The 72,089-nt window shown below is 45.9% G+C and overlaps 1 protein-coding gene across 3 annotated transcripts; it reads right to left on the bottom strand.

Annotated features, from left to right (window-relative positions):
• Positions 1-13,785: 13,785 nt before the first annotated feature.
• On the bottom strand, positions 13,786-64,629 carry LOC126545248 (uncharacterized). Of its 3 annotated transcripts, none has more exons than XM_072287202.1 (15): positions 64,392-64,629; positions 58,832-58,893; positions 54,517-54,688; positions 53,307-53,368; positions 42,103-42,271; positions 41,515-41,576; positions 40,408-40,564; positions 38,717-38,778; positions 37,390-37,561; positions 33,927-33,988; positions 31,958-32,114; positions 26,580-26,641; positions 23,732-23,903; positions 23,178-23,227; positions 13,786-13,942 (listed from the first exon to the last, which is right to left on the bottom strand). In XM_072287202.1, exons 2-15 carry the CDS (start codon positions 58,857-58,859, stop codon positions 13,887-13,889), a joined length of 1,443 nt encoding a protein of 480 aa, XP_072143303.1. In that variant the 5' UTR covers positions 58,860-58,893; positions 64,392-64,629; the 3' UTR covers positions 13,786-13,886. The 3 variants fall into 3 exon arrangements, with proteins under 3 accessions (XP_072143303.1, XP_072143304.1, XP_072143305.1); XM_072287203.1 differs by lacking the exon at positions 64,392-64,629 and adding an exon at positions 63,339-63,481; XM_072287204.1 differs by lacking the exon at positions 64,392-64,629 and adding an exon at positions 62,289-62,705.
• Between the last annotated feature and the right edge of the window lie 7,460 nt (positions 64,630-72,089).

The raw sequence follows: 72,089 nt of genomic DNA, 5'->3' as shown, positions 1-72,089 counted from the left end.
TTTGAGAAGCTCCGTTGTTTGAAAGGTGTGTTTTATGTAAACCTTTAGTTTCACGGGGTGTTAATGATTAGATAGGCTTTCTTTCTTTTTGTGAGTAACCTGAAGCGTCAAGGTTATCGGCGAGAGGCCTGCGGTAACGCGTGTGTGTATTAGTCGACCTTATTTTTTTAGAAGTGCTTTCAAAGTTCCTAAGTTTAAGCGCGTAAGTTTTCAGTAAGCGCATAATTTGCACTGAGAAGCGTTTTTAGTTCCATTAGCGCGTGTCTTGTGCGGATGAAAGAAAGCAGAATGTTTGTGATTGGGTCGCTCGTGTGTGTTGAGGGCGGCCGCGTTCTGAATTTTCTAGGAAGCGTGCGTTGAACTAGTTATTAGAAGACGCATTTTTTAAGGTTCTTCTGAGTTGTTAAGTTACGCAAGTTTAGTCGTTATATTAAGGTGCGTGTCCTGTATGGACTAGAGGAAGAAACGTGAGTAAGCGTTATGAAAAGTTTGCTTAAGACGCAAGCACGCGTTGTGAATAGGGACCACAAAGCTGGCGCGATTGCTGTTACGTACTTATAGAGTTGACGAGACTATTCGGTGGCACCAGTACATGCGATAAGTACGCCTCTGCGATAGGGTAAGAACAGGCTGTTCGTGAAGTTAGGCTGCTTAAGTTATGTTGGGGGATTGGCGGTTTAGAGCTTTTGGTTTAGTTGGGCGTAAACATTTGCTCTTGTGCAGCGTGACAACCGGGTTTGGTGTTAAATTCAAGGGTAACGTGAACGCTCGCTGTGGCGGCACAAAATTTTGGGGTTCCCAGTTGAGCGGGTTACGTTGAAATTTTTATAGGAAGCCTGGTGAGTTAACGGCAGATTCCGGGCATTTGCACTCTGAGTAGCATTGTGTTGCCGGAATCGACTCTTTTTTGTGCCGGTTGATGTGAGATGGTTTAAGGCATTCCAAGTGCAGAGTTGTTGCAGAGAGCAAAGCCATATTCTTGCTCGCCAGCCATTCTCTTCCTGCCCAGCGGTTTCAGCACTGGCAGTTCGAGATTTTCCAGGTCATGGAGGAGCTGTTACGATCGGCCTGCAGGGGTAGTGAACTTCGAACCTCTCCCAGCCCGCTGTGACGAGTCGCTTTTAAAGCCAACAATGCGCCTCCTCCGACAGCCCAACGGCGCCAGCAAGGCTAGCCCCGTTTGGCGGAACGAGTATTGTTACTTGGTTCGCTGTCGCGTTCACGATCTATTTGGAGCAAGATAACTTCTGGAAAAGGGCGTTTTACGTCGCTTTCTCCCGGTCCCCAGTAATCGTCACAGTCGTTTGACAGACGCGGCGGCTAACTGCGGAGTTAGCTCTGGAATCAAGAGGCGCCAGCTTGAGCCAAGCGATACAACCCATGTTTACGAGGACCCTCTCCGCTCGGTGTGTTCAGTGAAACAAAAGCGCGGGAATGAGTGTGTGATGTGTCGCTCTCAAAGGCGGGTCGACTACGACTGTGACGACTTTGGACGGTCAGATTGAACGAAGGTTGGACGGCAGTTTTCCTTCACCTAGAGATCTAGGGAGAACAGAGGGTTTTTAAGCAGCCGTTTTCGGTTGCTCGGTGTGCTTCGTTTTCAGTCATGCTAGACTGATGAAATGTAACGTTCTCCTGTCTTCATGTAGCTATTGTAAATCAATCCCGTACTCCTAGTTCTCGATGAGAGCAAGCTCCTCCCTTCAACCACGTCCCAAGCGTGGATGAGTTGGACGACGGCGTGGGCCCGCTACCACATTTTTACATGCCAGACTACAACTCGAACAACTGGTAGCCAGCGGTGGGATTGTCCTACAAGCAGTACAACTGGTTGCCAGCGGTGGGATTGTCCTACAGTTCGTACAACGTACGTACGCACCCACGCAGCCTTTTCACCCGCACACAACATGGTGTGAAAGACAAACAAGCTGTCTCACCCTCTTCTGCAATGTGAGCCGTCTCATATTTCTCCCTCTGTCCATCTTCTTGATCGACCTTGTCTTCCAGTACTCTGCATTCAGGCTGTGTCCTTGTCAGTTGCTGTCTGGGTAGTACAGGTACTCTGCAATTGTAAAAAGAAATAGATTGCCGTTATTAGCAATAAGGTCAGCGCAGAGGAATTATTACGTGCTTCAGAGCATACGCTTCACAGTGGTCATTCCACAGAGCACATGGTAGAGTAGGATGAAAAGACAAGCATTTCAGAGGAAGCTTTAGCTCGGGTGCTCTTATCTGAATACATGTAAAAGGAGAATTCGTTTCTCTCGGCAACCACTGCACTAAATTTGACGAGGTTTGTAGCATTAAAAAAAAACACTTAAGATCTAGTGACTGTTGGTCTCTAATTTTTGAGTTAGGTCGTCAATATTTTATAAAAAAATTTGCAAAAATCGAGAAGTTTCAAAAGACGAAACTATCAAGTTTACAACCCTGTAACTCAACAATGAAAAATAACAATACAATTCTGTGAATTGCATCTAATAGTACATCCAAAGCGGACAAAATTGATATGTTACACATGAATATAAAAAATCTGGTAATATGGAAATACAGCTTTTGCAGAACCACTGTAACCAACGTAACAAATTCACATAAAATGTAATATGACACATAGAATTGGTCCGCTTTGAGTGGTCTAATGGATACCGTTCACAGAACCGCGATATCTGTTCTTGATGCAGAGCTATGCATTTGTAAACTTCCGGCTTCTGTATCTTTCAAGCTTTCGCATTTTTGAAAATTCCTTTAACAAAATTCAAGCCCTAACTCGAAATTCCGCTTCCAGCGGTCACTAGAATTTCACTTTCTCTTTCAAATGCAACAAATTTGATTAAAATCTGTGCAGGAGTTACACCAGAAAAACGTTTTTGCGTTTTACATGTATTTGAATAGGCCGCGTCAGAGTTTGGCCCGAGCTAAAGCTTCCTCTTAAATAAACTTTGCATATGTGCCAGACCACAACGAAACATAGGAGGCTAGCTGCACTAAACTTGGTTTCGATGGTTGCCGCACAGCCACCCCTGTGAATACACGTGTGCTTGGGCAAAATCAGCAGCAAATGAGAGTACTTATACTTTTCTCACGCTTCCCGCAAGAATTACTCGGCGAGTGTTCACAATGACTGCATTTTTATTATTTTATTGCTATAGCAATTATATGGACACTCCAGGCACATTTTTTGCCGTTGTCGTTTCCGTGATGTTCTGTATAAAGTCCAAGGGCGACAACACCGTCTCCGCGCATCGTATGCATTATGTGCGTGTGAAAGCACGCAAGGGAAGCTTACGATCGCGGCTAAATCTGGCGCCCGCGAAGGAGGAAGCATGAAGCGGAGAGCAAACGCGCCGTCTTATGTCGCGCCAAAGGCCGTGGGGGAATGGGAGGGAGGGAGGGGGGGGCATCGCTTTGCTCAGGCGGCAACGCGCATTTCGCGACCGGGCGCAAGGGCAACTGACGATCGCAGCTCAATCTCGCGCGCTATATATGGAGGAAAGTGGGGAGGCAGCGCAGGAGGGAGGGGGGCGGCTTCGACTCCGTAACAAGTGCGTACTTTGCACGGCTGCGCGCGGTCTGGTGCACCGTGTCTTGAAAGGGATCTGCAGACGGCTCATACTTTAGTGCGCGCTGCGTTCTAGCCGCTCTTGCGTTGAAGCGAAGGACGGCACGAAGGTCACTGCGCACGCTGCTGTTGCAGCGCTGGCTCATACCAGTACTTTGCCAGCGAGTGTCCGCGCTCATCGAGTGTGGTGTGTTCATGTTTGCTTGTGCCCGCTGGCGCGATGCTTGTTAACTCTCTAAGTAAGCGAATGTTTCCGAGTTTATACGGCCAATAAAACTAATATCCTTATTCGTATGGCTGTCTACTAATTTGCTATCGCAATCGATACTTCGCCTTTTGGGCGAAACTGCCAGTTTTTTGTTATCTTCCTTCATCTAGTCTTTTCCCTTTCTCCCTCGCCATGTGTAGGGTAGCCAATCTCGCACGTCCTCGGTTAAGCTCCGTGCCATTCCCACTCCATTTCTTTCTCTCTCTCTCACACACACATACATGCACTCAAGAAATATTCCCGTTGCAACTACTTCGCGTCTTTTCTAAGGACTCTTCGACAATCTTTAAATAACTTGAATCCTTCAGTTGCACCAGACGAGCGGGACGTGCAAAACATGGGATGAACTATTAACGGCTAATGATGTAAAAGGTACTTTCGTATTGATAACGTTGCAGCCTGCCCGACAAGGAACGACAGAAAATTTCCCAAGAAATCGTGAAAAACTTTCCGTATGCCAGACGTCTTGTTACTTGGACCAAGCTTTCTATCAACCTGCCAATGTGGCAGTGTTTGGCTGGTACTGAGGACTTTATTGCGATTCACCGGCTCTGTTTGCGATTTGTCCAAATAAAGGTGTTTCGCTTAACTTTAGCCAAACTTTAAAAATATGCAAATCTTACGTAGATGGACAGTAACACGGTAACGTTGTTTGCCGTCCCTTGGAGATACTCAGATTATTTTTTGCATTCCGCTGAATGACAAAGCTAATATAAGTTAATTAATAAACTTCTAACTTAAGGTATTTAGATTAAAAGTGTCAATGAGAAAATTGCAGAGCAAGATGAGAAACTCCCGATACAGATTTCAGTTGTTGAATGCGTGAATTCAATAATGTGTTTCTCCGAGCGTGAAAGAAGCCCGCGAGTACACGCAAATTGCCTCGAGCGGCCAGTCGCGCGACATCCACTGCCATGGTCATGCATGGCTCACAGGGTCAGATCGAGTACACATACATAAACACCAAAGAAAGTGGACGGGAAAAGGGCGCCGGCGTAGCTCAGTTTGTAAAAGCATCGCGCGCGCGTAATTCGAAGACGTGGGCTCGCTTTCCACCTGCGGCCAATTGTATTACTTTCCTCACCCACTTTACTTCTACGTTTCAATTAAAAGAACAAGTAATTTACCCTATTGCTACCTTGGCGTCGTTGTCTGTTGGCTTTATATGGTCGTGACTGCCAAATATCGGCTCACTCGGTTTGCCTTTTTCTTTTATCTTTTTTTTTCTTTGACTGGGTATAGCAACCAAGGGTCTGACGAAAGCGAAGCCGCGCTTACCCTCTGCAACCTGGCACTTCGAAGCGCAAGAAGGCATGACTGAGTTCGTGCTTTCCCACAGCGTAGCAGGTTGTGCAAAGGTCGTAGTTGCGGCACACTGCGCACTTCCAGCGGGTCCCGATGATGTCGCCCTCGTCACAGACATCGCAGGTGATGCCTCTGAACACAACTGTAAGGCACGGCACAAGTGTAAGAACACCACCGCGCCTAATTACCTTGTCTTGCGCAAGTACCGCTGATTGAAGTTGGAAACACAACTGCTCTGTAGAGCCGCGAGGTCAATCAATTCTTGTTTGCTTGGACTGTCGATAAAGAATAATTAAAGAGAAACACAATGTGGCCGCTAGCGTGGGTTGAACACGTGGGGCTGTGCGAGCGAAAGGGGGGGGGGGGGTAAATGGGCGCATTTTTATGTTATTTATATATATTGTGACAAGAATCCTGGCCTTTTTATTTTACTGTGAGCCTGTCTTGAATGAGATTTCGCAGCGACATCTGGCAACGTTAATTTTGCTTCCTTTAATGACTGTAATACACGTTCGCTTAATATACCAAATCAACACGCAGCGTCAAGACACCAACATTTATTTGACATGGCATGTCACATAAAGAACCACCACCTTTCGGCAGGCTTTCACCGCTTTTCGAGCTCACGACTGCCTCATACCTCCATGGGCGATGCCTCCGGCGTCCGGTTGAGTTGAGCCTTGCTTCGGGGACACTTTTATTCTGCAAGCAGAATTGTGTCAACTATCATATGTCAACAAAGCATTGAAAAAAAAAAAAAAGCTTTTCGCTCGTAACTGCTGTTTTCCGTTGACCGGATTCTGTTCAACAGTGAGAATGGTTGGCATGTGCTTCTACGAAGAATTTCATTCTACCAATCGCGGGACTGCGAACGACGCTCAGGTGACGTCAGTGGGAAGACTCGCCTTTGTCGCCTGCTACGCTCCGGCTTGAATAGCTTGAGTGTAAAACGTCACTCTAGCTGCATTCTCATTCGTTTGCTCGCGCTATGACCGCGTGCTCGCGTAGCACGGCGCGCTCAAATTACTACCTATATCTATTTGTAGTACTAAATTTATAAATACCAATATTATGAGCCCAACCAAGTTATAACCTTAACGTACCTTCCATTATAATACAGCCGTCGTGATCAGGGGCACGACTTCATGACTCAGTTAAACAACAACACTCCGAGTGAAGAACACAGCTATGGAAACGAAGCACGATCTCAGGGCTCATTCACGAAACTGCGCTTTGATTAACCGGTGGTGTAGTTGAACGCAAACGTTACATTTCACTCAGAATTTTGGTTATTTGGTGTTACGTATATAAAGCTTTCGCTGACAAGAAAGTTCTTATTTAACTAACAAGTGGTTGATCCGGAACATTTTCGCGCCTCGCTCTGTGTCATGTTTCACAATGATGAAGCATTACTTACACTATTTTCTTCCAAACAAATCTCATCACCACTTTTCAACGCGCAAGTCGTATCTTTATTTAGGTTAGCATGATTATACTGTTTCCGTTCAACGGATTTCACACGACCGGAAACGATTATAAAAAACATCGCTATATCAGTGGAAGAGTAAAAATATTATATCACGAAAAAATTTTAATGACGATTACGATACTCCCTTATGCGAAATTTGAGCTCAGTTCTGTATGTGTTTTCATTTCGCGATATACTGGCTGGCGCGGACAATATTCCTCGTGCGGCACGTTGCAAGCGGAGCGAAGTGCGGCGTCACTGCCTCACTAATCAGGAGGTCGCGAGAGGCAGCGCGCAAGTGACGCGTGGTCGCGATTCACAGCAGCCGCTGCAGACAGGCCTCCGCTCATGCAGCGCTTTGTTTCCATCTATGGTATCTACGGCGTCATCGGTGAACAGATGACGCGCACTACTCTGGCGCCATCTCGTAAACATCGTCGACGCAGAGCCCGTCTTGCACGGCACTACGCTTCCCTTCTCACGTTTTCGCCCCACCCTCTTCCTCCGCTTTCCTCCTCGCGCTCTCTTCGCTATCGCTGTCTTTCATCTCCCGCTGTGCTCCGCATACGCTCTCTAATACTTCGCTGTGCACATTCGCTCGGTTACACCGAGGATGGCGACGCCCGCCGCAGGAACGGGCGCCTAAGGGCTGCATTCCAAGAAAAGAAAATAAGAAGAACCACTGAAAAATCTGTGTTTGAAACAGTGGTGGTACGTAGAACATTTTATCGCAACTTCGTATGTCCCTTTGTTTGTCTTTTCTTAAAATTAAATGTCCTCGTCTGTTCAAAGCTCCTATTAACTTACTCGGTCAAGTACTAGAGCACCCAAAGTTCTAATATCTTAGTCTTAGTTTCTAATACGTATGGCGCGCTTACAAAACAAAATATATTTAAAACGATGATCTAACTATGTTTATCAAAAATCACCGGCTTTCATTACGCAACAGCAATTGATTCCATCGCTGAACCAATATCGCCCGCGAGCTGTTCATATATGGCAGCAACAAAGAATGGTCGGGCTACACTGATCCCACTAACGTGCAGGGGCCAAGCTGAGTCACCGTGGAAGTAATCCCGTTTATTATTTGTGTTTAGTTATCAAGACTGCGTGGCTTTATCTTTTTTCTTTACCATTAAATTTGTGCCCCCTTTTACGAGACGTTCTATATATCCATCACTGCTGCGAACCTATCAGCTAGCGGTCGGTGATACGCACTGAAACGTGGGCGGGAGCACTTCGATGCTAGTTTCGTTAGTTTGCTGTGATAAAAAACAACCTTTTAAATTCAATGGCACGGCCGCGTGCGCCCCATCTTGAAAGCGATCAGCGATGGAACAGAGTGCGCGCTGAGCGCTGATAGCTTTGTGTGCGCTGCGTCTTCGCTGCGTGGTTTGCATGAAAACGAGAGTAGGGTCAATTCACTTGCTGCTGCTTCCGCGATTCCTCAGTCCAGGGTCTTGACAAAGTTTCCGCGGTCACCGAGTGATATAAGTTCATATTTGCTTGTGCGTGCGTGACACCAAGCTTGTCACTTAAGTGAGCGATTGTTTCCAAGTTTATACGGCCGATAATACTACTATCCTTACTTCGTATGGTTGTCTACTAATCTACTATCGCAATCGATGCTTGGCCTTTCAGGCCAAGCATCTTATGTTTTGTACTGCTAAATTGATAAGTGACCGCCTGTGTGCATCCGAACGTAGCCAGAAACCTCGTGATTAAAACACCACTCACATTAAACGCATCAGGAAGGGACAGTGTCCTAATTAGTTAACTTAACCTCTCGTGATGAGACCGAAATGTACAGTCCGGCTAGCCGCAGCATGGCGTGATAATAACAAGCGCCGCAAAGTAAACGCGTTAATACACTTGGTACAGCTAGTTTACTTAGGAGAAATAATTTTATCTAGGTTGTTCTAATAGGAAAATTTCCAGATTGTGTATACGAAGGGAATAGCAAATACTATTTGAATCGTATTCAAACTAAAATCGATATGTTTCCCGGCATAAGTGCGGGAAGACTTCACCCGCTTATTGTGCGCTTACGGGCTGTTTACACGAAAAAACAGAAAAAAGTAAAAAAAAGGAAGAAAACAAGAAAGCCTTAATCTCTGCACTAAACGTTCAACAAAGACTGTCATCCTTTGAGCTAAGGCATGTCCTTGGCCCATGGACAAGCGCTTGCTGTGCATCTCGCGCAACGAAGGCACTTTTATATTTCCTTAGAGGCACTGCACCTCTCTTTGTGCGCTCTCTCTGGGGTCGTTTATTCGCGCAGGTATAAAACTGGATACACTTTAGTCGAGTGTTGAGTGTTGTGTTTTGTGTATGTTGTGTACTTTTGTTGTGAACACATCACTTCGTTTTTCGTACTATCCATCTTTAGTAGCATGCTAGGCGTGCCGCCCGGCAAACCCCTGCAGGATCCATTGCTCTCTCTCTCTCTTTCTCTCTCGCATTAGAAATTTTGAAAATTCGCGCACCCCTGGTTAAATCGTTACCACAAGCATGCTTTGAAGCTTGGCTTCTGTTAATGAGCAGCGGCAACAAACATGACGTATTCTTTTAGGGCGCCTTTTTTTTTTTCTTCTTTTATGCAAAACAATACGGCATGAAATGATAGAAAAATACGGCTACGTTCTACAGAGAGGGCATGGAACGATTCAGAATACGCGTTTGCCAAAATAGTTATAAACTCTTGAGCATGTTAGAATGTGCAGCGGCGCTCACCCTGAATTGCTTGGTCTGTCGAAGCGCACGAATGAGTGCTCGAGGTTGTGCTTGTTGGACGCGTAGCACGGGGCGCACAGGTCGTAATCGACGCACACGTCGCACTTCCAACGGGTCCCCGAAATGTTAGCCCTGCCGCAGGCTTTGCAAGTGATGCCGTCAAACTTGATGGCTACGAGAAAAAAAAAAAGAAATACAAAGTGCAATATAGCCAATATATAAAGTGCATGCCTTTTGGTGCTGAAATTTATTCATCATGCCGCTTAAGAATATATATATAGTGCCTTTTCGTTGTTAGTAACTTGGATCCACGTTCCCTCTTTAAATTTATTGCTTTGCAAAAATGTTGCCTCAGAAATTTACAAAACAACACTCCGGAACGCTGTACACAATTTGCTAATGAATGCACCGCGAATCATGGGTTGTCCGCCACGTACATGGGCTCAACTAAACGTAATCTTTCGCTAAGCTTTTGGTTGGAAGCAAGAAAAGGTCGCGAAATTTGATTTGTTCTCTCTCCAATTTTCACGACGATATTACCGATAGAACGGCTTCTGAAGTTTCGGACAAATAACCCTTTTTCAACAAATAGCACTTTTGAAAGTTTTATTGTCTTTACTATGACTTTTTGTGTTGTTATGCCTTTATTCTCACACCCAGAAGTGCTGCCGTACGAGTGCAGGATCTGTAAATATCTGTATAAAACTGATATTGAGTGCAAAGCCTCTTCACATACAACTTACAAGCCAAGTACGTATCTTGGTCCGAATTCATAAAGGTTTTCGTTCGTAACTGCTCTTTACCATTGGGCGGGGCTGCCCTTCCTAATAATATGTCTAGCATCAGCATATGCTGGAAGTTTCTGTTAAGAATAATTCTCGCGTAAGATATTCTTTGTGAATATTTGATGCGTAAGAACTCATTTGGTGCATTCTGGCTCAAGTCCGCACAGCGACGCCGGACACCTCAAACTCTAAACTATGGGTGGGCGGCGTTTTGCGCATTTCCCTTTTACAGTGAAGCTGTTAGAACCACGCTGGGTTTATCTTGACGTTCGCAAAGTATAATAAACATCGCGTGCATGAAAAAAATTCTGTACTGGTATTAGTCATGCACACTTCTTTATTTCTTGCGCGCGTGCACGGATCAGGCGGTAGGAAGTGGTCACGAATTCCGTTCAGGCAGGCATATTCAGGCAACCACGTCTAGGTGGCAATTACCAGTGATACGAGCGAATATGACTCGTCGCCTATGATATGGCATTGGTAAGGGCCTTTATTTTTTGGCGATAACCTGAATGGATAGCCTAAATGGATATCCTTTTCTTTATTTCTTGCTGAAGATTACAACCTCTATCCGCCGGTCACATTACCTCTACGGTTTGGTCCCGCGATAGTGATGCGACATGCAAGTTATCTAAAGAAGACAGAAATTCACAGTAAGATGAACGCTTGAAGCGATGAGAAGTAGTTTTAAACAAGAAATATCGCTGGAACCAACGTTCCGGAATGAGGACTTGCCATCGTTCATCTTTATTCGAACACTGGTCATCACAAAATGCAGCGCCGCAGGCGGACATCAGATATTTCTAATAAATATCGCAGATGAACCCCAATGTCAATGTCAAATGTCAAAGCTTACCTGCGGTTGGCAGTTGGCTCACTGCCGACGTGTCCGACGGCTTCCTTGGGGCCACATTTATTCTGGAAGCATCAACATTCATGCTAAGGAACTCATCCCGTTTCACAACAAACAGCTCTTTAATGCCACATTTCAAGCCAACCATACCTGTCCCACTGCCTCTACGAAGAGAAGGTTAGTGCCGAATCCGTATTCGTTGCCAATGTCGCGCGGGGATTATTGGGAAAGTATAGCGGCCACCAGATGACGGTACCCTCCCCTATCGCGTTAAGCAAGGTGTCAGGAAAGAAACGCGTGCCATAGCACAAAGGGCAGTGTATTGCACTTTGAAGCTCGAGCTGGCTATATGAGGATAAAAATAAATATACAGGAGCAAATAATCACTACCGCGTCAGGCAAGTGTCTGTTGCAGAAAAAAATCCGAAGGATCCACTTTTCAGAAACACTGGGGTTTAAAGCTTATGAGAAAGTGAACTGCTCAGCACTCGAGATAAGCAAAACACGTATGAGTATTGCTGAAAAAAAAAAAACGCAGTGACAAGGTGGGGCCAAGGTTGTAACATGTATAGTTAGGTAAATTGGGTTTATTGGAGCAAAAGGGACTCAGGATTTGCTGCACCAGACACAGGGTGTTAGAAAGCCAATGATAGAAATAGTAAAGCCTGCATTATTTAAAGTCTGTTCATAAAGCCTACTTCGGCTAAAAAATTCACTACATCTGTAAAAAGCCGAAGTGAATCGTTTCCCAGAATGAGAGTGGGGTGTAGTGGTACGTGCAATATGTATATATTGTGGAAGTATTTTTCTCTTGGTTTTTCGATATGGTGGGCATGTAATTAGAATGTGTAGTACTGTAAGTGGTTCTTGACATTTATGACATATCGGTTGTGGTTCCTTTGTGAGTAGGTAACTGTGTGAGGTGTGTGTGCCCTATTCGAAGTCTGGCTAATGTTACCTCAGTGGAGTGTTCTTGGTGATCGCAGGTTTTCCATTCACCTAGCACCTATTTGATGAGTTGCAATTTATTATTAACGTTCATGTTCGACTGACATTGTCATTTGTTATTCAGTGCTTTGCAAGTAGCTTGAAGCACATCCTTCAGGGGCACCTTTATTTTAGATACATTTTTGTGTTTCGAATTAGCAGCACACGTATCTGTTTTTTTACTTTCCAGGATCCCAACGTGACTTGGGACCCAGCAGAGTCACAGGCATAGGTAACTTAATGATATACGCAATACGTCAAATTGCAATGGGTATAGTAAAACCTGACTAGCTTACACACGCTGCATGACTAAGAAAGGCGTACGCTTTGAACCACAGGTGATCTATTGAAAGGAAACGAGGAATTGCTATGTTTATGTCATCGCTTCTATTTGACATAACCATGTTATTTTCCTTTGTAGCAGCAACTCGCAACGTTCTAATTCGCTAATCTTCAATGGGTCCAGTCAAGCTGCTGACGGCAGCTTTTAGCCCGGGAGGACGTTTCTAGTCTGTACTAGAAGAAGAATAAAACTTGAACTTGAACTTGAGTCCACGATCTGTACCGCTCGAATATTGAGTCAGAAAACACACAGAAAACAGTAATTGCTAAAGCAGGACTTAAAGCTGACTTATGGCATTATAACGTAAAGCTGTTCCAATCTGTTTATAGTACATTTTTACCACTAGCCCTCCGCGATTGGTCAGAAAATTTTGGGGTACTCCCCTTTCATCTGTCTGTCACGCGACGTCACGAAAACTGCAAAAACTCGCCATCTGATATGCACGATGTGTACACACTGATTGTGCATAATTAGGCCGAACAAAAGAAATTATATATGCATATCTGTCTGATCCTACGCCTTTTTTGCCATTAGTCATCCTCTATCAGTAAAAATGTTGCGGGCTGCGGCCACTTTGTCTGCTTGTCATGTGGCGTCACAAAGCCGCGGAAACTCGCCTCGTCAAAATGACATGTACGTACTAAAGATGCAGTAATGTGCCGATCAAAACTGAATTATTTCTTAATGGCCGAACAATGCCTAATTCTGAAATGAATATAAGATCGCTGCCCGCCGATCGCTCTGGCACTGGCTAGTCGGAGCTGCTGGGGAAAATGGATTTCTTTGTGTAAATAAAAATTTTCGCATGTAAGTATATCGAGCCCTTTCGGCACATATACTATAAACATCACTCTGCTAACTCCGCTCAGGATCTATTTTGGCCAGCATTTTTAGCCTTTAGTTGCGCGCCGGCGCCACTTTCGACCAGCCACCGCAAGCTAAGCGAGGGGAAACGGACCAATCGCAGACAGCGGCACCATGCACTCTGCTCAACCAGCGGTCTACTTTAGCTGCACTAGTTCGGCCCCACGGAAACCGTCTCAACTTATGCGTGCTCCTCACCTCTTGCCAGTCAAGTAGAAAAAAAAATCCTGTTAAGGTAGGTGATGCTATTAGTTATTAGTTATTAGACCTCCTATTATGAGGAGAGCATTTTATTGAGCGGTTCAGGCCACGCTGCGGATAATCACCCGATGATGGTGTTGGTCGTTACGTAAACGTGGCGTCAAGCGAGTATAATAAAATCAGAATGCAATAACTAATTTATTGGGCGCCTACTTGTTAGAGGTTCATTTTTGAATAAATGGGAGAGAAGACGACGTCAAAGAGGACTAGACGATAAGGCAGGCACCTGCACTGTAGTCTTGTATCGTCTTCTTTTCTGTAATTTTTTTTCTTCCAAGATGAGTAACTGTTTACATTCGTTTGGCTCTTCCAGAGGTGTAGAAAAAAGCAACAACAACAAAATTTCAGTGAATGTTCACGCAGTGTCACCAGGCTTGTTGAGGCGCAGGAACGAGTGCTCTTCGTAGTGCTCGCCTCGCGCATAACAGGGAGTGCACAGATCGTAGTCGTAGCATGACTCTCACTTCCAGCGTGTGCCGACGATTCCACGCTCGCCACAGGCGTCGCAGTTGATTCCTTTCAGGGCAAAACAAAATAAAGTACAATGAAATAATTTTTATATGCACGCTGATCTGAGCAGGCAATACATCAGACAGAAATTCTACGTAACCGAGTTGTCACACCCTTCATCGAAAGTGCTAGTGGTCTGTTTGCTGGCTATTCTTAGTGATGATTCAGCAATGACGCCTTGGTCATACAAGGCTGCTTCAAGGCTCCCACCCAGGCTGCGTTGCTAGACAACGCCGTACGCGTGGTTCACTATCCTAGCCTAAAAAACACCCAACTGACCACGAGCATGGATCCGTGTTACGCTCGGCCAGCAGCGGTAGTGACCTTCACGCCTGTCCTGCACCACTGTGACGGGTCGTTTCGCGAAGCTAATAATGCGTCCCACTCGGACAGACCTGTGGCGACAGCAAGGCGAGACACGTTTGGCGGATCGAATATTGTTTGCTGGTTCACTGTCGCCGTCACGGACGATGGGACCAAGAAACTCATGGAAAATGTTGTTCTACGGCGTTTCCCCATGGACTTCGGTAACCGCCACGGTCGTTTGACAGACGCTCCAGCTAACTGCTGCGTCATCCCAGGAACCAAGACGCGCCAGTTGAAGTCAAGCGTGTCAATCCCTCTCTACGAAGCTCCTCTACTTTCTGTATGCTCAGTGAACAAAGGTGCGGGAGTGATCGCGGGTCCTTTGACAACTTTGGACGCTCCGATTGGACGAAAGGGGGGGGGGGGGGGAGGTACGGCAGACTTCCCTAGGCTAGGGATCTAGGGAGGACAGAGTGGACTTTTTCGGCTCCTCGGTGTGCTTCAGTTTAGTAATGCTAGACTGATGAGACGTAATGTTATCCACTCTTCTTCTAGATATCGTGAATAAACCCAGTGCTCATTGTTCTCGATGAGAACATTTTCCTCCCTTCAACAACGTCCTTAGGGTGGATGAGTCAGACGACGGCATGGGCCAGCTACCTCTTTTGACAAGCTCTTACAGCCGTTAAAACGCGAGGTCATAAAGAAAAATTATGGTTTACTGGCTAGAAAAAACCGCGCGAGGATGTTGTCTACTGAAACGAGGTGTAAACAAGGTAACGTCAACTTCATACTTATTGCTGATGATGTTTCAAAGGAAAAATTCAGGACTCCAACACAGGTCGGGTGGCTCACTGTTCACTGATTAACATTTGATACGGTGCACGTCACAGCACGTCGGCCATCACCACCACATGAAAACGATGAGAAACTCCACTTTTAACAGCTTGGCTGCAAGAAGAAACGTTGCATGACCGACATTTATTTATTTATTTATTTGTGATACCCTCAAGGTACATAGTTGTACATTGCAGAGGGGAGGGGCGAGAATACATTCCAAGAGTAAGAAATACAGGATTAGTTCAAAGAATTTCCAAGGAACAAAATCAATATGAAAAAAACTAATAATGCATTCACATGAGCCCGACGAAATTGGCCCGTCTCAGCCTACAGTGTCGGAATATGGTCGCTGAGTTCATGCAAACCGTAGCGAATCGGGGTGAGTCGAATATAGGGACCAGTTAACACACAGTATTATTTTTCTCGTTCCATGCAGTGTCATGCAGGTTTGCCTTCCAGCCTCACTAACCTGTGTTCGTACTCACTAGAGCTAAACAGGTCGAGTTTACTCGTTTGACCCACTTGGCAGAGTGTTATGTGAGCGCGGTTTAGCGATATTGAAGGATGAACTTAAAGGGCCCTGATACAATGTTAAAGTTGTAAGTTGCTGAAATGCAGCGCCCCCAAGCAGCGCTACCTTTTTTGTGTTGCTGCTGTGCCATGACTAGCGGGCAAGTGGCCGCGGTAGTCGGGTTCGCAACAATAAAAAAAACGTGTGTGTTTGTTGAGACTAGGCGGACTTGGCCTCTTTCTTCAGTGGCTGCGCTTCGCGGGCCAGCATGGTTCACATTCACTTAGCCATACCCAATCGTATCAACTGGCGACGACGTCAAAAGTTTCAAGTGAGTCTGCGTTCCCGCACTGCTCGTCCACCCGTTCAACATGCCAAATTTCGGCAGTCTCAAGCCATTCGAGGGGGAAGGAAACGACTGGCTCTGCTATGTGGACTGACTCGAAGCATTTTTCGCGGCGGACGATATCGCAGAAGACCAGCAAACGTCCGTAGCTATCACTTGTTGCGGGAAAAAGACGTATGCGTTACTTCGCAATTTGATAAAACCCGATAAGCCGAGTGACAAAACCCTCGAACAGATTCTTTTGGTTCTTGGAAAGTACTATTGCCCGAAGCCGTCTGCAGTCGTGCAGCATTTCAACTTCTTAGTTCGCGCTGAATGCGAATCTATCAGCGGGTTCATTGCAACGCTTAAAAGCCTCTCTGAGCATTGCAACTTCGGTGCCGAACAAGAAAACATGATACGCTACAATGTTGTGTGTGGTGTGAACAACGCAGACCTTCAAACAAGATTGCTGGAAAAAGCGGACCTCACTTTCCAGGATGCCGCGCAGACAGCCCTAGCAATGGAAGCAAAAAAAAAAAAAAAAAAATTGGAGGACGCTTAAGCTTCGCCTTCAAGAGTGGAACGCGACAGCGTTCCCGTCGACCCGCCAAGGGGTGTAAGACAATGGGCTACGGCGCAGCGATCACTCATGGTGGATCCACACGACGGACGAAATCCGTCTTTTTCGCGACAGACGGCGCATCACGTGACTACGCGTCACGGATTTGTGCCGTCCGCGCGTCGTCCGCGACCCCCACGGACGGAAAATGCCGAGTTATTTTTCGTATCCGGATTTTGGGGGTCGAATGCTGCGGATTTAGCCTAGCATGTTCTGCGGTCTGGCAACAAGCGTGGCTTTGGGATCTTTCTGAAACAGCTTCATCGCTGCTGACACCATTCGTGTCTGTTCGCGCGTGCGCGACTCGCACAAGAACGACTGAAATGAACCTGAGCGACGAGGCAACTTTGTTCTTACATCTCGTGGAGCAGTTCCCCGCGTTGTGGGACATGACTCTCACCGATTACGCGGACACGAGAACGTAACAAGACCTCTTCCGATGAAACAAGTACTTGTCATCATCCGATTCGGACAAAACAACAGCCATTGCGGCCAACCATCGTTACCTTTCGATCTCCATTTTCATTCAGAATGAAAAACACGTATGACAAAGTCTTTGGTACACCGATGGCGCCATCTAGAGTGAGTAGAAACAAGCAATCACTTTAACTTAGGGCCACTGAGATCCGCCCAGGCCGCCGCAACATCTTCGAGGTCATGTTCAGCCAATACAGCCACTCTAAGCCTACATGCCGAGATTCTGAGTATCGCTTTCGGAAACGGTGCCCGCTCATCACGAATACATTGCTGTCGAAGCTTCTGGACACAAATTTAAACAAATTACAAGCCTCAATTTGAAAGTTACGGGCCACACAGTGGACAACAACGAGTTGACAGGTTCGAGGCGGACGGCAGTCGCTTTGGGCCGTGCCGCCATCTTTATTTTTCCGGCGCCGTTACTGCTCAGTCCGTCCGTCGTCTGGATGCGCTTCGCAGCCGGGCGGAACCGCTTTGAACCATCGAACTCATGGCTGAGTGGTAGCGTCTCCATCTCACACTCCGGAGACCCTGGTTCGATTCCCACCCAGCCCATCTTGCTAGTTGTTTTTTATTCATGAAGTGCCTGCCGGGATTTATCGCTCACGACCAACGCCGCCGACACCGACACTGACGCCGACGACACCGGCTTTTCTGCGACACGAGCTCCTTAACGCTGTCGCGTTAAAAAAGAAGGATCCCGATGAGATGGCGCAAGCTACCTTTAACGGCACCTTTTCAACCCACCGCGTCTTGTCAGGCTCCGTGGCCGTCACCTGCTATCGCTGCGGGGGTGGACACCTTGCATCCGGATGCAAGCATGTGAAGATTGTCTGCAGTTACTGCCACAAACGGGGTCATCTGGTGAAAGTTTGGAAGACGAAACGAGAAGACAGCCAAGCCCGAAACAGCAGTCCACACAAGCAGCGTTCGTCCACTGCAAGATGTTCGCAGTCGTCAAGCAATCGCCTTCGCGTGCACACTGTGAAAGATGAAGATGCCGCTACAGATTCGCCTTTAGAAGTCTACGACATGTGGCAAATTAACTACGCCAAACCGCCTCCGCCTTTCACCGTCACCATTGACGTTTGCGGCAAGCCGCTCCGCATGGAAGTGGACACGAGGGCAAGCGTCTCCGTCATTGCAAAGTCGCGATTTCTACAGCTTCTGCCTTTGGTTAATGTGCAGCCGTCGCAAGTGTTTCTGCGAAGCTATTCCGGGGAACTGAAAAAAGTTGGAGGCAAGGCTGATATCCTTGTGAATTTGCATGGCAAGGAGGCGGATCTACCTATGTTTCTGACCGGGGACAGTTCACCTACTCTGCTAGGACGCATCTGGATGCGCGAGCTGGGCATCGGCCTCTCCAATGTTGAAGTAAATATACATGTACTTTCTGACATCAAACACCTAGTCCAGGACTTCGCAGAGGTGTTCGAATAAGGTATTGATACGTTCAAAGGTGCTGAATCGTCATTACATGTTCCTTCAGATGCCCCACCCCGGTTCTTCAAGCCACGCATTCTGCCACATGCCTTGACAGAGGGAGTCACAAAGAAATACAATGATTAAGAAGAGATGCCATCCTTCTTCCAGTGAAAACATCAGGGTAGGCTGCACCTATCGTTCTTGTGGTAAAAAGAATGGGCGCATCAGAATCTGTGGAGATTTTAGTGTCACCATCAACGCAGTAGCGGCAGTGGACAAATATCCCATTGCAAGGATTGAGGACCTGTGGACTGTCCTTTCAGGGGGTGAGAAATTCACCAAATCGGGTTTGCGCGACGCGTATCAGCAAGTAGTTCTTAATGAGGCCTCCAGAGAGTACGTCCCAATTTCGACACACATGGGGTTGTTTCAGTACACCCGCTGGCCTTTTGGAGTGTCGTCAGCTCCTGCTATATTTCAACGTTAGATGGAGAACTTGCTGAGAGGACTATCACATGTGGCCGTCTATTTCGACGACATTCTTGTCACTGGTGCTAATGATGCTTAGCATTTCAACAACCTCCGTGCTGTGCTTCGCAAGTTTCAAGAATCTGGCCTCAAAGTGAAACTCAAAAAGTGTCATTTTTTCTTGCCACAAGTTGAGTATCTTGGCCACACCATCAGCAAGAAAGGCCTTTCCCCGAACGTCGACAAGGTGGCTGCCATTCTCCATGCACCTGTGCCAAAAGACGTCAAAGAAGTTCAGAGTTTCTTCGGACTTGTCAGTCTTTATCGGCGTTTTTCGCCTAATCTTTCTGCACTTCTTTCTCCCCTGCACTCTCTTCTTAGTGATAGAAAGAAATGGGAGTGGGGGCAGGATCAGCAAGATGCATTTACAGCCTGCAAGCACCTGGTGACCTCAGCTCCATTTCTCGTACATTTTCGCCCTGACAGGCCTGTGTGTATCAGCTGTGACGCATCACCTTATGGCATAGGTGCAGTTCTGACCCGCAAAGATGATGATGGTCGAGAACATCCCGTTGCTTTTGCCTCGCGGAGCTTGTCAAAAGCAGAACGAAATTACAGTCAACTTGACAGGGAGGCCCTGAAACTCGTGTTTGGTGTAGATCGGTTCCACCAGTACTTGTGGGGCATACCGTTTGAAGCATACACTGACCACAAGCCACTTCTCGGACTGCTGGGTGCCAACAAGCCTGCCCTTGTGCAAGCATCACCAAGATTAGTCAGGTGGGCTCTCAAGCTATCCGCGTACAATTACGCACTTGTATACAAGCCTGGAAGAGAGCTTGGCGATGCTGATGCTCTTAGCAGACTGCCACTACCTAACAACAGCACCACACTGCCTGACCCTGCTGAGATTTTCATGTTGGAGGAGGCCTATCCACGACTTCTTTCACCTGCTGTGGCAGCACGAGCCACCAGGAACGATCCAGTTCTGGGTCACGTTGTGCATTCTGTATTGAAGGGGACAGCCTCCCAGCTGGGCCAGGGTGGAAACCTTTTAACACAAGAAGCTCAGAACTCAATCTACATGAAGGCTGCCTACTATGGGGGTCAAGAGTCGTGCTTCCAAAATCACTGCAGGCCCAAGTACTTGGAGTACTTCACGCCAGTCACCCTGGTATTGAAAAAAGCAAAATGATTGCCAGGAGCCATGTTTGGTGGCCAGGATAGACAATGACATTGTCAACAGTGTGAAAAGCTGCGCTACGTGCCAGACTCAACAATGGGCTGCACAGACGGCCCAACAGATGCCATGGCCGTTTCCGCACCGACCCTGGTCACGGCTTCACATTGATTTTGGGGGACCATTTCTAGGACACACGTTCTTAGTCATCGTGGATGTTTCTTCGAACTGGATAGAAGTTTTCCCTGGGTTATCCACATCTGCAGAAGCTACCATTTCTGCCCTGAGAATTGCATTCGCTCAACACGGCCTCCCTGACGTAATAGTTTCTGACAATGGCCCTGCGTTTACCAGTGCACAGTACCTTGAGTTCTTAACGCGAAACGGACTACGCCGCATGCTTGTACCACCGTATCACCCCGCCTCGAATGGTGCAGCAGAACGAGTGGTACAGACCGTAAAGAACAAACTTAAGAAGTCTGGCTCTGGCAACTTCAAAACACAGATTTCGAGGTTCTTATATAATTATCGGACAACGCCACATGAAGTAAATGGTCGGCCACTATGTGAGCTCCTAATGGGGAGAGTGTTCAAGACTCCTTTGGATGTCCTGCGGCCTTGCCTACAAGCATCGGTGCTCTTGAAGCAACTGAAACAGAAGTTCAATGCTGACAGAGAGCCACGGCAGGCTCCATTACTCCAACGAGGAGATAAAGTGTATGCAAGAAACTTCGGCACAGGTGCACCATGGGTACTTGTCAGTGTTTTGGATGTCAATCCACCGTCGGCCCATGTTTTTGTCAAGATGGTTCGACATGGAGCCGACACAATGACCACTTGTGCTGTGCGCTGACAGCGCCATTTCGTTCTGCTGGCGCAGAAGCTTTTCATCAACTGGTGCAGCCGCCCATCCATCCTCCAGCTATCCCTGATGTGCTACATGAGAAAGAACCAACCATACATCTTAAAGCTGCACCCGACGTGCTACATGAGGAACATTCTCCTGGAAGTATATCTGGAAGTAGCTGTGCCGTGGACAACCCTGTCATGGCTGCACCTTGCACTCCAAAGTTACGGCGTAGCACAAGAACTCGAAAACCAGTGATCAAGTACTCCCCGTAGCATATATCTTAAGAAGGGAGGAGTGATACAATCTTAAAGTTGCTGAAATACAGCGCCCAAAGCAGCGCTACCTTTTTTGTGTTGCTGCTGCACCATGCCTAGCGGGAAAGTGATAAGTGGCCGCAGTAGTCGCGTTCGCAACAATAAAAAACATGTCAGTTCGTTGAGACTAGGCGTGATTGGCCTGATTCTTCGCTGGCTGCGCTTCGCGGGCCAACATGGCTCACATTCACTGCGCCATACGCAATCGTATCAGGCCCCTCGCCAGGTTTGGCTATTGTAAACAGACAACCGCAGTGTAGGCAATGCGAGCTGACGATCACGCCTGCAAAGTATTGCACCGCTGCACGCCACAGAAACAGCTCAAATTTCAAACGAAACGCCGCGCGCCCTTCTTCTCAAGTGAGTCGCGGTCCCAGCAGGAGCATCGAGGTCAGACTACCGTGGGTCAGACGCACAAGTGCGCCTACGTAATCGGCATTGTTGAAACGTCACTCAGCGGGGCACGTGATTTCGAGGATTATTCAAGGCTACAGAAGTTATTTGATCTGTTGCTTCTCTAGACGATCTAAAGTATAGAGAAATAATAAAAACCGAATGTCTGCGAGTCATTGTTTTGCTCGCTGTCGTGGCAAGAGGGACGTACGTCAGCTTCGTCCGCTTGTTCTCACGTCGTGCCGTCACGCGCACAGAAAACGAAATTACCTGCCGTTTTCTACCTTGTTCCAGCACGCGATCGTGCTCTTTGATCCGCTTGCGTCTTCCTCAGTGCTCATGTGGCACTGACTTATACCGCTAGTCAGATGTCGTGCACAGCGCGCAAAAGCTTGCGCTGCGCGAAGTTAGACAAATGCAACAGCATCGCGCGCGACCACCGGATGTGCGCTGCACGGCAAAAGGCAAGAAAAAAATACAATAAAAGAAGGCAGGGCCAGCGACGGATGCGTCACGTGATCCGCGAACACCGTTATGGGAGAACACAAGGAAGGACTTTCGCTTGCGGAGGCTAGGCGGGGGCAAGTAGAGAGAGTGTTTATCTTGGTGGTGAAGCTCGTCTTCTGAAATCACGAGTTCGCGGCACTTCAGATATTTCGATCTCTGCTACCGATGAACGAATCTGAAAAATTCTTGCGGCAGAAAGCTCCCTAGAGGGCACGTAACAACTTCCAGCATATAACGAAAATTTAGTATGTGGACAGATGAGGGGCCCCTAAAATGCTGTTCTTCAACCGGTGCTGTTGCACACGAGTTCGTTGCATCGCGTCAGGATCGCCGAGGCTGATCTCCCTCTCCCACATGGCTAGCTTCAACTTAAACCGACCGTTCTCTGCAAAACAAACAAACAAACAAACAAACAAACAAATGTAAATGTGTCAGACAGTAGCAATCACCCTGCCGCTCATTTCTATTCGACTCTAACACTGTTGTGTTCCCACCTGTTGAATTCGCATCTGTTGTGTTCGCACCATAGTGCGGGCTGTTCTTGAGGCAACACTTAATTATTATTCGAGCACTGGTTACAGCTCACATAAGATAACAACGTCGTCAAATTAGTTCTTTGTTATAATAGATTACTGTGCCTTGGGTAATACTGACCACATTTTTGTAACTGAAAGATAGGACGGTTAGAAGGGTGATGGTTTGGGCTATAGTTCGTTTTCCATGAGACTCTGTGGTGCAGCACTGCAACACAGTCTCATAGGAAAGTATAGATAAATTTCGCTTGAATACTATCTCCACCTTGAATCTTAGTTTGGCCTGTATAGCTGGCTAGGTTTCTGTGCCCAGATCGCGTTGAAATAAAGAAGATAGACGGGGTGTGTAAACACGATGCGCGAGACGCCTAATGTTGACAGGCGTTTCTCTCGATTCATTCGTTGTCAAATCACGCGTAACATGGTACAACACAAAGCTACTTGAACTATGAGAAACCGCGCCGGAATTGAGAATACGTTTGCGCCTTACCTGGGTGAGAGATGCAATCGGCCGATTCTCGTTTCGGGGAAACCCTGATTCTGAAATGACGCCCAAGCAGTTCTTAAACACCGGCCTTCAATGCTGCAGCTTTTCAACAAGTTTAAAACTTCCATAAAGGAAAAAGAAACAGTGACCTAATGACACCTGCTTTAACTGTAAAATGATTAGCCTGAGGAATTAATTGAAAAATATTAAGCGATAGATTAGTTGGGCGATGTAGGCTTCACGATTATTTCGGGAAGCCGAGAACTTGTACCGATGCCTGAAATGCAGCATTTATATCTTGTCACTGGTTAATTTGATGAACACAGAAGCACTGTGGTATTCCAGTTCCATTAAAACGAACACCTTTTGCTTTCCACAATTGTTAATATTCTTTTTTCACAGCACAACCAGACTTTCAGGCTGTTCGTTTCACATGCTCCAGGACGCAAGGGATGAAAAAAACTATTTATAGCGCAAAAGTGACCGTGATAATACTCAGGTTGAATCCCGATTGCTTTCACGTATAGACAGTGAACAGCAAAAAAAGTGGAGCTCACCCTTCAGCATGAGGCCTATCAAAGCGCACAAAGCCATGGCCGAAGCTGTGCTTGTTGGAGAAGTAGCAAGCTGTACACAGGTCGTAGTTGGCGCACACGCCGCATTTCCAGCGCGCCCCTGCAAACGCTCTCTGTCCACAGCCGTCGCATATGATTCCGTCAAAGCTGACAGCTGCAAGGAGCAAAGACGCATAACGAAACTGCACAGCTGCCCATGGCAGTTATGTTGTACCCCAGTCCCACAGGCAAACTTAGCGATACCGTGGGTGCCCGTGCGATAAAAATGCAGAAGGTGTTTTCAGCGAGTGACCATGGTACGTGATGGTTTCGGCGAGTGCCCGTATCAGCCAAATTTCGCAATCGTGCGAGTCGCGTGGCGCTCACAAGCGGAGCACGAGGTCACCTTTTTTCTCAAACACAGTTTTCAGATAAAGTATTTTCCCCACCCATTTCGAAGCTGCCAGCGTCTTGCATACGTCGTCATATGCAAGATTCCCATAGACGGCTGTTATTGGTCGATAGCCGACTAAGTCAAGAAGGTTGTTTGGGACAGTGTGTTTCTTCCTACTGCTACTGCGTATGTTTGCTGATGCAGTTTGCTAAACAGGCGGAAGTGAGCCAAAATATGCGTTATTGGGTTTTGATGAGAATTACGTACTTCCGGAAGAAACCGACTATCGTCTGCTCACGCTCACATTGACGGCATGCCCAGCTCCGCCATAGCTTTCGCCATGCAAGGCACTGAAGAAGCTGCAGCATCGCGAGGGTGATGAAAGTCGATATTTGATAGCCGGTAACTCCGCTTCTGCTGAATCATCGAATTACGTTTTGCTGCAAAGTATTTATGAAATAATTTATTTTAACGTCAAAGGCATTTTTCGACTTCGATAAAAAGTGTTTAAGAGCCCCTATAAGATGAATTTCGGCGTAAATAAAGTAATTCACTGCGACTGCCTTAACATGATCGATCGTCATGAGATCGATCGTCAAAGCCTTATATGACCGTTATAATTACACCATGTTTTTCAGTCCCGCAAAAATTGAGCAGCAGCAACAATTTAATATTTGACGATGATAGGGGACACGTTATGTATAATATGTAGAAAAATATTAAGTACCATGGGTCAATTACGTTCTTTCAATATATTACGTACTGCATTTCGCGAAAGCGTTATAAATGCATTTTAAGCATGTTTCTACTGTGCTTGGGGAGAACCAAATGTGACACCGAGTTTATATCTGCAGAAAATTTGGAGCTTGTCGTGAGTGATAAATGGACGATTTCTTGAAGCGTGCGCTTTCATTACAGGCATTGAAAATTCTTAATGCAAATGCTCGAAAAGACAAACAGCTTCGCTTCATGAAAATTGAGCTGTGATTCTGCAAGGTCACTGAACAAGGCGCTTGTTTTTTTATTGGCATTAGCAGCGTCATGTAACCCTACAATTCTCGGGATATTGTTTGTAAAAACGATGTTCGGTGAACATGGTTACCGCAGATTACCTGAGCATAACGAATAAAGTCCGAGCAAACGAATGATAACATGAGCAGAAGGAATGAAATTTGATGAATAAAACTGTCGCTAAATAGAGAAAAAGTTGCTCACGCATATCGGGAATATCCATGATAAGAATAACGACACAGCTCTATATAAAAAAAAAACTTAGGCAGCTCATGCCAGCCTGCAGCATATTATGCGGTCATTAGTAGAAAGGTAAAGATTAGCTAGCGTACGAGCCCTTTGTACGTTCAACACTAGCATAAGGTTACGGTGTGCTTGTCTTCAAGACATTTATTTTAACGGACGCGAACACAAACGTGAAAATAAAACACAACTGGGTTTTGCACCCTCCAATACCTTGTGTGAAAAAGTGTTGAAGACAAGACAATTCATTATCCTAAACATGCAGCTTTCATGCCAACACGTCTTGCCAAGGCTGCGGTGCCAGAACCACCGAATGATATTGGGAGCGCTTTTGCCATACCTCACAGTTTTCACCTGTATATACAGTTATCATCATGGAAAGTACGGTGTTCGATATTCCGCACTTCCACCACTTTTTGTAAGGACGGAAGCAGACTGAACATTTTTATTGAGCGAGGTCACAGAGAGCAGCCACGAAGAATAATATCGGGGGTTATGATGATTATGTATAGCTGAAAACAATGAGGGCTGCCAAAAGCGCTCACACCATCAGAAACTGGGCTGTCTGGTTTCAGAATTTCAGAAGTTATTTATTGGTAAAAATACAAAAATATTACATGTGTCTTGTATTTGTAATTTATTACGTGTGTAGTTATGGTTGCTCATAAATTGCGATTTATGCAAGTTGGGAGTAAGTGGAAGCTCGATTAAGCATTTACTGGCGATCAATGAGAGCGTCAGCACAGCCATGACGACAAGTCACACCTAAGTGGAAGCCACGGTTGCCCCTATTTTTGAGAACGCTGGTTCTCACTACATAAGTTAAACACGACAAAAGCTAAACGCACGTATACCGCAGAGAAACAAAAACGTGCAGAGCATTCGCAGTGAGGAGAGCGCTATTTTTTCACGAATGTAAGACATTTACGTTTGGCTCGCGTAGGCTATTCTGTAATGGTCCAATGTTGGTCTCATATCCTATAAGCAAAGACACACATGCTCTTTAATAGAAACTAATCAGTCGCCGATAAAAAGCGTCGAAACGCCAATTTGTCAACGCACTAGCTTTTCTTTTTTCAATTTTTCCTGACTCGGAATTCAGACCAGCTTTAGCTACTGTGGTTTTAGAGGTAATTAAGGTAACGGCAATGAAGTGCTGCAGTACTTCGGCTATTTGCATTACTACTGTCGCAAAGCACTTACCTTCAGTCGCAGAACTGCTCACTTGTGGCCTGCCATTTGTATTTCTTGGAGGCACCCTAACCCTGGATACATAAAATAACCTATTATAGCTTGGACAATAATTTGGCTAATTGAAATGGCCTAGTTTCAGTTTCCGTTTCATTTTGTTGTTCATTCAAGATACATAGTTGGTTGTTAGTAGTATACAGGCGAGGGTCCCAAAGTCAAACGACTGCAACGGGTCCCTTGGTTAACAACAAGATTGGTACAAAATGATTAATTGATACAGCAGTGTAAAATTATGCAATATACAAGTAAATAAGAAGCGAACTAAGTAGTTGAAAGGAATACATTCGATTCTTATGAAACGAATCACACATGGAAAAAAAAATTCGCACATTATCAATCTATATTGCATACACCTATCTAACAAATGAAGTACACACTTTATATACAAATTAACCAGGACAACTAGTTAAACAAAATGAAATTTTTAAGTTCATATTTTAATTCATGCTAAGATATTGACGATTTAGGGACATGGCGTAAGTTATTCCACAATTTAATCGCCGAGAAGGAGGATGTCATTTTGCCATAGTTCTTGTTGCATTTAGGTAATAGAAAGTTGTGATTATGGGCAAACCTAGTGCTATTGGTATTTGTGAGCAACCTAGAGCCTATTAATTGAAACGCGTGTTGTTTGTTAAGTAATTTATATAGAGTGACACGTAAATGAAATATAAACAAACCAGGTATAGGAAGAATTAAGTTAGCCTGAATGAGTGAAGAATTATTAGAGTAAAATTAACTGTTGGTAATAATGCAAATGGCCTGGTTCTGAATGTGCTGTATGGACGAAAGGTGAGAGTTATATGTATTTCAGCATAAGTAATAACATATGTGATGAGACTGTGTATGAAGGCAAAGTATAAAGTCAATAAGGCGCGCACAGAAAAAAAATAGACGAAATTTAAGGAGAGCTCTTATACCAAAAGCAGTTTATTGTTTAACATAAGCAAAATGATTATTACATCTCAAGTTAGGGTCTAATTTTGTGCCAAGGAAAGTTACACAATCCAGCACTGTGATTAAATGATGGTCTATGGATACTTGCGGTAGATAAAGGAGAGCTTTTTTTAGATGTTTTAAAGGCATGGACTGAGCTTTAGGTTGGTTCAAAATTAGGTTGTTTAAACAACACCATTGAATAACTTTGGTCAATTCGTGGTTCAGCTTAGTGATTAGGGTTGTTAACAATTTATGTGGCATGGAAATGGTGGTATCATTAGCGTAAAGGACAACTTTAGGAAGATTGATGCAATCAGGTAAATCACTAATGTAGGTGCAAAACAGTAAAGCCTCAAGTATTGAGCCCTGCAGTACACCTTGATTAATGACCATAAAGGGACACTAAAGAGAAAAATTATTACATCTGCATCAGTAAATTACTTCTCTAGGACACTAAAAACACAGATCTTACAACGATAAGACGATTGGTAAGCCAGAAAAAGCGCAAGAACGAAAGACGGGTGGCCACGCCTCCTTGAAGTTCCCGCACCTGGTCGCTGTGACGTCATTGATTTTGATGGAATCTTATAGGGTCTACTTAATTATATAGCGGTACATATTGACTACACTGTGTTCCAAATGAACCAAATATTAAACATCGCAAGTTTCGGGAACCTTTATTCAGCCAACGCGGCCAAAATGCGAAAACATACTTTGGAATCCCTGACGTCACACTGACGTACCGGCGTCGGGGTTTCGGTGCGAAATTCAAATACTCATACTTCAACCTTTATTTTCTCACCTAATAATGAAACTATTATTTTGAAATGAGTGCCTGCAGTGTTCTCAAACAATGCTTTCTGAGTCTAAACAGATTTGTTGTTTCACTTTAGTGTCCTTTTAACATTTGAATGAACGCCACTTGTGCAGACTGATTGTTCGCGATCAAGTAAGAAACCTTTAAAAAATGCTAAAGGTGGACCAGTTATACTCAATGATTCTAGTTTAGTAAATAAGATATGACTAACGGTGTCAAAGGCTTTAGTAAAATCACGAAATGCAGAACCAACGACATCGTCATTGTCGATGGAAGACTTTAAGAAATCGGTTAATGATAGTAAAGCTGATTTGGTTTAACAACTTGCACGAACTTAAATTTCTCAAAGCGCTTGTTAATATGTCTCAGAAACAACTTTTCAATAATTTTACTAATTGAAGACAAAACAAATAGGGCGATAGTTTAATACCTCTGTAATATCACCTTTTCAGTGCACCGGGATATCCTTGGTCTTCTTAAGTGAGCTCGGAAAGGTACTACATTTAAAAAATGAAATTAAATATATTGCTTAATATTTCCGGAATATATGAAGCAGCGAGCTTAAAGTGATGGACAGAAATATTACCTAGCCCGACGCTAGAGGTTTTTAGATTTAGGATTGTTGAACACACTTCATGAGGGGTGACAGGAAAGAGATAAAATGAATGGTTACACGTAAGAGGATACAATGAAGCTACAAGCCTATCATTGTATATTTCATAGAAGTAATCACCAAATGAGTTAGCAATGCCGGATGCCTCGGCGCAGATTTGTTGTTTATAATTTATTTTATCAATTATTCTAATAACCTGTGATCTATTTAAGAAGTCATTGAAAAATTTCAATTTTTTCTTGGGGTTAACTATTGTCTTACAAAGTTCTTTTCATAATAAAATCATTTTTATTTTTTAGAAGCTTATTCAACAAATTACTGTATTTTTTATACCGAAGTTTTAGATCCACATTGAATGGCTGCTTTTTAGTTTTCCTATATAGATTATCTTTCTTTCGCATGCTCGTTAACAAACCTTTTGTTAACCAGGAATTATGGGGAAATTTAAATATTTTCCTGCATTTGACAGTTTGAGTGTTTGCATACACTGCTTTAAGTAACAAGGAACAAAAATTCTCTAGTGCTCTTTCAGGATCACGCAAGTTGCCAATGTAAGTCCAGTCAGTGCTATGAATTGTATTGGCAAAGTTGTCCTTATTTAGGCTAGAATTAAAATGGCACGTGTTAGAACGAGGATGTTTTGCGACGAAAGTTAGAAGTACGGGAAGATGATCAGTGACAAGCGCATCAATGACTCCTGCGCGTGACAGTGGTGCGATATTGCTTAATAAGTGGTGAAGAAGAGCACCAGTTTCATTGGGTGAAAATCGCGTAGGGTGATCAAATTAGTGACTCAAGCCCAAAACCAAGAAAGCAATCACTATATGATATTGTACTGTTGTTATATGTGTCCACTAAATTAATATTGATGTTACCAACCAGTACAACTTTCTTGTTTTCAGCAGAGATTATATTGAGTACTGCGCTAAGATTATGTAGAAAATCCGTGATATATGAAGATGGGGAACGTTAAATGGATGCAATGATCAAATTATTCAGATTGCAGGAAAGGGAAAAGTTAGCCTCAATCCACACGGATTCACAGTTCAAAACGTTTAAGGAGAAGTCAAACCTACCTTTTTACTTAATGCCAACGATATAAACATAGCCGAGCCGCCGTAGCGACCAGAATCACGGTAACAATATTCTGTACGAATACAGAATGCCATCACAAGAACCTAACCACGTTTCCGTAACACACAGAAATGAAAAGAAACGACAGAGCAATTCACAGAAGGCAGCAATACTGTCATGGTTTTCGCACAAACTACGCGAATTGATGTGCAGTAACGAACAGGCAGAATTAGCGAGCACCGATTTTGTTGCCTCAGGTGAAAGCAGTGACATGATGATATAAAACAACGATTATGGAATAGGAAAGATAAACTGTAGAAACCAGTGTCAAATGAGTATGCGAAGTTCTTTTGGTCTTTTAGTTATTTAACTGCCGATCAAGACGATAAGCAACGGCGAATTATAGTAAGCACGCTGCGAGATTCGTGATTCAATAAAATGAAGGTACAAATAATGAATGCTAGTTGTTACAATTTCCGTCACAAGGCATGACTTTCTTAATACTTGGCACAGAAAAATTTTACAAGGAGTACCTTGTAGACTCGTATTACACTGGTAAGAAGAAATGTTCCGGGCATCATGCCGTATTTGCATTCGAGGTTTCACAGAAAATAACATCGGGGCAGTCATTACAGCCTCGTCGCTGTTATATAAATAAATTAATGTCGCTGCCGCTGTCGTCATCGTTGCGCCATCTTCGTAAACTTTGTCGGTGCCGTCGTGCCGTTGTCGTCCTGCTGCCACTGCTGTACTCCTTAAAATTACGCTGTCCTTGTCGTACAATCATCATCGTCAAGTTGTTTTGTGTAGTAAATGACTTAAGAATCACCAAAGGTGTCTAAGCCTCAAAATTCCTGAACGTTAACTATGGTTGACCTACTCAAGGACAAGAACTCGCTTCTTTTCAATTCGGATAGGATGAAAAGAGCGGTTCAACAAGTCGCCCCTTTTCAATTCGGATAGGATGAAAAGAGCGGTTCACATTTTTGAACTCCGGCTTGGAGGTATCTCATGTTTAGACAGCAGCAGCCTTCTTTGGAGCCAGAAATACTATAATGCAGGGTTTCAGTGCGTTGACGTTCTGGATGTGTTCAGATAGATAGCGGTAGAGTTACTCTGTATGCGTGGCAACATACAAATATGGTGCATAAAGTGGCAAACAAGAAATAAACCCTGCCTCCAGTTAGCTGACTTTAGAATTGATTGCTTCATGTTGTTTTAAGTTACAAGTCAACACTGGGGTTCACTTGGACGCAGTGACCAATACTCTTGAAAATTCGTACTATCTCTATGTATCTAACGAGCACTTAGCGCCGAAAAAAAGAAGGTGTGTCAACCAAAGCCGCTGCAAAAAAAGGCAAGGTTGACGGACATGGCATATATATATATATATATATATATATGTGAACTGAAATTGGGTGCAAAATGATGCAGTGTGGTATAATTGCATGATATTTCCCCATTATTTTCACTATACTTTGCTTTCCTGACCCTCTCTCTTTTGATCCCGTCGATTATTTTCATTCCTTTATTTTTACGCCCATGTACGTCGACGTTGTCTTATTTCGCGTGGAGTTCGGGCACGAAATTCTTTTTTTTAAAACCGAGAAACCAGGTGGATCGATCTCGGGGACAGTGAAGTCTATGGTGCAAAGTGGTTAATTTTCGACTCTATTTGAGCTAATTACGCCGGTACCGTCAACTTCACGTACTCCGCGACTAACTTTCGCTTCTTGTTTGGCTGAAACGTATACCTTTTGATACATTTTGCGACTCGCTACGACACCATTTTGTTAAGAGGTTACATACATTGACAGCGAGGTACCAGAGACGCCAAACCTGTACGAAGCCAGCAAAGAAGGCCTTGTCTTCAAACTCGATACTCACGCCATGCCGCCGGCCTTGTCAATACGTAGGAACGGATGTTTTTGGTCGTGCTTGCCCGCCATGTAGCAGGTGGTACAGAGGTCAAAGTCGATGCACAACTGGCACTTCCAGCGCTTGCCGAGGATTCCGAGCTCGCCACAAGCGTTGCAGTAGATTCCTTTCAACACAACATAATGGCACGTTCCAGTTACTGCGACGAATACGTTGCTGCAAAACACTGAATATTGTTGGCGTCAAATCTTGGCTATGAGCATGGTTGCTTTTCATGGCGCTATCGGCGTGAATTGCTTGAACTGCCTTAGAGTACGTAAGCTATCATTAATATTAAAAAGGAATGCCAAGTCTGGAAATTTCAATAATTGTGCGATCGTGTTCCTATATTGTGCCTCTAGATATGTAACGCACATGTGTAGATAAAGTTTAAGAATGAAAAATGTCACATAAATGGCACATCTGTAAGCGCGCGCCAAATACGCGAGGCACACTGCGTAGAGCTTCGTCTAGCCGGAGTATCATTTTAACATCCCATGCAGAGTGCAGATATATTTTATGCACAAATATATGTCCCACAGTATTGCAAGGCACTCTGGTAGCTAATTAGCATGCCGTCCTAGCAGTCTCACACATTCTTTTAATGTTTTTAAGTATACGACTGGGATTTTTAAGAAAAGTCAGTTTTGCCCGACAAGCGAAGCACTGATTGCTATGGCAAATTATTGGACAGCTATACGAACTAAGGTTAGCTGTTTTATCAGCTGCAAAAACTGGTGTAAACGTTCGCTTACTAACTAAATTAACAAGCACGTTGTCACGCGCGCACGGGCCAACACGACCATATCTCAATCAATGACCGCGGACACTCGCTGTAGAATGCCTGCGTTATGACGAGTGGCAGCAACGGCGAGCGAATTCCCCTTCGTGCTGCCTCTTACTTCAACGCGAACTAGGCTCGCGAGAACACAGTGCACACGTTGCCGTCAGCTATATCCGGCCGCCAGCCTTCGACCTCAGCGCAGATTGCCTCCAACATAGGACGCGCACGACCGTGCTCAGCCGCCGCAGCTTGAGCGGAGGAGGAACGATCACCAACCTCCCCCCTGCCCAGCCTCCCCTCCCCCCTTGCGTGCGCGAGAAGACGGCGCGCACCCTCCTCCTTCCTCCCTTGCGAGCACGAGAAGGCACCGCCGCTCCAAGCCACCATACTCCTCGGCTCACCCACGTAAACTTTCACTCGCAACTAAAGCACAAAGCACGCGACCGCGATGCTATCGCACTTGAAGTTTATACAGAACATCACGGCGACGGCGACGAAAATTCGCTTGGTGTGTCCATATAATTGCAATCGCAATATAGCAGAGAAACACTACCGCTTTCTGCAGTTAATTACTTCATTTTAACCCGAGAGCGTTACGGGCCCCATGTCGCCAAAAATCCGGTGTCGGCATCGGACATCGTTTGGCTAAAAATAATTCCGAACCGCAATCACGCAGGCCCTCCACTTGGCGCAGAGGCGTTACTGAAATAATTAAATTCCTCAAAGTGAGAAGCGTCAGAAAAATATAAAGTACAACCTAAACGCAACCTACAGACAAGACAGCGTCGGATTGTACTTTGAATATACCAGAAAACATAATTATGTTATGTGGAAACTCAAACACAAACCCCTTTTCCAGCATTTCTAACATTCACCGAGGAGTGCGGCAGACTCGGTTCCTTGCAACATCACCATCCAGACGGCGCTCGCCACCGCGCATCCGCGGCCCATACAAGGGGCCGCGTTTCTACCAGAAAGCTCGCCCAGTGGCTTTCGTGCATAGCATTCGCCGCCAGCATTTCCCGGTAAATATTACGGTTACATAAGCTACAGTTGCTGGGAAGCGTGTGAGGCAGTCAAGGATCTTTGGTTGTTGTTGTGCTTCACTCTTAAAGGCGAAGCTTAAGCGTCCTCCAAATTTTATGTTCGCCTTACCTCGATGCAGAATGGCCTTCGACCCCGCGTCAGTTGACTGTTTCCTCGGGCGCACTCTAATCCTGCAATCACAAATATATTTTTTTAGTTATTTGAAACATTGCATGGAGAAAGCGAAACGCAAGTTGTTCCTGGTGGCAACGCTAAAATTGAGTTGTCCAAAGACTGTAACGAAACGAAATGAACCTAGTTGACCGCTTAGTTTAAATCACATTTGTCGTTGGGTCTTGCGCACAAGAGACTTACAACCATGATTATAAAGTGATTTCTAAATTTTAAACATGCGCTTAATAAAAACGCGGTGCCTTGTTGACTTTAGAAAATTGTTTTGATGCATTTTGCGGTTTGACTGACCCATAGCCTTTTGAGTACTCCTTCTTGCCATGTACCATAAGCACTACATGTTATTAATCCGTCATACAATTGTGCTTAATTTGTGATGCATAATATTATGCAGATACCCGGTACTGTGGGAATCGAAGTTATGCGAAGCATTTTGCAGGTGTCTGGCTGTGACGTCAACCCTGCGGCGGCGCGCCTTGACCGATACTTTTACTTTCCCGAAAACTTCTAGCAGGCGTCATTCTTGAGTTCGGACATGCCGAGGGTCAGAAAGAACGTGGTTGACTAGCTGCTTGATCATTGCGAACACATTCCCCTTCCTCTGCGACAAGTACAGTACCCCAGTAGTACGCCATCCTCGAGCTGCTCAAGTAAACCTCTGAAGAACACAATGTGCGAGTTCACGCATTTGTCTACGAAGCTGCGGTTTTCCAAGAGCTTCTCGGCGAGCGTCAGCAGTGGGTTGGCACGCACGGGGTGGGAAACTTGCTTTTGAATCGCTGTTCGTGCAGACGAAACCACCAGCCGGTGTTCCGCAGCCGACAAACCCGGATCTTCTTACGCGCACCGTCTGGCTAAGCCCAGTAGCATCTGGTTTACCTCAAGGTGAATTTCTGGATTACCTGGGAGAAAAGTGCAACCCTGGTCTGCTTGACGGCGCATAACTTACTCGCCAGAACGGCCACAGACGAATGTGATGCTTCACATATATTCTTTACAGCTATAGGTGGGGTCTGGCGTTCCAAAACCGCATTGAACTAAAGCTTAAGGACGCCACAGGCTAGCGGTGAGGAGTTCTTGTGACCCCATGGTCAATTTCACGTGACTCAAACTTTGACACGCAGCTGGTATGTATTGTAGATTTCAGCTCAATCAGAATGTGGCTATTCAAGTTCAGCAATCAAACAGGTGACATTATGATAGACAGAAAACTTTATAGCCGCTAAACTATTCGTGGTAGATAGGATTCCATATACGAAATGAGTAGAAGACCCGTCGTGTTGGCTTAGTGGCAGTGGCGTCCTACTGCTGATCACGAGGTTGCGAGTTCAATTTCAGGCCTAGCTGGCCACATACTGGTGGAGGCAGGAAGCAAAGGCACAGTATACCATGATATGGGCGCCCGCTAAGCAATCCAAGGTGATCAAAGTGATTTCAGCGCTCGTAACCCCTCACGTGTTTTGGAGGATAAACACCCAAGAATTAAATAATAAGGTGCAGGTGAAAGAAATTTCGTTGCTTCAACTGAAATTTTGCTGTCAGGAGGTCATCGCGATATGTAAACTTTATAAAGTAAACATAAATGGAGCTGAAGAGAAATTTAATTTCTCTCTTTCGTAGTCGCGATCGTTACAGCGCAACTGTGAATGACGTTTGCTCGCCCTTTGAGTTCAATGTCGCTCGACTCCATTGACTGGCAAAGCGCAGGCGTACGGGAAATAAGGTGGCCAATATTGCATTGACCTTATACAGTAAGCATATTGCCGAGTTCATGCCACAATGCCTTTACATTTATGCAGTCTCCTTCTCAAGACACTCGGCTGATCAAGTCGAGTTCGCAAAGCCCCAAGCAATAAGTTCTGCGACGCGGGTACGTATACGTTGCACAATCCTGTAAAAATGGTAGCGGTGACAGTTCGTATGCCGAAAAGCAAAGACAGGTATTGATGGTGCAAGATCATGTCATTAAAGTGTTTCGTGTGATGGCAATCTCGGCTGGTCGACTGAGAACAAATTTTGATGGTGCTGCAACTACGTTCATTACGTCCATACATTGAAAGTTTCAATTGTGCACGTCAAGCAACAATTTTTTAATTTCAAGATACACCGTTCTCTAGCAGCCTTTAACATGTGAACATGCATGTGTCATCTGACGCGGAGAAGGAAGACCTGCACAAACATAACCCGGCGAGTATGCCATCAGAAGAGCAGAAAGCGTGGCGTCATTAGGAACAGCACTAAAATAGTTTTGTGTGTGTTTAAGCGAAGTTCGCATATCTGTTACGAAGGATTCCTAGATAGTGATTTGGGAGCAACTGAGGTCAAGCATTAATTGCAAAGACGTGTTCTGCCGCCTCAGAACAAGTCGAGCCTTGTGGTCAGACGCCAGGCTTTCACCTCTCAGAAGCGTGCGCTGGGCAGGTCTATTCAGGCGTAAGGCCTCCGACCGAGCCCCTGGGGACGTCCGCGGGTCAGACCTACGGGTGAGCATCAGGCGTACTCCAGGATCAGAACCCTGAAACGCGAACTCCTTGATCAGTCACGACAGAGAAGGCAGGGCATGTTGTTCCGGTCGAATTCCTTGAGCTCATGCCCGAAAACTGACAGCATCATCCTCGGCACTCACACTATAGAATCGACCATAGCAGCGAGGGCAGCTCACGTCGATCCAGTAGAGGTCCTTGATCTTCGGGCCCACAGCCCGAATGCAGCAAACCTCGGCATCCGTCACTGCGTTTTGGCAGCTCTGCTACCCTTGCCAGTCTTGTTCCAATTACGGAACGTCTCGCCTTGTCTTGGCCGACTTCTTTCTCACCATGCGCCAACTTCACTTTTTCGCTTTCCGTCGCCCGTCCACCGATGATGATTATGATCACTGTTACTTTTCTTCCCGATCTCATAAAAATTCTATTATCTAAGCGCGCACTAAACGTGCATCACAAAGTCTCCCACTCAAACCGCATCCCCCCCTTAAAAAAAACAAGAAAGGAAAAGCACTGTAGAAAATAAGCGTCACTAACAATAGTAGTCCACAAGAAATGCTAGTTGCAGAAAAAACTTACAATCATACATCGCACTCTAAAAATTTTTCATACTGATCTGCATTGTGAACGACTTAAGAAATCGGGACCCACATTGTGAGAGCCCTTAATGTGCTCGACTTTAAATGAGTATTCTTGTAGAGCGAGGCTCTACTGGAGAACTCTAGTATATGAGAGGCGACGAGCAAGTCCCGTTATCCTATGCAAAATTCCTGAAGGCAAACAGGGGATAAGAAACGGATGTTTTCATGGCGTTGGGCAAGCAGAAAGCGACGCATCCATTTCAAGTAGAAACTGCGAAATTTGGTGGATATATGTGAAAGCAACAAGAAATTCACCGACAGAACTCATGCGCTTACCCTCTACCACCGGGCCTGTCGAAGCGCACAAAGGCGTGATCAAGGTTGTGTGCATCGGACAGGTAGCAAGCGGCACACAGATCGTAGTTGGCGCACACGTCGCATTTCCAGCGTGCTCCTAAAATACTGCCATGACCACAGGAGTCACAACAAATATTGTCGAATCTGACGCCTGCAAAGGAAATGGTGATTATTAGTGTATCAAAATTACAATCCCTTCAGTCGCACTGAGTGTTCTTATGTCATCCAAATTTGCATACCTTTCCTTAAAACATGGTACTTTGGATGAAACATTTCAGAAAGAAATTATGGACCTATAGCATGAATATTTAAGTCACATCAGGCCAGTCGTCATAACTGTACAAGAATTGGTTAGAGATATCGACCATTTAAGTGATGCTTTTTAGCATCAAGGCTACTGAAATATTTGTTAGACTACATGCGTCGGTCAATATTGAGTTGAGGGCCTTGTCATTCAAGAAAGAACCCGAATTAACAGCAGTGATATAGAGTCACACCTGAAACTTCCCGTAAAGCCTGGAATAGTGAAGGCTTGACGGGAAGATTTAAAGCAATGTTTAGGGCTATAGATCAACTGCTTTTATTCTACAAGTTTGCGGATTGGTACTCAAATGTGTGCTTCGGATAACTGGTCCTTGTTTTTGGCTTTTGTCGTGTCGCAGACATCTTCTGCACAAGTTACCTTCGTCACCATGGTTTCTTCTATCCGCGCGCACATTCGCGGTGTTTTCGAAATAATGGAGCTGTTCTTCCGTAAATAACCATGGTATACTTCGCATGCAAATGAACAATTCTTTTAAGCTAAGGTAATCTGTTTCACAAAATTTGTTCTCGTCCTAGTACCCCAAACCAATCTCTGCCTAGCGTGCTTCCACACGTCGTAAGACCAACATTTTCGGTGTTCAAGAAGTGCTATTTAGCAAGGCAGGGACCGTATCTTATTCTCAAACGATCACGTTCGGGGAAACTTTCACGAGACTTTGTTCGACTAGCACCAAAAGCACCGGCGTTTAATAGCAACCACATTCTTGGCGCAGTGTTAAGGAGGCTGTCTTAGCAGGATTCAGGGAACGCTGTCGAATGCATAGACGCCGGCGTGGCCGACGAGTCCGTTGCTAGTGAAGCGAAATCTCGCGAAAGTACCCCCAAATGTGATTGATGGTCCGAGAATACCACTCCGAATTAACCTAATATTTCCCTTTCGTATACGAAGCATTGCTCCTGCGGCTTTTCGCATTATTTTGGCAAAGGAATTGAAATCTTGTCGTAAGGAGGTTCCCTACTTTACTGCTGTTCAGGAGCTTACCTCCGGGTGCAAGATAGCTCAGTTGTGTCCTGGCCGTTGTCCTCCTAGGAAGTACCCTCGTTCTGGAAACGTTGATAAACCTTGCTTAGAAAGCAAACAGCTGTTGTTCCGTTAGACTCGCAGGCCATGGTTTCTTCCTCAGCAATGACACCCTGCTACTTAGCAAAAGGTCGCGTCTTCAACTCTCGGCATCGAAAGTTAGGTTTAGGCGGAGACGAAAGGAAAAAAATATTCGTGCGCTGGGTCGTCAAAAATAGTCCGGATGTGTTAAACCCCCCTACCCATCCCCCCAGACATCACTTATTTGCTTTAGTAGGCATCATGACACCACACTGATACAGAATAATATAATGTACTTGAATCAAGAAGAAGATGGAGTAGCACACTGTGCTATAAAAGTTAAATAAACAGGGATAAAGCACCTCAGGAAGGTTGGCCTACGTTTTGGTTCTATCTTTGTCAAAGGCGCCTTTGTCATAGATAGGAGCACCTGTCGAAACGTAGGCCAGCCTTTCTGAGGCATTTTATTCCTGTTTATTTAACTTTTATAGGACCAATGCACTTGGAGAGCTCTGCAAATCACTGAATCAAAGAAAGGACAGCAGCAGCTTCAATCAAGTGGGATTGAGTGTTTATTACTCTTTCTATTCGGTGTGTGTTCTTAAAAAAAGAAATATTCATCTTGTCGTTAAGCGTATGAGAAGCAGTAACTGAGATAACGTCATTCCAATGCATGGTTACGGAGAATCAGTAACACGCCTAAAAAACAAAAGACGCAGCTCTTTATTCCGGAGTGATACTTCCCCACTCTAAAACAAAGCTGCAGATCGATATAAAACACGGTATAAGTAACGTCGCATTAAGCTTGCGTGTTTTGGTTGGCACTTTTAGGCGCACCTATTTCACAAGCATAGCGCGTAAGCTGAAAAACGAAAGATCATGGAAAGGAATGTCGTCCAAATTGACAGAGTTAGAGACTGTGGTGTTTCATCGCTGGGGGTGATTCGGGAGTAAAATTACTTTTCCGAGTGTGAAAGAAGCCCGCGAATACACGCAAAGTGCCTCGAGCAATTAAATTACAGTCGAGCGGGAATTTTGAATGTATTTGCGGGCTAATTTCACGCTCGGAAAAACACTTTTATGTAGCACGTATTGAGCAACAGAAAGCTGTATCGGGAGTTTTTCATGCCGTTCTACAATTCTCTCATTGACACTTTAATTCTAATTACAATATTTTAAAACTTGATTAATTAATTAAGACTAATTATCAAATTATGGGGAATGAAAAAAATAATTTGGGTATCTCTAAGCGACGGCAAACAACATTACCTTGGTTCTGTCCAGCTACGTGGCATTCGCATATTTTTGAACTCTTGCTAAAGTTAGCTTGGACACGCTGTATATCCTTACACAAAAGCAGCCTTGTTTGATTGCATATGTAGCACAGGGATGTCGGCCTTACACAAGTCCAAGGATACGGCAAGAATTTTTTTCGTTCATTCTCTTCGTTTCTTCTGATTCACCACACGACGGGCCGTTAAGTACATATACACTTTGTGCCCTCGCGCAAATTGAATCGTAGGTGAATAAAAGAAAGCTTTACACAATGAGCTTTGCCACGCTTGACGCATATACTCGGCGCGTGAACCTAAAATACTTCTAGTTCTAAAACAGTATCATCCAGGACTCACGCGGTACCACCGGGCATGTTGAGGCGCAGGAAGGCGTGCTCTTGGTTGTGCCTGCCTCCCATGTAGCAGGTGCCACACAGGTCGAAGTCATAGCACAACAGACACTTCCAACGTGGGCCAAAAATTGCACGCTCGCCACAAGCATCGCAGTGGATTCCTTTGAAGTTAAAGAAAGAGAACAAAGTCATAATTCACGTATTGTATGCACTTAGCTCGCTTACATTAGGTGATAATAACACAGCAGCTATTTGGCCCAGTGAATCTAGTCTCTGCTTTCCGAGGCGCTCAAAATGCATATCAAAATGTCGCGAATGTTATTATAGCTCCTTTTTTTCCTATGCGTGGCCTCGGCAATACACAGAAAGTAAAATAGATAATCAGGTTTCGCTGTAATACTCCAAAGCCCAAACAGCATTCCTCACTGACGAAAATTAGAACAAATTGAGCAGTATTATCTTTGGCAATGAAGGGTATATTTTTACCACAAAGCGGGCAAAAAGTTGTATTATTTCACTTTGAAATACAATAAGATAGAAACCGCTTGTTTATTCATAACTTATTCGAAGAGTTATCCACACATGGGGGGAAAACTTCACTTCTGCGTGTGAGAAACGCCACGACGGTATTCACGTGAACATTCGATCTCGCACTTCAATCAGCATTTTGAAGCATTAAGATTAGCTTAACGAAAATTATACGTTGGACATTGTAGGGTCAACACACGAAATGAAATCTGAGTCCGAGTTCTGAATAAATTCTACCAATTTGTAGCTGAAGGAGCCGCAGCTCAGGTGAATCGTACGGAGTCTGAGTCTGTCTATGCCAACTGCAATGTGAACAAGCGATTGTGTATGTCTAACACGATGAAGGCCAGGGAAAACTGTAGGCGCATACAAGGGCTCAAGGGGATGACGAGACATTGTTCTCAGCCGTTAAATCAATGTCGGTCTAGTTGCAAGCCGCTCCGTTCTTGTGACAACGCTCCAAAAGGCAACAGTTCTTATATTTGCCTCTAGTTGGAGGCTCAGGAAATAGATATGAACATACCACGGTCTGCTGCCTCCCGATCACCTTACATGCTTCACTTCATGTTCCTTTATGACTTACCTTCGTGTACCATGCCATCTGCATCGATGCCAGTTGACGTTTGTCGGGGGGGCACCCTTATGCTGGAATCACAATTATGAACAAGATATATATTGAGCTCATAAAATTATAAGCGAGTGAGAATTGCATTTTGCGTGATTTTCTAGGAAAGCGACAAAATGGTATTTTCTTTTTGATCGTGCAGCAATTTCTTGGGCATTTGTTATCTGCCGCGCTGTATCGGACCGGAAAGGCCATCAGTATCGACAGTAAATGTCTTCAAAACGGTGCCACAGAAACACTGGAATACGGAATGACACCAAGAAAACAGCATTGATAGCAAACAAAAATTTCCACACAAGTGTCTTCATTTACATAAATAAGGACGGACATGCTCTCAATTCCACGGTTAATCAGCGATCTCTGGTACAGGCCTTCTTTCTAAACTGTAGTGTAGCAAGCTGCTACTGCTGTCGCTTATGCTAATGATGATTGTGAAAGCTTGCGGGTACTTATCTCCGATGCAAGCCCGAACAAGTGTTAGTAAACTGCCACCATGGTTACCTTGCCGAATTCCGACTAAATGGCGACTTTTTGAGTCCTGCTTACCCCTTGTCACCGCGCCAGTCGAAGCGCATGAAGGGGTGCATTGTGTGCCTTCCGGCCATGTAGCAAGCCACGCACAGGTCGTAGTTAGTGCACACTTCGCACTTCCAGCGAACTCCCAAGATGTCGCGCATACCACAGGCGTCGCAGCTGACTCCATGAAATCTGACACCTGCAGTGCAGAAAGACCTGTGGTTCACCAATTAAACTTACCAAACTTTATATTTCAGCTGCACAGACAAAGTCCTGTAACGAAAAACCCCCCCTCCATGCTGGGCTACTGCGCGTGCCGAAGCTGCTGATGTCCTTAGAACTAATGGATTGATGGAATAGCTTTAATGAAAGGTCCTGCGAGTTACGAGGCGCAAGGCCCCAAAGAGCGGGCTACTCCCACGTTGTGACCGGGAGCTGTAACTCCCTGGCCGAATCATGGGCTCGCTGGACAGCCCAGAGCTGCTCCGCCAGGTCCGTGCTGCGTAATGCTGCTTGTAGCCTGGCAGAGTCTTGATTCTTGTTTGCGTGGGTCCGCCCGCACGGCCGGAGCAAGTGATATACGTCTAGTGCGCTATGGCAATTTTCGCACTATGATGATGTGTATAGGTCAGGCATGTAGTCATGTAGTCTGTTCTGCGTGGGGTGCATGTCGGTTTGAAGAATTCTGAACGTGAGGGCTTGAGGCCTCGTGAGCTTATTGTGAGGTGGGCTGTATATTCTTCGGTCTAAATAAAAGTGCTTTCCGATCTAATGGAACCTGCCGAATCGGGGGAGCGTTCTGATAATGATGATACTGATACTGAACTGTGCCCACTACAGAGGTTAGGCTAACAGCCGGTCGACAGGCGGAAACTTGCTTGCTTGCTTCCTATACCATGACGTGTAACCACTACGGGGGATTGGCCAAGAAGCCGGTGGTTAAACGGAAAAGGGTATAGGAAGTGCGTTTTTGAAGGGGAATGAAGCTAGTAGGCAATAAATTTTAATCAATATAACTGAAATTTTGTAAATTAATAAATAGTAAATCTGTAAATTAACGTAATGTTGAATTTTATAAAATAATAAATAAATCAGTTAATTAAAAAGAATTTCGTCTTGTGTCACCAAGGAACTCGCATGCGGTCCTGCATACGTTCCTGTGGCTAAAACCAAATGTAGTTGCCCCAAAGAAGGGAATGTTCTCAATGTTTATAGCAATGTCTAATTTTCAGTATGGTATGTCGAAATATTTCTTTCTCTGGATTGCGGCTCGTAGAACAATCAACTACTATAACGTAAAAAATGCAATACAAGCAACCGTTTATTCTTCTACTTTACCTCAGGCGTTCTGAGACACGTGTCCATTAGGTGTCTTCAGTACTTAAACAGTGGTATATATTCACAAGGGGAAGGGTGACAACCAGACGGGAGAAATTAAACGGTACTACTACATGCCAAAATTTTCGATGTGGCGACAATATATATATTTCCAAAAAGAGAACACCAATCCCAATTTCTCGACTCGATCCGATCAAACCATTTTGACAGCGTAACGCTCTCTCTCTCTCTCTCACACACACACACACACACACACACACACACACACTCACTCACTCACTCTCTCTCTCTATCTCTCACTCACGCACGCACACACACACACACACACACACACACTATAAATATGTACAAACGAGAGAGAGGAAACAGAGGGACTCAATGTTCGTTAATCATTTCTATATCAAGTCAACAGACAATTAAGCCAGGGAAATAATCCGGAAAATTAAGTGTGGTGTAAATTAAAATGTAGAAAATAAAGGAAAAGGAAATGAAAGTGGAAGAAAGGTTAATTTGTCGCCGGTGTGAACCGGACCCTCAATATCGGCATCACGCGTACGTTGCGCTATCAATTGCATTATCAACCCGTCCATTAACGTGAGTATTTATGTTTATTAGGTTTATCCCTGCGAGTATAAGGCAGTGCCACTAAGAGCCATGGTGGGGGGATCTGGAACACGCTTTTACTGCCCCATGGCGTAACGTAATGCGTGGACTTAGGAGCACAGGCACGTGGGTAGAAAACCCTCGTGTTCTACGCAATGGCTTTAAGGCTGCAATATTTGAGACCTTCGAAATGAATGAACGAGAGAGATCTATCCCTGAGAGTGTTAGCCAGTGCCACTCAGAATCATGGTGGGAGAGATCTGGAACACCCTTTTATTGCCCGATGGTATCACGTAACGCTTGAACTTAAGAGCGTAGGCACGTAAGTAGATAACCCTCGTATTTTACGTAATTACTTCAAGGCAGCAAGATTCGAGACCTTCGATATGGATGGACGAGAGAGATCTATCCCTGAGAGTGTTAGCGAGTGCCACTCAGCCATGGTGGGGGGGGGGATCTGGAACACTCTGTTATTGCCCGATGGTGTCACGTAACGCTTGAACTTAAGAGCGCAGCCACGTAAGTAGATAACCCTCGTATTCTGCGTAATGGCTTCAAGGCAGCGAGATTCGAGACTTTCGATATGGATGGACGAGAGAGATCTATCCCTGAGAGTGTTAGCCAGTGCCACTCAGAGCCATGGTTGAGGGAGGGGGGATCTGGAATACCCTTTTATTGCCCGATGGTGTCACGTAACGCTTGAACCTAAGAGCGCAGGCACGTAAGTAGATAACCCTCGTATTCTACGTAATGGCTTCAAGGCAGCGAGATTCGAGACCTTCGATATGGATGGACGAGAGAAATCTATCATTGGGAGCGTTAGCCAGTGCCACTCTGAGCCATGCTGGGGGGGGGGGGGGATCTGGAACGCCCTTTTACTGCCCAATGGCGTCACGTAACACGTGCACTTACGAGCGCAGGCACGTAAGTAGATAACCCTCGTATTCTACGTAATGGCTTCAAGGCAGCGAGATTCGAGACCTTCGATATGGATGGACGAGAGAAATCTATCATTGGGAGCGTTAGCCAGTGCCACTCAGAGCCATGCTGGGGGGGGGGGATCTGGAACACCCTTTTGCTGCCCAATGGCGTCACGTAACACGTGCACTTACGAGCACAGGCGCGTAAGTAGATAACCATCGTATTCTACGTAATGGCTTTAAGGCTGCGAGATTCGAGACCTTCAATATGAATTGACGAGAGAGATCTATGCCTGAGAGTGTTAGCCAGTGCCACGAAAAGGGTTCACCTTAAATTGAGGACGACTCAACGAGCTATGGTAAGAAGAATGATGGGTGTAATGTTAAGGGATAAGAAAAGAGCAGATTGGGTGAGGGATCAAACGGGGTTAATAACATCTTAGTTGAAATCAAGAAAAAGAAATGGGCATGGGCAGGACATGTAATGAGTAGGGAAGATAACCGATGATCATTAAGGATTACGGACTGGATTCCAAGGGAAAGGAAGCGTAGCAGGAGGCGGCAGAAAGTTAGGTGGGCGGCTGAGATTAAGAAGTTTGTAGGGACAATATGGCCACAATTAGTACATGACCGGGGTAGTTGAAGAAGTATGGGAGAGGCGTTTGCCTTGCAGTGGGCGTAACCAGGCTGATGATATATATATTACTTGTTTTGAACACATATACACATATACACAGGTATCAGGAAAGGGAAAGCGAGGAGCAGGCTGGCAACTGCCACCGGAAGGGGCACAACGCCTGCCTACTCTTCTGAAGGGAGGTGACAGCAACACAGAAATGGAAGATAGGAAGGAGGGGAGGAAAAAGGAAAGAGGAAAGGAGAGCAACAGGACAAATCTAAAGACCAAAGTAGAACACTGCAACAGGTCAAATCTAAAGACTAAAGTAGAACTCTGCAGCCGGAATTAAAGTGACGCCGCGTCGAACAGCCTCCACAATTATCAACCACATCCATGACTAGTTCGCTATGCGGCTAATTGTGTTCTCCACGATGAGACGCCAAGTAAAGCTGCACGTAATCACCGTTTCACCGGTAGTCGGTTCACAATATACACTATAAGGTGTTTGAACCCGCACCTCCCATCTTCGAAGGAAGAAGCGTTAGGGTACAGTACTGATCACACACAGTAGAGTCGGTCACTGAAGGTCGCGCTACTACAGAATGTTGAATGTTCATGCTACAAACGTGAACTTAAGTTAGTTAGTTCTATAAAGGTTAGTAGGGCGCGATGGGCCTGATCACGTTTAGATGCACAGCCACTGGGGTATAAATATTCCTCGAGTGTCGCGCACCGCAGGCCAAGGAGATGATAGTTTCTCACTAGCGACAAGCGCTGCGCACTGAAAGCGGGACACTCAAATATAAGGTGCTGAAGTGTCTCGTAGCAGCCACAAGACGTACACAATGGACTTTCCGCACGCCCTTGTCTGTATAAACGTTCGTGCACGTTCACGCAACCAACCCTCAGCTTGAGCAGTTGTGCTCTAGCGCGACGAGGCAAGCCTCGACCACGAACACGGGGCGGGAACGTTCCATTTGCGACGCGCTGATCTGGATGCTGCTTGAGTAGGTGGCGACGAATCAGCAGACGAGCGTCATCAAGCTTGCACAAAATTTCTGGGCAGTCACAGTTGTTATGAACGCAACTTGAAGCGAGCCGATCAGCCTCTTTATTTCCGGCGATTCCTACGTGTGAAGGAATCGCCGGAAATGTATAATGCATATGAGAAAGATGCACGATGGATGATGATATGTAGAGATGATTAAGACGAAAGTCAAGCATTCATTAATTACCGCTTATTCCCTCTCGCTGTGGAAGCGGCCGCCTCGCGTGGAAGTATTATGAAATGCGTCGAGTATATGGTTTCAAACGAGAGACATGTACTCCTGTCCCACGGCAAGGGTGATCAGATGGCGTTCTAAGGGGCGAATACGCGGATGTTAACAAGGGATGTCTGCTAATGACCATGTGAGGTTCAATAAATTGAGTGATAAAGTTTTCGCATAAGCCGGGAACGCGCACAGGAACCCAAAGACGAACTTCGTCACCAGGCGAATAAGTCACAGCATGGTGAGTCGAGTCATAGCGAGTCTCGCGAGTGTCTTGGGAGATGCTGGTGTTAATGAGGGCAAGGTTACGGCAGTTTGCGAGGAGAGACAAAAATTGTTCTGAGAAAGGTGCTGCTGGGGGTACAGCAGTCGAAAAGAACGATACATCCAGACTGAAACTTAGCGAGCGGCCACAGAAAAAAGGAGAAAAGTTGGTAATACGTTGCGTAGCCGTGTTATAAGCGAATGCTATGAACGACAGGATTATATCTCACCTCGTGTGGTTGGGGCGGATTTACATTGCAGTCATGCCTGAGAGGGTACGATAAAAACATTCCGTCAAGCCATTGGTCTGCGGATGGTAACTGGAAGTTGTCTTGTGAATCGTGTTTGAGGCGCGCAGGGTTTCGGTAAGGATAAAAGACAGGAAGACTTTGCAGCGGTCACTGAGGTGAATGCGCGGCGTTCCATGGCGTAAAAGACGTTACGTAGAAAGAAATCGGCGACTTCAGTGCCAGTCCCCTATTGTAGAGAGGCTGTCCCCGCGTAGCGTGTTAGATGTTCAGTGGCCGTCAATATCCAACGATTGTCATTTGATGTTGTGGGAAGAGGGTCGTACAAGTCTATTCCAACGACTTGGAAAGGTGAAGCGGCACAAGGAAGAGGTTGTAAAAAGTCAGAAGGAGCTTTTGTCAGTCTTTTGCGGCTCTGACAATGAACGAAGATGCCACGTACTTCGCAATGGCCGAAAGAAGGCCAGGATAGAAGCAGCGACTTCGCATTCTGTCCTAAATGTTCTGGGAGTTTAGATGACCGGCCGTCGAATGATCCCGAAACGCTTCCAGCATCTCACGTTGCAGAGAACACGGTTTGATCGGGACCCATTTGTTGCCGTCAACTGGATAAATGTAGCAATGTAAAGCGCCACCGTGCAGCTTGAATTGCTTAAGGTGTTGACGAAGTCGGGCATTAGGAGGTGAAAATGAACCGTCCATGAGTTCAAGAATAGTTCAGCAGTATGGGTCGACAAGTTGGTGGAATACAAGAACAGATGGGCTGTCGGGCCCTAGCCAATCGAGAGGTACGATGAAGAGGACTCTGGATGTGCGCTAGTGCGAAGAGACCATGGGGGGGAGGGGGGGGGGGAGTCATCATGATTCGCCAGAGGATAGCGAGATAGATCATTCTTGCCAGACCGGTAGGTGAGATCGAAATCGTACTCCTTTAAGCGAAACGCCCAGTGACCAAGGCGACCTGATAAGTTCTTTAGCGATGGAAGCCAGCACAGTGCGTTAACGTCGGTAACGACTGTAAAATGGCGACCAATATGGGCGAACTTCTTGCACTGCCCAAACAACAGCAAAGCACTCCTGCTCGGTTACGGTGTAATTCTTCTTTGCAGATTTTGCAGAAATTAGTGTACTTCTAGCGTAAGCAATTACTCGTTCGCGGAAGGTGTTGTCGCGTTGTAGTAGAACGGCACCGAGACCTTGACTGCTTGCGTCAGTGTGAAGGATGGTGGGTGAGATCGGATCGAAATGGCACAGTACTGGGTCCAACCTCAGGGCATGTTTGAAGGCCAGGAAAGTCCGTTCACATTCGTCAGACCAAACGAACGGCGCGCTAGTAGCGTGGAGTTGATGTAGCGGGGATGCAAGCGGAGTGAAGTTCCGTATGAAGCGCAGGAAGTAAGGAGCAAGTCCGAGAAAACTGCTCAGGTCTTTTTGACGCAGCTGATGGCGAAATTCGAGGACAGTGACAAGCTTCTCAAGGTCCGGTGGAATACCTTCTTTGCTGACTAGGTGCCCCAGAACCTTGTTGGTCTTGCTGGCGAAACTGCATTTTTTGTGCTGAGCTGTGCTCCATCAAGATGTTACAAATGTTGTGAGAACAGGGTTGAAAACACAACAATGCCGTCGAGATTGCACAGACATGTCTGCCATTTCAGTCCACGCAAGACATTATCGATCATACGTCGAAGGTTGCAGGTGCATTGCAGAGTCCAGAAGGCATTACATTCATCTCGTAGAGCCTATCTGAGGTGGCAAATGCAGTTTTTTTCTTGTCGGATTCGGACATCGGTATATGCCAGTAGCCTGACCTAAGCTCAAGGCTAGAAAAATATTCGGCACTGCGTAGCGAATCTAGTGCATCCGTGGCAAGGGGTAAACTTCTTTGCGTGGGGTTTTGTGCGCGCGGTAATTGACGCAAAAACGCACTGAACCGTTTTTCTTCTGCACTATAACAACTAAGGAGGACCAGGATCTGGAGAAAGGACGTATGATATTTCGACGAAGCCTGTCTGATACGTTTTATTTGATGATTTTACGCTCTGTAAGACACTCGATATGGGCGCCGGTGAACAATGCGGGAGCCGTCAGTACGTATGCGGTCAGTAGCGGCGGCAGTCATACTGAGGACGGGCGAATGGACGTCGAACAAGAAACAGTGTGAATTCAATAGCACGACGAGATCTTGAATCTGGGCAAATGTCAGGTCAGGGCTTATGGTTGCCGACAGTGGTGTGGAAGAGGCATTCCTTGGCAGCGGTCTTGACTCTGGTGGCACTGTCTGGTGCAGACATGTGAAACGGGATGAGTGTCAACAGCGCAAGTGACAGTTGATCTACGAGGCAACAGCTGGGGTTCGGGAGCTTGATTTAAGGCGGTAACGAACGCAGACCGCTCAGAGAAGCGAATAAGGCCAGGGGTAATCAGAATCCCTCGAGATAGAGTATGGCGGTAGAGTAGAATGAGTACGTCGCCATCCACGATGTTGTTCGAGTTGACACTTATAGTCTCTTCTCTCGATGGCCAAAGAACGTAATCGGAGGAGATGATGAGGCGAATGCGTTCTTCATCGTTAGGGAGTGAATAGCCGGCGGCATTCAGTTCTATGAGGCGCTGACGACAACAGATAGAAGCGAACGCAGGTGATAAAGAGTCCCACACGAAAATTAGTGGGTACACTCACGAAAGACCGCAAAAACAATGTGGTGACGAGTTCCGTCTATGGACACACGAACTGTACACTGCGTGATTGGCCGAATAATAACGTTGGTCGCTCCACGGAGAGAATGGCCGGAGTAAGGCGTTGCCACTTTTCGTAAGCGGGAAAAAAAGTGGCACGAATAATCGAAATGGCAGCGCCTGTATCAAGAGGGTTTCGACACGTACACCTTCTACAAACACTGACAAGTTCGGCGGTCGGTCTGGAACAATTGTACGCTGGCTTCCAGCTGCCACGCTGGAAGCGAGAGTGGAGAAAGAGAAGGTGAACGTTGATGATGATATGTGGTTTTTAATGGCGCAAGGGCCAGCTATGGCCAAAGAGCGCCATGTCCGTGTTAATGAGTTTGCAATGAAATCATGAGCTCGATGAAGTTGGTGTGACGTGGCTGTAGAGGGGCCTTAAAAATGTTCGCGCTAAAGTGCGCAAAATCTGTACAATAACATTATGGCAATGTCTTATGACGTGTACTATGAACATTTAAGGTGCATTTAAAAAGAATGATACGATGTGTAAAAATATATATGGTTAAAAGATATGCTAGAGCACTGCTGCCTCCTTAGAGCCCTTGAAGCACAAGGGCCTGGAGGCATGTGCTATTCGAAACAATTATCGCAGCGGCATCCTCTGGAACGAGGATGCTCTACGAATTTAATGGTCTTATAACGTGTAGTACGACATCATTTAAATAGTTGAGGATTGCCTTGGTGTCAAAAAGCGGTTCCTCGCCGAGAAACATAGCCGGGTGTAGAGGGATGTTATAATGGTAAGCAAGCGGAAAATGTTTCTTTCTCTCCGTTTCGGCTTCGCGACACTCCAGGAGCACGTGGAGGACGGTAAGCCTCTCACCGCATCTGCCACAGGTTGGAGGTTCACTTTCAGTAAGCAGGTAACTATGGGTGCCAAATGTGTGTCCTATTCTGAGGCGACAGAATAGGACATCTGTTCGCCGAGATTTTGTTGGGGAGGGCCAAAAACCTAACTGGGGCTTTATAACGTGCAGTTTGTTATTTGTTTCCGCGTCCCACGTGCACTGCCAGTAATGTCGCAGTTTATTTAGTAAGAAAGGCCTCAGGTCTGTGACAGGCACCTCAGCGGTAGGGTTAACAGCTTGCGATGTGATTGACGTGGCCATCTCGTCCGCGAGAACGTTACCTTCGATTCCCCTATGGCCAGGGACCCAGCATATTATGATGTTCTGGTTAGATGAGTACGCTTTACACAATACCGAATACAGATCATTGAATACGGGATTTTTATGTTTGTAGAGTGACATTAGGGCCTTCACGACGCTTAGAGAGTCTGTATAGATCGCTGCTTTTGGAAGTTTTGTTCTTCTTATATGCTTCACAGCAGAGAGTAATGCGTAGGCCTCGGCCGTAAAGATGCTTGTTTCCGGATGCAGTACATCGGATTCCGAGAAGGATGAGCCGACGGCTGCATAGGATACCCCGGCATTTGACTTCGAAGCGTCTGTGTAGAACGCTGCGCAGGAGTGTTTGTACTGCAGTTCTAGGAAATGCATTCTAATTTCGGCCTCAGGAGCGTGCTTTGTAACTTTTATAAAGGATATGTCACATTGTATCACCTGCCACTCCCAAGGAGGTAAGAGCTTGGTTAGGTGCATTAAGCGATGCTCGAGGAGTGGGACACTGATTTCATCGCTAATCTCCTTCACACGCATCGAGAAAGGCTGTCTTATGGAGGGGCGATTGCTGAAAAGTGTAGCGCACGTCATATCGGTAACGGTATGAAAACATGGATGTTCAGGATTGGAGCGTACTTTAAGGAAATATGTAAAGCTAATGTATGATCTCTGTAGGTGGAGAGACCATTCATTCGATTCGGCATATAAGCTTTGAATCGGGCTTGTTCTGAAAGCGCCAGTAGCTAAGCGGATGCCCAAATGGTGGACAGGATCCAGCATCCTTAGCGCGCTCGGGGCGGCAGAGTTGTACACTACGGCACCATAATCCAATCGTGACCGAATTAGGCTCTTGTAGATATTCATTAGACACTTTCTGTCACTACCCCACGTAGTCTTAGATAGAAGTTTCATTAGGTTCATTGTTTTTAGACATTTTTCTTTGAGATATTTAATGTGTGGAATGAAAGTGAGTCTGTAATCAAGTATAATACCCAGAAATTTGTGCTCTTTGTTGACAGGTATTTGGTGTCCACACAGTTCTAAGGAAGGATCCGGAAACAGGCCTCTCTTTCTTGTAAAAAGAACGCAAGTGCTTTTGTGGGGGTTGATTTTAAATCCGTTTTTGTCTGCCCACTTGGAAATCTTGTTCAAGCCCTGTTGCACCTGTCTCTCGCATACTGAGAGGTTACAGGATTTGAAGCCGATTTGAATGTCGTCAACGTAGACAGAATAAAGAATGGCAGGTGGTAGCGAAGCACGAAGAGAGTTCATCTTCACGATGAAGAGCGTACAACTCAGCACGCCTCCCTGTGGTACACCTGTTTCTTGTGTGAAAGGTCGCGACAATACGTTGCCGATTTTCACTCGGAAGATTCGATTCCACAAATAGCTTTCAATTATTTTCAGCATATTGCCACAGATGCCCATTTCCGATAGGTCTCGCAAGATGCCGTAGCGCCATGTTGTGTCATATGCCTTCTCCATGTCAAGGAATATTGACATGAAAAACTGCTTATGTACAAATGCGTCCCGAATATATCTAATATATATATATATATATATATGCGTCCCGAATATATATAGGTGAACGTTGCTCCTACGATTTCCGCGCTCTTTGGGACTTGATGACCCTTAAATGACCCTTAAAAAAACCTTAACCTTCTCCGGAGTCCGTAACGCACGCACGCACACGCACACACACACACGCACACACACACGCACACACGCACGCACACGCACACGCACACGCACACGCGCACACACACGCGCACACGCACGCGCAGACGCACACGCACACGCACGCACGCACACGCACGCACGCACACGCACGCACGCGCACGCACGCACGCGCACGCACGCGCACGCACGCACGCACGCACACGCACGCACGCACACGCACGCACGCACGCACGCACGCACGCACCTGACATGATATCGCAAGAAAATTCGATGTTATTTAACTTCTCCACCTCCCTCGCATTCCTGCGTCCGGCCTGAAAAGTGAAATGCGGTAACCGGAAATTTCTTGCATCTTTCATCTAGTATACTCTCGTATATGCGTACCTGTCCTTACGTGGTTGAGCTTTGTCATCCACACACAAACTTACCACCGTCCGTGATTGGGCTGACTGGCGTACGGCCCGACTGCTTCCTCGGTGGAACTCTTCTCCTGAAAATATACGCAAGTCACGCTTTAGAGGCCCATCATTTACGTAGTCATATGTGGCACATATATGACTCATAGGGAGACCTCCTCTTCTCCCTTCCCACTATTTTGGTACTCGCAAAAAGTGAAGGCGCGCATATTTTCTGGGACATATCCACGGAGTTCGCACGAGAAACAATTCAAGACAGTTTGTCAGTAAACATATGTTTTCCTCACATTGCCAGGAAAGAGGGAGAGCGCTGCAACTTGCCGGCGCACCTCGCAAAAACTCGCCCGCATTCTCTTCGAAAAATAACACCTCTTCCTCTTCACAGTCACATTCTCTCTTTCCCTTCAAACTTTCTCACCCTCGCACACCTTGGCAACGCGCCTGCGCCAAGCGCACCGTGCGGCTCGCCTTACACAAAACACGTTGTTTTCCGGCTGAGTCAGGCCGGGCGCGGCACGTCGTATCATGCAAAACTTGGCACCTTTCCTCTATCGTTAGCGAAGGCACTTGCATTCGCAGTGCTCGACTTCATGAGCTACTAGATTGTGCGTGAGCAATATCAGAGTGGAGTAATACTTCAGCGATTCGGTAGGGCGGTGGCGGTGGGCGGGTGCTTTCGTTGGCGCTTCCGATTCTTTATTGCGCAATAATTCCGGCCAGTTTCACGCAGAAGAGCGAAACCGAACGGCCGACGAGAACAACTGTCCCGCCCTTGGTAGGCACCCATCCATGAGCGACGTGACTGCTTACGCCTCACCGTCGGACGAGCGGCGTTCACTCTACTAATGGCGTGACAGTTGCGTTTATCGGCTGTTCACTTTGGCCCTTCTGTGTCAAACAGGCCGGAATGGCACTAAAAATTAGCAGCGTCAACTTTCTCCACTGCTGGAGACGGTAATGAGCTCCATAGACAGTGCGCTACAAGTCTTCCATTGTGATCAATCGCTTGACACGTTTGTTTCGAAAGTTAATTAATCTAATTTGCATAATTACTTGTCGAATTACTACATGGAATTATTTTTAAATGTGTGGCTTTATGGCAAAACTAATCCAGTAGAAATCATTTAATTATTTCAAGTTCCCCAATCTTAAGAAATTTCGAACGCGTTTTGTGATAAACTCGGTATATATAGACATAATAATAGGTTTCGTCAATGCTTACACCGTATTGCCGGGCTTGCTGAGCAGCAGGAAGGAATGGTCTTGGTAGTGTTCGCCTTCCATGTAGCAGTCATCGCACAGATCGTAGTTGCGGCATAGTTCACACTTCCAACGCCTCCACACAATTTCTTCACAACCACAGGCATCACAGCTGACCCCTTCAAACTGCAGAGCTGGAACATGAGAACCAACTTTCTGAAATCGCTCAACTTAAGCACACTATTGGAGAGCTTAGTATTGCAGTAAACATATCAGCATTTGTGGAATACCGGGTTACTATAGAAGTGGTCGGCGGAAGCATAGTGTGCTTGACGACTAAAATTCTTGTTGCGATAGCATTTATCTGGAAACTCCCCATCGAAAGTCAGCCGTCGGCGTCGCCGTGAGGTTCCATATTCAGTCCAAGAGCGATACGATCGCAGCCTGTCGCCGTGTGCGGTAAGTGTGAAGGCAATCGTGCGATGATGAGCTTAAGGTTCGTAGCTTTGTCGCGCACACGTAAGGGAGGAGGATAGGGGATATGCGCGCGGTAGGAGGGGCGGGGACAGGAAGCTAGCGTGCTTCTCCTCTTATACTCCGGCCGCGGCTGCACAAAGCTAGGCTAAGCGCGGGCGCGCGTTAATCTATGGGGTTAATCTATGGAGAGTTAATCTATGGTGGATGCAAGCACTAGGCAATCCGCAATCAGTGTTGCTGTTGGCTACGTGTACGATGTGTTCTCACGCGCCTAGTTTGCATTGAAATGAGAGGTAACACGAAGGGCAGTTTGCTCGCCGCAGGTGTGGTTATTCATCACTCCAGTGTTCTGACGGCGAGTATCTGCGGTCAGCGAGTGGGATGTGTTCATGCTTGCCTGTGCATGCATTTCAACATGCTTGTTAATTTAGTTAGTAATTGTATGTTTACAGCAATTGATACGGCCGATAAACCTACAAACCATGCTTCGTATATCTAGCTATCTAATAATTTCTCATCGCAATCAATGCTTCGCTTTATGGGCGAAACTGCAACATTTATTTTAATAAGTTGCAAATGTTAACGGTTACACCCCATCCTGTACATTACAGCTGCAGCTAAGCAGGATATCGTCGCTGTAATAATACGCTCTCTTAAAGTCGGCTTCATGAGATGACACCACCAGCGTTGCACCTAGTTTCAAAAGCGAGGTTTATAGCTCGGCCTGGCCTTGCACGGCCCGGCACAGCATAGCCGAGCCCGGCAAGGCCTGGCATGGCACAGCCTAGCTCAGCCCAGCCCAGCCTCGCCGAGCACTGTCCGGCCCGCCCCGGCCCCGCTGCCAATTCAATTCAATTCAATTCAATTCAATTCAATTCAATTCCATCCATCCATCCGTCCATCCGTCCGTCCGTCCATCCATCCATCCATCCATCCGTCCGTCCGTCCGTCCGTCCGTCCGTCCGTCCGTCCGTCCGTCCACAAAGGGACAAGCTAAATTTCTCTATTCGCTTTCGTTATCGGCGTTGTCATACTCGTATTATCATGACCTGAAGGGCAGTTGCCTTCGTGAGAATCTTATGCGTCAGACTGAATTGTGCATCGTGCATCTAACGCACTGGTGAATGTGATAGCGTACAAAAATCTATCGTATAGGCAAGCTCTTTTTAAAACGCTAGCTTGTCCTACTGGGTCAAAAAGTCAAGCTTCAATAGCGGCTTCAGTAAGTTAGGACTGGAACTCGAACGGCTTTGGAACCTTAAGAAAGCAGTTTGCGCGAATACGCGCACTTTCTGTTCTAGCCTAGATTACATGTACACATTTCAGGATACCTTCGCCTACGTCGTGGGAATTCGCCTCCATCCGCCCAAGAGTAGAAACAGAGCACAAAGGATGAAAGACAGCAAGAACACAACACGAGAGCATTCCTTGCTCCTCTGTGAACAGTTTCTAGTCTTCCGAAATGTATAAACTCGCCAAACCCTAGATTATTTTTCCAAAGAGTGCCGAGGTACGTGAGCTAGGAGAACTATCATTTCACGCGGTGCTCGATAGGCTGCTCGTGTAAGGGCTGGCTACGAACAACTGCAGATCACAGAATGCGGAGCGCTTAGTGAGTGTAAGGAATGTATTTGTATAACAAGGACATTATAAATACTGCATGTTTGTGTAACGAGAAAGGGCCCGGAAGACCAACCTCGGTGTATTATTGATAATGGTCAAGTTGATAACCAAGGACCCAGCTGAGGACAAACAGTTGCTGGAGAAAAAAATAAGACAAAGAAACGGTCAATCGCTCCTATCTGCTGTATTTGCACGTGTTTCCCTGGCATTGCGCTTAACTCAGACCTCTGCATCGAAAAATAACAATTTTTTAAAATTATTTCACTGTTCCAAGATTCCTAGTAATATCTCCAATTTACTTTTAATGTGTCACTAGCAACATGAATCACATACTTTAATGAAGTTGTAATTTGATTAAGATCATCATCGCCATCATCATTAGCCTATCTATATCTACTGCAGGATGAAGGCCTCCCCCTGCGATCTCCAAATACTTCTGTCCTGCGCCAGCCGATTGCAACTTGCGCCTGCAAATTTCCTAATTTTGTCACCCCACCTAGTTTTCTGCCGTCCTCGACTGCACTTCCCTTCTCTCGGCACCCATTCTGTAACTCTAATGGACCACCGATGCATTATATGCCTGCCTAGCTCCATTTTTTTCTGTCAATATCAATTAGAATATCGGCTATTCCCGTTTGCTTTCTGATCCATACCGCTCTCTTCCTGTCTCTTAACGTTACGCCTAATATTTTTCCTTCGATCGCTCTTTGCGCGGTCCTTAACTTGTTCTCGAGCTTCTTTGTCAAATTTCTGCCCGATATGTTAGCACCGGTAGAATGCAGATATTGTACGCCTTTCTTTTCAGTGATAGTGGTAAGCTCCGAGTCATGATCTTGCAATACCTGCCGTATGCACTCCAAACCATTTTTATTGTGCAGATTTCCTTCTCGTAATCAGGGTCCCTGTGTGTAACTGACCCAGATAAAAGCACTCATTCACAGAATCTAGAGGCTGATTGGCGATCCTGAACTATTGTTCCCATGCCAAGCTATTGAACATTGTGTTCTGCATGTTAATCTTCAACTTCACTCTTACACTTTCTCTGTTGAGGTCTTCAATAATTTGTTGCAGTTTGTGCCCACTGTTGCTGAACAGGACAATGTCATCTGCAAACCGAATTTTGCCAGAATATTTGCCATTGATCTTCACTCCTAAGCCTTCCCAGTTTACTAGCTTGAATACTTATTCTAAGCATGCAGTGAATAGTGTTGGAGAGATGCGTTTCCTTGCATGACCCCTTTCTGGATAGCTAACATTCTACTTCTCTTGCGCAGAACCAAGGTAACTGTGGAGTCTTTGTAGATATTTCCCAAGATGTTCACGTATGCCTTCTGTATTCGTTCATCACGTAGGTCTGTATGACTGCTGGTACCTACACTGAACCAAATGCCTTTTCATAATCTATGAAAGCTATATTGAGAATTGATTGTACTCTGCAGATTTCTCGATTACCTGGTTGATGACATGCATGTGATTTATTGTAGAATATCTCTTCCTGAAGCCAGTTTGTTCTCTTGGTTGAATGGAGTCAAACGTTGTCCTTATTCTATTGCAAATTATCTTGGGGAATATTTTATACAATAGTGAAAGCAACCTTATGGATTAGTATAATGTTGGCATTCTTCCAGTTCTCTGATACACTTGAAGTCGCCAGGCGTTGCGTTTAAAGGGCCGCAAGCTTTTCAAGCATGGTATCTCTGATATCTCCTCCATCTTTGATTAAATCGACTGTTATTCCATTTTCTTCAGCCGCTTTTCCCCGATTCATGTCTTGCAATACGATATCTAGCTGGGCGAGGCGGTACATCTGCATTATTATTACTTACAGCACGCACTAAAAACAAAGAGATATGAAACACGAGCGCTGGCTCACGACTAAAAGTTTATGGCATTCAACCAACCGTATAAATATAAAAACTCACACATGCGTACACCCTGCGAAACTGGTGCGCTGCGAGTGAACCCATGAGCGATTATGCCCACCAACGCTATTTCATAGAATCCACAGTGTCGACCGTTTGTGCGTATGGTACATGCTGTCATGTGGTGTTTTACGCTTCGAAATTTCTCCGGTTGTGCTCAAGGTGACGTGGGAGGAGTCACCAGCTGCCCCCATAATCATTTCCGACTGACGTGACCCATCACTGGTGCGAATCGGCACAATGCGAAACACAGTAGACACGGAAGAACGCCACGTGTCATCTGAATAGCTCGTCCGTTCACTCTCGCAATCTTACCTGAGGCCGAGCCACTTGTGCCTTCCATGTTGGTTGGCCCTTGTCTCGGAGGTACTATCGCCCTGAAAAGGTGAGTTGGTTGCGTTAAAGTTAATTTGATATTCCGGCCTCTTCAAGAGGAAGACGTGGCATAAGGCGAACTCAGATTCCCCTATTCCAACATATTTAAAACGAAAAAAAAAATGCTCTAACCACGTCGAACAAATATGAATGTATAATGGTACAAGATGTGCATGTTGGTGCAACAAAGCCATTTGCGGATATATAAATCAGCCCTTTTTGATTCATTTTAATAGTGGTTATTTCGCCGCGAAGTAAGAAAGTCATAAGCTTGACACTTCCTTGTTTTTGGAAGTTTCTCATATTCAGCAACATTCGCAAAATAAAAAAAAAAAAATGAAGGTCTCCATCAACGATATATACCAAACATTTCATAGGTTTTAATTTGCTTGCCCGTACATTTATCAATCGGGGTAACCGAATACACAAAATTGGGCGTACCGATATCATTATTTGTCATTTAATCCTTGTTCCACTCGAGATCACGCTATTCTAAGTTTTCGAGCATTCATGAAGGCTGAATAATACTAAATGCCTCATTCTTAGGGCGCCCGCACGCGCGAGCACGCAGCTGAAGCTGCGCCGCGACCCCTGTCACACAGCGAGCGTGTGAATGGACCAGCACATATTTAAAAGGGAAGTTTGTCTTCGCGAACCCTTTCGGGCTTTCCTGACCATGGTTGCTCGCTGGATTAGCACTGCTACTGTCTCGCTTAACTCTTTCGTTACCGCGAGAAAATGGTCGTTCCTTACAGGTCTCGAAAAAAAGAATGATTTACTACTACAAATAATATTCCAGCACACATTGCAGCATAGCATGTTGTGCATAATGAAATACTATTTCCGAAAAAACATACGTTGCAATACAAAAAAAAATTACTATGTAAAATACGAAATTTCTAGAGAGCGCCATTTTTGCTGCCAGTTGATAAAAACAACAATCTAAAAAACGTCATATCTACAAAAGCATTGGGGCACGGTAACATGAGACACGGTAACATAATACTGCAGTGGAATGTCGGGCAGAGGAGTCACGAGGTACTCGCCACCAGCAACTGGTGGGGAAGACAACCGTTCAATATAGGCTATTGACTTTGACGGCTGGCGAAGAAAGCCGGTGGGGGGTAAACGGCAGCGGGGTGCGTCAGAAGGTTCTGCGAGAATCAGGAACTCAATGCGAAGGGTACTGGAAGAGCAGTCAATGAGAGCAGAATGCGCGGAGAGAAAGTCGAGGCCGAGAATGAGGTCGTGGGGGCAATGATCAATTACGGTGAAGAGGACAGGAGTGTGGCGGCCGGCGATGGTGACACGTGCCGTGCACATGCCGATATTAGGCACAGTGCCGCCATCCGCAACGCGGGCGACGCGTGCCGACGCTGGGGTGAGGAGCTTGTTCAGTCATCGTCGGAAGGCAGCACTCATAATAGAAAGATGTGCTCCTGTATTGATGAGTGCCGTGACAGGATAGCCGTAAACGTCAACGTCAAGAAGGTTTTGGTTCGTAGGTAACGTGAGCACAGGATTTGAGGGCAGGGTCGACAACGCAGCTTCACCTCCAGAAGCTGCAGTGCCTAGTTTTCCGGCTAGATCTGGGAGGCGATAGGCAGCGAAGAGAAGCGACGGCGTTGAGTCGAACGAGACTGATGGCGTCGAGGTGAGGGCGAGCGGCTGTAGCGAAGGTTCGGAGCAGAAGCATTAGCGGCAGTTGATTCATGGCGGGTGGTATAGGAAACAGAAGGTCCAAAGGCACGGGAATAAGCGGCGGCGTATTTCCGAGGAGGTGGTGGCCATCGGTTGCGGCAGTGACGAGCGACGTGACCGATGCGACAGCAGTGGAAGTAGATCGGCCTATCATCAGGGGTACGCCATTCGGACGGGTTGCGGTGAGATGTGGCAGAAAAGGACTGTCGGGGACGAGGAGGGCCGCTAGAGAACTGGGGAACGCTGCGTTGAGAAGTGGAACACACGGAGTTCAGACCCATGTTCTCAAATTCCTGTCTGACGACGGCCTGAAACAAAGCAATGGTGGTTGCTGGCGGATCGGAAGGCATCGCGAAGAAAGCTGGCGAACAGGCGGCCTCGAGTTCGCTGCGAACAATACGGGTGACGTCGTCACAGGTGGTGGTCTGACGCGGTCGACCCTCACATGTCGACGTAGCAGCAGTGTTGGGTAGCCGCGTGATGTGGTGTGAGACACGGCGGCTCTTAGCTTGTTCAAGGCGACGGCATTCTTTTATGATGGCGTCGATAGTCGAGACGCTGCCGAAAACAAGCAAATTGAAAGCGTCTTGGGCGATGCCTTTTAGCACATTTGCCACTTTATCTGCTTCGGACATATTATCATCAGCTTTGCGGCATAGAGCCAAGACATCGAGGATGTATGAAACGTAAGGCTCTGTAGATGACTGAACACAAGAAGCAAGAGCCTTTCTCGAGGCAACCTTGCGCCCAGTGGAGTCGCCGAACAGTTCCCGTAGCTTTTCTTTGAAACTGTCCCAACTGGTTATCTCGTCGTCATGTGTTTGGTGCCACACGCGTGGGGTGCCGCCGAGATAAAAGATGACATTGGCGAGCATAATCATTGGCTCCAGCCTGTTATTAGCACTGGCGTGTTCATAGAGCTTGATCCATTCGTCAACATCCGCAACCGTGACGATTGGAGCAGTCGGGCAAGCCGAAGCTGTTGCAGAGGCGGGCTCGTCATCGGGAGGCATGTTGACAAGCTGGATGTGCCGACCACTTCGGAGTTCTGTGGCGAGGACGGGGATCGCTAACCTCCACCAGAGTGTTACGTGTGGAAAGAAACAGACGAAAGAGGCTATTTACAGGCTATTTACACTGGAGCCAGACAGCCAGGCCGACACTCGCTCGCGCCAAGGGCACAGACCAACTTCATTGTCGTTCTCGCATCGCTCGGTGATATCGCTCGGTGATATCGTAATAATATCAAAGAAAGTTCAGAAAATATCCAAGATAAATAACCCTGGAATAGTGTCTGAAAAAAATAAATGCTCAGTAAACCACCGTTCTTCCGATACACAAAAGAAACTAAGACCAATTCATCACTCATGCCATGCGGTGAAGCAGTTCCTGGATTTTGCGAAGCATAGGTGCACTCCACAATTTTCCCACAAGACTTCTGGTTTTGTTCGACTTTGCGTTCATCGTAACACATTTTGCAGTTCCGCCTTTATGGCACCTTCTGAGGATGGTCCAATGAGAAGTCCAAGGAATGTACTTTACCAGTTCGCCTAGAGTCATGCACCTCTTACAGGACCGATCGCTTTCAGCGTAGCTCGGCAACTACAAGATTATGCATCCAAGCATATCTGTTCGCATTTTTCATAATGTCTTTATCACCTCTGCAGAGAAAAAAGAGTAGAAAGAAATTCCATACCGCTGTAAACTGTCCTGCGTTGATTCGTAGTGCTGGGTCGAGATGTGCTACGGGCGGCCTTTTTCGCGTGAACGGGTTTCTTTGCTGCCGATGGCAGCACATCATAACCAAGCGAAGTATGCATATTGAAGATAATCAGCAGAGCTTCCAGTTCATGAAAAAAAGATCGGCAGATAAGCGCGCACAAACAAGGAGACCGCTCAAGGCCGTAAAGCAAACTCGCCGCGGTGAATAGCTGCGGATGTCCCATGCTGAATCAAAACATCGTCGCCGTCAGAGCTTGAATCTGCTTTATGGTCATCTTCGGAATCATAACTCGAGTGCTTGTCACTAAAGTCAAGTGCGGGTGCACCACAGTTTCGAGCAGGTCGCTTTTCTCGCGACGCCGCCGCGCGTGACGACGCCATGGGAGCGACTTTCGATAACTGTGCAGTGACACCGGCAGCGCCCCTTGCCGGAATTTTACGAGAGAAGCTTTACCGAAACTCTTGGAAACCGGTTGCAAAAGCTAGGGCCACATGTTGCACATGCGTCGGACCTCCAGAAATACACTTTAATGGAATAAAACGAATCGGACTCCTAAAGAAAGCTCCCTAGTGAACAGGTGACGTCATCTTCGGTTAATATCGTGGCTCAGCACAGTTGGACGGCAAAGCCGGCATTATAATTTAATTCGTGATGCACTGGGAGTCATTTGATTACAAAATTTTGATGCTAGTGCGGCGGAATCATGAGCGGGAACCTTTTTTCTAGAGCGCGGCAAAAGGTGACAGCCACGCCTCTTTCTGCCACAACATATCCACATTATTTCGCAAGAAGTTCCCTCAAAAGTCAAGACATCGCCGGAGTGCGAAAATTTAAACTTATTCTGAAAGTGCAGTGTTTGTATCTACCTGGTAGCCTTATATGGATAGGAAACGGTTCCAATAACACTTTCGATAACACTGCATAGAGATAGCGCTGAGGAACACTCTGCATCAAGGCAAAACTCTTCTCGTGAGTTGTCCGCAGCGCGACGCATGCGATAATCGGTCTGGCGAAATAACTTACTTGCAGACGCAACGCCCTTGCGTATTGCGTAGAACAGCTGTGGTCGCTAAACGAAAACTTTTTTTAATTATCTGCGCACTACGTGCCTGTGTGCAGTCTGAACGTAGCCGAACACTAGTACCTAACAAGGCTACAGCCTTCTCCCCTTCAGGTGTCACCGTCACATGACTCTTCCGCCCCCCTTCGCAACCGCAGCAGATCGCGTGACCGTCACCACTCGGCCGTCGATACCGGGACAGCGTGGGTGCCGGTGTTGGCGCGAAGGCATTTCGACTGTCCGTACAATTGCTGTCGGAATAGTTTGAAATTAAATTATGGGGTTTTACGTGCCAAAACCACTTTCTGTTTATGAGGCACGCCGTAGTGGAGGACTCCAGAAATTTCGACCACCTGGGGATCTTTAACGTGCACCTAAATCTAAGTACACGGGTGTTTTTGCATTTCGCCTCCATCGAAATGCGGCCGCCATGGCCGGGATTCGATCCCGCGACCTCGTGCTCAGCAGTCTAACACCATAGCCACTGAGATCGGAATAGTTTAAAACTACACGTCAGTGCATTCTGTCGAACATTTCCCACTGCTTATCTAAATAGTGGTGCTATAGTTTTAGATTTCGTTCCAAGTGAACTTGCCTCGGAAAATCGCTGCCTTCAATTCCTAAATTACGATATGCGCTATCACGTTATGTGTTAGAAAGCTAAGTAAACAAATTTAGTTGATTAGTGATTTACGCATCTAGATTTCTCGAGCGATTACTCGTGCGTCGTATACTTCGGCACTATTTAAAGGCAGCTAATAAGAAAATTAGGTAGTTACCGACCCTACTGCTTTACCGTGATTACATTGATAGTGTATATGCTAAGCATTTATAGGCAATTTTGCCTACGTGAAATTGCGTTGCACTTGGTCACCAACTCCAAATTAAACCAAACCGAGAATAGCTTTCTACATGAAAGTTGCTTAGTGTACCGATAACGTGTAGAAGAGTCCTACTCCACCGTAATGCATTGTTGAACATCCAAGATACACACGCCGGCTGCATAGTATGCTCACCTTCCGTGCGGAAGCCTGCTTTGCTGGACAGCCGCTTTGTATCCGCAGCGTTGTATCCGCAGCAGCTGTCGTGGCGGCGCCTGAAATTCCCAGCGGGCCCTGCACAAATGAAAGAGCTAAAATACCGCGAAGAAAAATTGAACACTGCAGGAACGGCGTATGCTGTACTGCCAGTCAACCATGAAGCATGACGCTGACGTCCGTTTTCTCGCCGACGCCTGCTTTGCCCTCGTGGCTATCGGCCACTAACCTATCGGCTATCAGCCACTAACGCACAGCCACAAAGTGGCTGCAAGGTCGATTCAAATAGGTCGCGAAGCTTCGGGCGAAAAGCGGTTCAGTACAGATTGTCACCGACATCAGCATGGGGGGTTATGGGAGCAGCGATTGAAGCGCGACTATGTTTGGAGGGAACAAACATTGGGAAAGAAAAAGGCGTTTTTTAATTCAAACGAGACACAGTTAGATTCATTCAACGAAAATAAAATTCCTAGTCAGTTTTACATATTCGTGACGAGTCAAGAAAATACAAGTTTAATTTTATTACTAGTAATAAATGCATTTCTTTTCAGCGCCCATCGCTACAGGGGGCGTTGACGCCACTACCACTCGCAATGCAATGCACGTCTTGAAATGGGCACATAGGCGCACTCGTAAAGTTCACCTGATGAAATACGCCCCCCTCACAGTTTGTGCCTTTTTGCTTGGCGAAGTTTGTCTGAATTTGGTGACACGGGCAGCTTTATCGCTTCTTAATCTGTTCAGTCAAAAGTAGTGAGTTACAACCGCCAGATAATTGTGTAGTTGTTATCGTGCGACTGCGCTGGCCGACAGGCTTGGCATCCGACAATAGGATCAGCACTCTACACCTAAAGTTTTCGTCGGCCTCCAAAGAAATTATGTTCTGTGTAGGGATGCGATTTCGACAACCGTACGGCTGGACTTTTCCTGCATCGCTTTCCACGCTGAAAGCTCGAAACGCCCATCAAGTCGAATGGCGGGGCATTTGAATATATAGCTCCAAAGGAAGGACAACAAAACAAATTTCGCGCCTTCGATAACAACATGACGTCACTTCTGCTTTTAACGGACATGGCGTCACATTATTTTTTCTTCCGCCGGAAGTGTTCCCACCACATACAGATGGCGCTAAGGCCCATGAACCGCCGATGGACCGCCATGTTTTGAACGTATGGGCTCCTATGGAAGCTTCGCTACCAGGTATATTTACCTTGGTGGCTGTGCCTTATCATTTGGCGTGGGTTGCTGCAGGTTTCCTACACCGAAAAAAGAAACAGGAAACTGCGCTAATTTTCTCAAACGAAAGAGGAAGATAAGCACGAGCAGTTATGCGCACGTTTCTCTCCCGCAACAGATCCCCACTTGCTCGCGTGTAAATAAAGTTCGCCAACACATTGTCGACCATAGGCAGGCACAGATATTATCGCTCAAGTCGTCCCTCCGATTGGGACAAGAGAGTCTAGTGTCACTTTCGTGGTATCTTCTTGCCCTCGATACAAGCAGGGGAATTTCGTTCTCGATCCACGCAGAGCGACCGAATGAACTGCGAAGTGCCACAATGCACGATTGGCACACAGAAATATCGAGCCAGTTAAGGCTGTTTCACATGCTGCGGCTGGAACGACGAAAATCGTTGCAGTCGCACGCGTCGCAATGAGATTTTTATAGGGCGCATTTCACGTAATTGCGATTTCAACAATGCGACGGTGCCATAGAGTTACTATACTCACTCTAGAGGACAAGCTACCCATAGGGCCCATGCATTCAAATCGGGAACCGCAAGAGCGCCGCCATGTTGCTACGCGCCGAGGTTGCCAGCTCCTGAGACGCTTGCTAGACTTGGTGACAGTAGTCAGTTTTAATCCGGCAACAGTAGAAGCGTAGCAGCATGGCGTCTCGCTTGTAGTGTCGTGATGTGTGCGTGCAGCCGTGTGTTTGGGCTTTATAAGTTGGTTCTTTATTCTATGTTGCGGAACGGTGTGGGTGTGGTCCATGTTGGCCGTACAGGTGGCAGTTATGCAACCGAGGGATGATCCTGTTGAAGTTTCCGGCGGTATGCAGTTTTCAGCGGTCACGCCTGTTGCAGGAGTGTCACTCGACGAGGTTACGAGCTCGACGCTGTGGTCAGATTCCTCGTTGGCGTTCCGTAATTCTCTTCGCACGGGCGCGGTATGTTGCGAAACCCGCTTTCGCGATCTATCGTCGCGATGATAGATCGGGTTTTTTATTATTATAAGTACTGATCCAGCTGTAGGGCACATGTAACCGACAAACGGAAGTCTCAGGAGAGCACCCGAGATTATAATAAAGCAGGCGGCGCAGGAACTCCAGGGCACCCAAGGGACACTGGGGGGATCTAAGCTCGAAGCAGAACGGTAGGTAGGTTGGGGCCGCCGAGGCAGGTGTGTGCCAGGGAGTGTTCGCACGGACAGCTCCCCTGGCATGCGCAGCAGTGCCTCGCAAGGTCGAGATACTTTAAAGGCACCTGCGCCCATGATCTTTCTTTTGCCTCGGTGCAGTGAGCACGATTAACGAAAATAATATGGAGGGCATCCGGTGCAGTTGGTGCAGTCGCGAATGCGTCATGGCAAATGTAGCTCGCGTCGCCTGGCGTGTGTAGTAATATCAGAGTTGGTTGTATGAACTTTATGCATAATACGCTTTGTTACGGTACCTTAACGGAATGGGTCTAGAGGACGGTGTTGGTACATTTTTTCGTACCGCCCTAATCCTATACCCCCCCCCCCCTTTTTTTTTTAATTTATACATACCATTCCTTGCCATAGCGGATCATAGCCTCCTTTATTTTTGAAAAATAGAGGAGGCTATGGACGGATTGACTAGTTCAAGTTGTCAACGTGTCAGTAACTGTCATAGGAATCACTGTAATAAACACAATTCCACGAACGGATTGTTTACTTTCATTTTTTGTTGTAACACTGAGGACTACATAGAACTTTATTTTGTACATGTGAGAGAAGTATGTGTATATCACGAGCTTAACCCAATGTGCGATACACAGACAAAGCAGCTGCTACAACATGAACTGCATTGAGGGCCACACAACACATACGTAATTAAAGGTGCAAAATATAGGGGTAAGCTTGAAAATACGCTCTGTAGCACTGCAAACTATAACATATATTGTATGTGTGCAATAAATGTTCAAAAAAACAATGCATCAATGTCCCATTTGCCTTCAAGTTTATTACCAAGTTTAAGTTTACTGAAGTTTATTATGAGCATATGTACAACAGGAATCTACTGACACACCCGCAGTGAAGGTGGCTGTTCGAGGTGTGCTGGCTGCTCAGTGTAAGAAAAAGAAAGAAATTGGGTGAATGTCGACATCAGTGCTACTGCTTCTTGCCTCTGACCTGCATGTGCCTCGGCGGCATCTTTGGGCACAAGTGAGCTGGCGTGGTGAGGCGTAGGAGTCATCCGAGAGAAAGAGTATCGTTTACATCGTTTGCCTGTCACTTTCCCTCAAATGTTCCCTTGGCGACTAGGGTGACACACCCGCAGTCAAGATGGCTGTTCGAGGTGTGCTGGCTGCCTAAACGAAAGAAAAAGAAAGAAATTAGATGAATGTCGATACCAGTGCTATTGCTTCTTGCCTCTTACCTGCATTTGCCTCCACGACCTCTTGGCTTGTGGAGTCTGTATGAGGGAACTGCTGCTGAAGCAAAAAGAAAAGGCCATTCAAATGAGGAATTATGGAAATAAATGCAGTTGTTATGTCTGCTTCTTGCACTCTTCTTGCCTAAAAGTTTTCAAACATAGTGTCCAGTACACATCAGCACTTTGACTGCTTCTGCTTTTTACCAGCAGGTGTTGCTGCGAGATCCTTAGTATGGTTGCGTGCAGCATTGTAACACTTGGTGGAGGCATTTGAAGTGTTAGCCAAAAATATAAAGAATCATCCTTGTCTGCATGAATGCTTTCAATTTCTAAATTCAGTGGTAACTATCACTATTAGTGCAAGGCCCCCCCACATCTATGTGGCAAGTGCCATAGCTCAAAACTGAATTTTTCCTTTAGTGCTTCACAAGGCGTCTGATATGTCTACATTAGATGTGATGTGTTTGTTTTTATTTATCCCAGTGTGGAGAGAGAGCATCATTAAATTGTTTCTTTATTTCTGCGTGTCTTGTTTTTTGGTTTATTTCTGAATTTATCAAGCAGCAGTCTCATGATGCTAAAGTGACTTATGTAATGACAATCAGCTTTTGTTTTGCAGAAAAACAACGCATTTCCTGACCCATTGTTTGACATCCCCTCACTCGCATAATTTTGCAGAGTATTCTACCTATATTGACTTGCTTGACCTCCACTAAAGAGTCTTGCGTTTTCTAATACGACTCTTTCCGTAATATTATTCGACACTTCTCATAATTTCTGTACCTTGGGCTTCTGATACTCTGCATTCACAATTTTTGCTTGTTTCTGTCTAGAAATGTCTTCTTTAATTTAGAGCTTAAATTTTACCTTTGGAACACACGGAAGGGCTTGCCATTGCATATCTGCATAAAAGGGAAACATGTTTCATTAAACATTTGCAAAATCCAATTGAAGATTGATGAATGCAGCTTGCAGTGTGATATGACTGAATGAGCCATAAAAGTAACTCATCTCACTTGGTAAATTAAAGCACATATTAGTGTGATGTACAAGATATGTTCACTAACGTGGTGGGTTCTCTTGCTTATACAGCAAAATAATCGATGCGCGAGAAAAAAATTATTTTTGCATACCCCTAGCTTGTACACACTGATTTAAGAAAAATGAGTTGGAGCTGTCCACATTATCTACTTATTTTACCTGCGAGTATGGTCAACAAAAATGTGTGCCAGCTGCTCAGTGGTATTTGAGATTATGTCAGTATCGCATATGTGCCTGTTGTCTAAAATAATTGAATTTTGAAAATGCTCGGAGGGATCTGATGTGCATATCTGCAGTTTATGGATACATGTAAAAGACTCGGCATCAAGTGCAAGTGAACGGTCCCACAGGCCCGGAGTCGATCATGCAAATAGATTCGCTGCACAAATTTGTGACAAAGAAAGATATTCCACATGAGATAACATGCAAGGAAGCGTTGAAAATATTGCACAGTTAATAAAACGCCTACGCTATTAATATGTGGGTTGATGCACTCGTTATGCAAAACGGAGGTGAGGCGTGCAGACAAGACGCAAGAGTAGAGTATTTACAAGCAAACAACACGAGCGCCGCCCACTTCTCTACTCTTGTGTCCTGTCTGCACGCCTCACCTCTGTTTTGCATAATGAATCCTTACCAACTAGCTCAGCTTTCTGTCGTTCTAAGTCTCGATGCACTCGATGTCGTCCGCATTAGGCATTCGCCTCTTGATTACTTCGTGGCACAAAAATACTCGGCATCAGGCTGTTTTTCCGCTGTGGCCTATGTAGAAGCATGATTGTTCAAAGTGCAACAATTAAACAGATTGTTTGAGTTGCTTGTGGCTTCGCCAGTACAATTCCGGTGCGCTGGTCCGCCTGTCCAGCAATTTCCTACTGAATGGAAACCAGTAAATAAAAACACCGCTCCGCATGTAGAAAAATGCTCTACTGTGACGCTTCTCAAACGATTGTGATGCACCACAAGAGCTGCCTACTCGCGTGACAAGAGCTGCCTACTCGCGTGATGTTCTCAACAATAGATACATTCGTTTACTTACATTTGAAGGTATATGCCACAGCACTTCGGGGCTTCGGTGGCACATAAGGCACGAGTGTGCCATAGCGTCCGATGTCGACGCGCGATCGCATGTCAAACCAACGCCTCAAACCTAAACTGTACGAAACTACTACGCACCAAAAAACAGATTCGAAACCGAAATTCGCGTCATTTTTTATTGCATGAATGCGTACATCGTGATTTACATAAGTCACTGACTTAGCGATCGATTTCTGTAAACTTAATATTAACGCACCACCTTCATAAAGCCATCAGGTATGCGTGTTTAGATGACAAAGCATAGGGTGACCTGTACTTGTTTTCAGCCCTTTCATTAGTAATTGCGCTGGCCACATTGACCAGTAGCAACAGGGCGGCGCCCTAGAGGTTCCCACTTTTCCGGCCCAGCTTTTCCTCTAGAGTTGTTCTACTAACTCTATGGACGGTGCGACGCCCAGGGTTGCTTACTATCAGGTTTCGTGGCACACGCTGCATAATTATTTTATTGTAATGAATAAAACGTTTACATTGTTATATTATTGACTTTTCTTGATTAGAAGCAAATAATATGCACGTTTAGCAATTTCAAAACGTGTTAAGGTTTGTTTTGCAGTGCGCAACAGCGGTAGAGTGTAACAGCGGTTTCTGAAGTTCAGTATGGTTCAGTGCGACATGGCGCACGTAAACAGCTGTTCGCAGATGTTTCGGCGCTGTGTGTTGTCTCATCTGCCTTCTATGACCGTTTCGTTCTGCCTGCGCTACAGCAGTCTACAAGATGACCTATTGACAAGTTCATATGTAGCTACCCTCACCGCATATACAGTATTCTGAATTCGGCTGCCACGAAGTCGTCGTGTCAGCTCAACAAGATACTCGCACTACCCGTGCTCGGCGTCAGCTTCTGGAGAAATGATGTGTGTATATTGCTCGTGATTGCGCATATGCGGTGCCTACACCTAGCCATATTCTTGCGCCAAACGCAACAACAAGCACCAACCCTAAAGCCCGCGTGTGCCCCTGAACGAAGCCGTAAATGATCTGTGTGATTACTGGACGTGGAATGGAAATTGTGTTCTGAAATAGCGCTAGCCTGATTCGTCCATCGCCGTGCGTGTGCTGTGAATATATATTTGGGACCACAGTTGTCTTACTTGTGGAAGGAGATGTCCTGATGAGTCTTCTCTTCGCTTTGCGCTTTGCTACGGACACGAAGTCACTGTCATCCGAGCTTTCATCACTGGTCGTTGAATAGATCAGTGTCCTCGCTGTCGGTGTCACTCGGGCGACTAGACCGCTTTCTCGAAGGGGCCGCTGTTGACGTGGAAGGACCCGGCACCCCTCCAGGTGACTCCACGTCCATCGCCGTAGCTAAGGGAGCGGCGTCTCCCACAAAATAACTTGAAATTAGCAGAGACAGAAAAGCAGCGTTCCACACAACACACTTCGTTCGTCGTCTTCCTATTTCCATGTAATCTCTTCGCTTTCGTCTATGGGGAGAGTCAAGCTGACGATGTCTTCTTCGGTGTCTTCATTCCCATTCAACTGGTCCACCGCCTGCCTCTTCGCTTGTTTTGCTACGTTTTTCCTCTATCTTACTTCGTGTGCGGTGTGCTGGCGTGGTCGGCCACGTTTCACTTCTGCCGAGGTTATGGCCGCCGACGATTTAGATGTTTCAAACTCCGTAGCGGTACGTGCTGCCCGATCTCTCCGCTATTCTTTCTAAATATCATTTCTCATTACCTTTCCCCAGTACAGGGTAGCAAACCAGAATCTCTTCCGGTTTACCTCTTTGCCTTTTCCACTCCGTTTCTCTGTCTCTCTCCTCCGAACCAGCGAGCAGCAGCCTGCGGTGCCAATGCCGTATGCCACCGACTTCCTGCACCAGGAGCCTTCGATAATGCTTCACATTATCGAAGGCTCCTTTTACGTCTATTGTTAAAATAGAGAATTTTATGTGGCGTTCTAGGTAGTCCAAGA

Source organism: Dermacentor andersoni, chromosome 3 (assembly GCF_023375885.2).
Source record: "Dermacentor andersoni chromosome 3, qqDerAnde1_hic_scaffold, whole genome shotgun sequence".
NCBI classification, from domain to species: Eukaryota; Metazoa; Arthropoda; class Arachnida; order Ixodida; family Ixodidae; genus Dermacentor; species Dermacentor andersoni.
Note: the sequence above shows the minus strand (reverse complement) of the source record. Positions and strands in the feature narration are given on the sequence as shown.

Coding starts and splice junctions, on each gene's coding strand:
- LOC126545248 (XM_072287202.1), bottom strand. CDS start 58,859: ATGGAAGGCACAAGTGGCTCGGCCTCAG. Junction 53,369..54,516: donor AGCAAGCCCGGCAATACGGT/GTAAGCATTGAC, acceptor GTATATTTTCAG/GAGAAGAGTTCCACCGAGGA. Junction 33,989..37,389: donor GACAGGCCCGGTGGTAGAGG/GTAAGCGCATGA, acceptor TTGTGATTGCAG/GATTAGAGTGCGCCCGAGGA.